The sequence below is a fragment of the Fistularia commersonii genome, chromosome 5, assembly GCF_037954325.1.
Source record: "Fistularia commersonii isolate RoL2024-O1a breed Wild chromosome 5, RoL_Fcom_v1.0, whole genome shotgun sequence".
NCBI lineage: Eukaryota > Metazoa > Chordata > Actinopteri > Syngnathiformes > Fistulariidae > Fistularia > Fistularia commersonii.
In genome coordinates, this window is record NC_141288.1 from 13,377,671 (window position 1) to 13,449,759 (window position 72,089).

Sequence of the window (72,089 nt, forward strand, 5' to 3'; positions counted from 1 at the left end):
TAAAAATATACAATTTCAATTCTGTAATTAAGAATCCAAGCGTCTTCACTGTCTGAACCATGTCCCCTTCCAAATAAATAAAGCCATAACTTTCATTGGATCTACACTCTTACGGCCACAACATCATCACAAGCACAGAAGGGTTCCACAGATTGAAAAATCCCCTCTGATTGGATTCATGTCTCTCCTACTTAACCATGGTAAAAGTATTCTGCATGCCCCCTCCTACTCTTGTAGTGTGCTGAACTTCATTGGAGCCTCCTGCCGTGACAAATCACATCTCACTCTGCAGAAAGCAAAGTAAGGGTCAAAAAAGAAGGAAGGGATTTGAAGGGCAAGGATGTCAGATCAGGAGTGGAAGTCCTTGGGACAGCTGGGGAATAATCCCAAGGGAAAACACTCCTCTTAAAATGTCCTTGAATTCCCACCAAAGCCAATGGGAAAGGACTAGGTTTCTGAAAGGTGTAAAAATTCCACAGGGAAAATGTTTGCTTGTGAAGCAAAAACCTATTTAAAGAGTGGTAAGGCACTGCCATCACTGGTTTATTGGCTTAAAGTTGTGGAGGATTGAAATACAGTCTTTAGCATCTATCTCTTCCATCAAGTATAAGAGCTGAGGTAAAGGTATGGATGTCTGCAGTGAAAGTGGGCAACCACAATAGCTGAGGTCAAGGGAAAAAATCATGAAAGAAAACTGGGGAGGAAATATAAATGAAGATTGTGAGAGAGGAGGGAATTTTGATAAAAGTCAGCCTAAGTTTGGTTTGCACATGAAATACGAACTGGCTGAGAATCTGTTCAGAGGCTCTGAGGATTTCAGGAACAGAGGTTTATGTGGCGCCCTGCAGCTTTGATGTTAAACTGGGAAGCAAGCACCAACAGCAGATTAGAAATAAGAAGTCAGACAGATAAACATGTAAATGTACACTGAGACTTTGGGACCCCTGTAGCTCAGCTGATCTGCTATTTGGTTTGCAAGACCTGGCGGAGGTTACAGTCACTCACCAGTAAGCAAGTGATTAGTCAGTATTGTTCCAGGAGAGGTCAGTGAGAGGACAGGAGTCACTTGGTCACATGGTCACTTCTAATCAAAGCACATAAGCTCAAACTGGTCACAAATAATTGACTATACTCAAGTTTGTGTATAATATAGCATCCTTGAAGGGCTCTTTGGTGACCTCTCACTCTGGGTCACCCCTAGCACTGCTCTGCGATCAGAACCTCATAAGATTAGATGAGCACCAACAACACAACTGGATGGTATAAGCTAAACAACAAAAATAGAAGTAGGAACTGCTTCCAAAGAGGCTAGTAATCTGTTCAGAAGGTAGACCAAATAATGAGAATAGTATGGCACTCAAAGGAGATCCCCGTAAGACACCACAAAGTCGAGGGGCTGCAATTCAGAAATTGATGTCTGCAATAACTTGAGATGGCAGGGCTTGTGATATTTTTTATCAGATTGCTTTAATAAATTTCATAAAACTGATGGCTAACAGATAAGGGGCTAGTTGCAAATGATGAACAAGAGGTAAATAATGGGGATGCTTGGGAGAGCCGTTGTGCCACTGGCTATAGCGGATCAAAACAAGGCCCCGCCTGTTACTTGGAAGCATCTTGTTGATCAACTTTCTGATGATCATGAAATGAGCCCAGTAATCTTCTGTGTCTAATTTCTGGCGGGTGGCATCATTTAATTCTCGGCACCAGTTGGGTGCAGAGAGGGGTAGACTGCAATGTCCTGAATATTGTGGTGTACTGGTCCTGGTCCCTTAAGAGTGCTGACAGAGGGGAAGAAGGAAGGGTCAAGGTGTGTGCAATACCTGTAACTGCAACCGCGTATAGATAAATTTCAAATGAAAAGGAAGGGTTTCTGAGCGAGGGGAAAATCGGTTTATAAGTCAATGCTGTTTCTGACATACAGAGAGCATTGGCAGGGTGATGAAGATGAAGTGATGAAGCTTAGCCATGAACATTTTGGAGGAAATCAAAAAAAAAGTATGACTTTGTCTTCTCTTTTTCTTCATTGGTGAGATGTCACCGCCGTTGTGATTCCTTGAGATGCACAAGCACAACTTTCAAATCTATTGTCCCTTAATGTCCTGTCACCTATAAAGTGTGCTCTTCCATTGTGAAATCACAGTGACCACTTTGTCATTATCAGTAGGAGAACTGGAACGGAGAAGCATCTTTGACAGAATGATTACATCAAAAGAAACAATGGAAGAACTAACAAGTTCTGAAATAGAAGGAAGTTTCAAGATGGCAATGATAGACGGAAAAATGGGGGTGGGTAATCCCCCAAAGTTTGTACCCCTTTAGAAGTTTTAAGTATCTTTCATTGGTTCCGACTAGTTCCAGATACTTGAAGCTTTCAGGAGCATTTTAAAGTTTATATTGGGATTTGTATTCAAATGAGAAATAACAGGGCATGTGAAATGATGCTTGCTCATAAAGCCCTGAAATATTAAAAGCAATTTTATTATTCTAAACTATTTAGCAATTTCTAAATCACTCTAGGCGATGATGTGGGGTGATGGAAGGCATTTTGTAGTTTTACTGTGAAACTTATTTTTATTGATGAATCACTTCATCTGGCCTTTTGCTGGCATCAATGCTGAATAGATAATTGTTTTTTTTATTTGTTTTTGTATTTTTTATTCATATGTGCATTGTTGATGTTACCATTTGTCAACCAAAAGAAATATTTTCCCACCCATTCTTTCCTGCAATACCTCTACAATCTCTTACTTTAATGTTTTTGAAACACTTGTGTTTTCTTTTCTTGTTAGCTTTAAAAGTTGCAAGGTTACCAGTACAAGATAGATAGATTTAAGATGGTTCTTGGATTGAGACCTACCCCAGCTCTGAGACACCCCTTTTGTGACAAACAAACATCATAGCACCAACACTGAGTCTTCTCCCAGAGGAAAATACAAAAGGCATTCTCTTTGAAACACTATCATTAATGGAAACAACAATTTCTTTGACTGCCAACCTGGCAAGACTACAGAGGGAGGAAAAGTATCTGTTCACAGTTCAACACAAAGATAGTACTGAAAAAGTCAAACTAATTCCCAGAGGTTGGAAAGTGAGTTTTGAGGGAGACCGTGTATAATATTCCAGAAAGTGGTATGTAATGTTCACCAAATCTGATGCACATTATCATTCAAGAGACCAAATCTCAAACTGCTGCCACAGAAACAAAAGAGCGCTGGCCAGATGACAGACAAATCTCCCCGAAGTGACAGAATAGAAGATAAAGAAATAATGGAAAACTAATCTCAGAGAATCCCTGGTTGACACTGTGTACTATCTCTTGGATTCAGATATAAACACAAAATCCAAACTTGGGAGACTCATTAAATCTCTGCCAGTGTCTCACTTGGTATTGTTATTCCCGATGTCACAGTATTTCTCACTCGTTTTAGTCCATATTGACAGTGAGGCATGTTAACCATATGGTGCATGTGATTTCTCTCGTAAGGTGGTTCCTCTTTGCTGTATGTGATAATAGAATTTCATCTGGCTTCATGATTATGGATAACAGAGGTAAGTGAACTCCACTGAAGAAATTCGAAAACCCTGGAAGATACAGATAAGAACCATCCAAGTCAATATTTGTGGCTGGGCTTAGATGTAGGCATGTGAAAATGGTGTGATTTTCTCCAAACAATATGCTGTTACAGTGTAAAGAAAAATGTAAAAATGTGCATGGTCTTCTTGGTTCGAGAGGTTCAGATTTTCCTGCCTCATAAGAACAACTCAGGATTCATCAGATTTAGGTGACTGTATGACAAAAAAATCCTTGAAAAGAAATTTTAGTTGAGCAGTAAAAGCTGACTCGACTTGAATGAGGAACCTGTACAGCTTGTCACTGTCAACAGTTTCACAAAGTCAGCGATTTAATGATTGTACTTTATCAACCTGGGATTCAACATGATGGCCCAGATTGTGTTTGCTGTCCCTGAGGACACGCTGGTGGGCAAGGAGGCTTTTTTCCTTGAGCAGTACAAGAGATGTTCTAGTCTGGATTGGAAGGAGAACTTCATTCCCTCCCGTGAAGACTCACGAGGAGAACTTCTCAATTCCATTGTACATGCTGCTGTGCTCTGCTCAAGACGTGTCTGCATGTGGATAAACAAGAAATAAACTCACAGCCACTGTGAATCACACCAGGAAACTACCATTGAAAAAAGAGTCTGTTTCAAAATTTTGAATACGCTGAGTGGGAGTTTCCTCAGAGTGAAGATTAACATGGTAATAGACCTTTAATTCCAACAGATGGCCTTTCTATGTGAAGTTTACATGACTTTCCTGCATGAGCGTTGATTTCCTACTGGTTCTCTGGTTTCCCCCCGCAGTCCAAAAACATGCAATAGGTTCACTGGAGACACTAAATGGCAAGACATGTTGATTAGGAAGTGAATAGCTATATTTCTGTATTCAACGAATAAGAGCTGAGATACCCCCCAACCAATGTTCCCTCTAATTTTGGGATACATTTCAAAACCCCCCTTTTTCCAATTCTTATCAATAGTCAATAACATAGCAGTTAGCTTTTATCAAACCACAGCATGTTATTCCAAAGTCAGCAATAGTCAGTTATTCACTTGTAAAATCGTGCAAGATTAACATACAGATAAAAAAAACTTTAATATCATATAATCGATTACACTTGTCACAAAACAGTCTTCTTCAACTCTGAAACCCCAATGTTGTGTTTAAGTGTAGTGTTTGTGATGAAACCTTCAATCTGAGCTCAGATTGTACTGTTCCTCTACTACAACTACTTTTCATGAAGTCCCTGATCCACGTAGACGGTGACTAAGGTGTCCTAGAAATTCCAAACAAAAATAAGCAGAAAAGTTTCAGACACGGCATACTGAGGATTTAATACACAAAGCGGTTTCGTTGAGTCCGTCGAATTAAGAGAATTACATTGCCATCTTGTGGCACTTTGCCACAATGCTTATAACCCTGCTTATCACTTCAACTTACACTTAACTGGAATATCTATTTGTTGTAATCTTTCACTTTAGCATCTTCAACTTCGAGATCTAGTTATGTATGAAAATATAAAGCAATGACAGGTACAGCTCTAAAAATTAGAATATTATGAAAATATTTTTTCTCTTGGTTCAGAAAGTGAAAGCTGTATATCCTATAGTCTCATTACACATAGTGCAGGGTGAAATATTTTAGGCCTTTATTTCTTTAAATGATAATGTTTGCTTCAGGAAAAAGAAAAAGAAAATTAAGTGTCTCCGAAAATTTGAAAACATGGTATATTATTTGGGTTTGCAGTATCTTTACTGCGTTCCAAAAATGACATAAAACCAATAGCTAATAGATAAAATTTGCAAATGATGAAAAAGAGGTAGCTCCTCCAGTGACACCCAACGCAGGGGAGCCCAGCCAGCATCCTAACTCCAATGTGCTGTTTCCCGGGATGTAATGTTCCGATGTTTCATGAAAGTATGTACATTAAAAGCATAAATGGTTGCAAGACATGTCTCTTGTCTTGACAACCATTTCCCATTATATAATGTAGGCAATGAAAAAAAAAGCAACCCAAAAGAGAATACAAGAATTTTCATTGGGAAGTGAAACCCAGAGATGCCAGTATTTGCTGCCTGCTTCAGGGGTAAGGATGACCGACACGGCAGACTGGTAAAACACGTGCAGTCAAAGTTGTTATGCAACCAGCCGTTGACAGGCAGCCACTGACCACGAGACGGCTGTCACTGTTATGACTTTTGATCTTGTAATTTTGGGGGTTGGGGTGGAGGAAGACATTGTCATCCCAATGCTTCCTCACGCAGCGGCCCATGCTTTGACAAACCACGCAGCTAGTGACTTTGTGTCGTCATATTGACAATTTATGGGTTCATTGTCTCATTCATTTATGCAGGAATTCTATAGAATGACAAAAGAAGTGAATGACCCACACTGCACTTGTGTGATTGTGTTTTCAACTTAACTATTGAGTTGAATTGAAAACCCCTAAATGAAATAAATTGCCTAAGTGAAAAAACATTCCATCCATCTTCTCCCACTTATCCGGAGTCAGGTTGCGGGGGCAGCAGCTGTAGCAGTGAGACCCAGACCTCCCTCTTCCTGCCACATGATCCAGCTCCTCTGGGGGGACCCCAAGGTGTTCCCAGGCCAGCCTGGAGACAAAGTCTCTCCAGCGTGTCCTGGGTCTTCCCCGTGGTCTCCTCCCAAAGGGACATGCCCCGAATACCTCCCCCAGAGGCATCCAAGAGGCATCCTGACCAGATGCCCGAGCCACCTCATCTGGCTGCAGCAGCTCTACTCCGAGCTCCCCCCAGCATGACCGAACTTCTCCCCCTATGTCCAAGGGAGAGTCCGACCACGCTGCGGAGGAAACTCATTTTGTCCGCTTATCTCCGCGATCTCCTTCTTTCTGTCAGTACCCACAGGTTGTGACCATAAGTGAAGGTGAGAACGTAGATTGACCAGTATTGTTTCATGTCTTTGCATGGTACATTTTTAAGCAAATTGCTTATCCCTGGTTCATGTGTGAGATTTCAGCAGTCATATTTGAATAATAATATTTATGATGAATTATAACAGATGAAGTGGACGATCACCTGAAATGCCTCCCTGAAAACATCAGTCAGGCAGGGTCACTTTTTGCTGTTTGAGAAGCTAAGAAATAATCTGCATTACACAATGAAGGCAAATCCATTTGTTGTGCGGGGATTTTAAAGGCTGCCTCAGTGTGCAAGCTTGTTGGTCTTGTGACAGCAGGATTTTTAATTACACCTCCTTTGGGTGGCACAACTGTTGACCTTATGTAAGGGAACATGCAGTTTGAGTACAGACCCCTACCAAAATGTCATCATTTTCATATTTTTGGGTGAAAGTTTACAATCTGACACTTATTCTGAAATCAAGGGTCAAATCAAAATGACTGAAACATGATGTACTGTATATTATGGACTAAACCAGGATTTCAGGTTACAGCATTTGACAAGAATATAATGTGAAATCTTCAAGAAATTATCTGCAAAATCATCAAATTACCTCAGTGTTTGAAAAATATAGATAAATATGGTTGAAAGACACCATTTTATAAAGATGACTGGAAAAGTCTGTCTCCCAGACTCATGACCCCAAATATCCCTCCAGCCAAAATTGAATAAAAACAACAAAATCTTAAAATCAAATGTATTCATCTATCGTATTCAGCTTTCAAGAACAAAGTTAAAGTGATTTGTCTTTTCATAAACCTAAGGTTAGTATCGGTTTGAAGGCATGACACAGGAGGTTGAGCAATTGTCCCTAGAAACAAACATTCCTGTTTCAATTCCCGGCTCCTCCTAGTGTGTCGAAGTGTTGGTGAGCAAGACACTGCTCCCCTGGTGCTGGTGGATGGCATGCCTACATATATGATAGGTTAACAAACTTCCCTATGGGCATTACTAAAGGTTAAATTATTATTATTCATGCTTTCAGTTGTCATGCAGTCTTGCTTCCCGCCAAAGGGTGGCACTAAATATCAGAGGAAATCCTTTTTCAGCAACCTGAACATCTTATTTTTTAATCAAGTTGATTGAAGTTATCTTTCAGATAAATGCCAATGATTTGATACATGGAATTCATCCATTAACATTCTACCAGCATGCACTCATCCAGTTCACACAGTTTTGAAAGCTCCTGATCTGGAGAAAATAAAGATTTGTATTTAATCTCTAAATACTCACCAGATTCCCCCTGACTGCAATCCCAACAGCAGTAGGCAAAACAATGGGATCCTAAAACATTCAACCTAAGACAGTCAACGTGTGAGAATAATGAACATAACATGACACATGCACACATATACACACAAAAATCCTACCCTGAATGTGCCATTCCAGTCGGGCAATACACTTCAAATATTGTATATTAATGTTAGTCTAGTATATTATCATCAATTCATCTTCCTGCAATTATTTTTGTGGAACATATTAACTATCTGTGCACTTGGATGCTATTTTTATTTTCCCTTACATGTGTTTGGAAGCAGAGAGAGAGAAGAGGAAAGGCAAGAGTCTGGGACTGAGAGTAGGGACTTTAAATTTTGGGACTATGACAGGAAAAGGTTGAGAGTTGGTTGACATAATGCAGAGAGGGAAGGTGGGTATACCATGGGAAAGAGTGGTGGAACCTAGACTGAGAGCTGGAGTCAGCATTTGTGAACAGCAGTATGGCTTCATGTCTTGAAAGAGTACTACAGATGCAGTATTTGCTTTGAAAATGCTAATAGAGAAGAACAGAGAAGGTCAGAGGGAGATGCATTGCACTTTTGTAGACCATAAAAAGCATATGACAGGGTGCCAAGAGAGAAGCTCTGGTATTGTATGAGGATGTCTGGAGTGGCAGAGAAGTATCTTGGCTTGGTGCAGGACATGTATGTGTGTATGTAGCTGTGAGACAGTGGTGTGGTGTGCTGTAGGGGTAACAAAGAAGTTCAAGGTGGAGGTGGGACTCCATCACAGATCAGCTCTGAGCCCCTTCTTGTTTGCAGTAGTGATGGACAGGCTGACAAATGAGGTTAGACAGGAATCTCCATGGACGACATTGTGATCTGTAGTGAGAGCAGGGAACAGGCTGAGGAAAATCTTGAGAGGTGGAGGTATGCACTGGAAAGGAGAGGAATGAAGTTTAGCCACAGCGAGGCAGAATATATTCGTGTGAATGAGAGGAACCTGGATTGAACCGTGAGACTACAGGGAATGGGGTTCAAGAAGTTGGAGGATTGCAAGTACTTAGTGTCAACAATCCAGAGCAACAGAGAGTAAAGAGGTATAGAAATGGGTCCAAGCAGGTTGGAATGGATGGAGAAAAGTGTCAGGGGTGCAATGCGGTAGAAGACTATCAGCCAGAATGGTTGGTTCTCTTTTGGAGTGATGAGAATAGGTAAGATCAGGAACAAGTCCATCAGAGGGACAGCATATGTTGGATGTTTTGGCGAGAAGGTCAGAGAAGCCAGTTTGAGATGGTTCTGTCATGCACTGAGGAGGGATAGTGAATATATTGGTAGGCGAATGCTTGAACTAGAGCTGCCAGGCAAGAGGTCTTGAGGAAGACCAAAGAGAAGATTTCTGTATGCAGTGAGAGAGGATATGAAGGTAGATGGTGTGAGAGAAGAGGATAGGGTTAGATGGAGAAGGTTGATTCGCTGTGGCGACCCCTGAAGGCAAAAGCCGAAAGGAAAAGAGTAGAAGCAGAAGAGACTTGCAAGTTCTAAATTCATATCTAAAACAAGGGACAAAAACATATAGTTAAAACATATAGTTTTAAGAAACCAAAAGAAATAATCAGTATTTTTCTTTCTTCCTCTGTTTTTTAGGGTAATACAGCCACACATTTACAACTGAACAGTTATTCCCAGATGTTGTGAGAGGTTTCTCCAACTGCTCCCAGGTACAGCTGCTTGAACTGACAGAACAGATCCACTAGAGTGCAGCACTGGGGAAACAGACGCTCATTGGGCTCCATCCTTTCTTTGCCCCAGTCTTGGTTCTTTGGTTCTCATGTGGTCCATTGTAAACATGGCAAGTGAAATTTTGCTTTTGTGCCTTGTTTCAACAAAAAAAGGGGTTTTAGTGCTTTCCTATCTAACGAGGACTTTGATTTGAGACCGTTCACCTTTGTCTACTTTTTGCATGGAGAGCTATCAGCCATCAGTAAACAAACAAAACACTGACAAACACATTTGCACCACTAAAACACTTTTCCCATCCCAAGTGATCTGCATGGTGTCCTCCCTCACAGACATCAAACATGTCCTTTCTAAGTCCAGGATTCCGTGTGAATGAGGAGGTGTGCAGCAGAGGCCGGGTACACGCGCACACGCCCACTTCCTTATGCAAACTTTACCGGGCTCTGATTGGCTGAGACGCGACCACAGAACAGCGCAAATCCGTGTGTGATTAGCATACCTATCAAGGCCCTTTAAAATTGCCTCCACTTTATCCAGTAGGCGTTAAACTTCACCCGAAAGACAGTTAAAGGTACTTATATCCGTAGAAGTTCACTGAATTTTTCTTTTAAGTTCAAAGACACTCGGTGCGTAAAAGCGCACAGCTGGACTATAACGCGTCGTCTCTCCCCCAAAAATCCGCTCCCCACGTCATTGCCGGTGTTGGCCGGTGACTTTAACGCCCACTCCCGTTGACTTGCGACCGGTCCCGACCAAGAGCACCCCGGATTCCACCCATGAGGCTGGAGGCCGCAGCCAGGATGGAACTGTTCAGGAAGCTGTGGAGAGCGAGGAAGCTGATCGTCGTCGTGTTCATCCCGCTTTCCCTGCTGCCCCTGCCGCTCATCCATCCCACCAGCGTGAGTATCACACGTTCGTGTTTGACATTACTGACGAAGTTATCCCCCTCTACACACACACACACACACACACACACACACACACACACACAATAATAGCCATTCGGAGACTGAAAACAGCTTGCGTTTATGAAAGTGAATAAATCGGAGATACAAGTGTAATTCCCTCTGCCCTACATTTTTGCAATAATAAGGCTGATCAATTGTCACTTGAAAACAAATCTCACCCGGCAACAATAATATAATAAAAAGAAAAAAAAAGTCATATAAAATGTTGCTTTTAAAAACATTAAAAGGATAAAATACTTACTCATGAGAATTTCAAACAACTCAGTCGCATTCCATTGAGGCTCCCTGTTGCTGCTGATGGCTGCAGTGTCCTGATGGGATTTTAGTGTGTGTTTGTTTGTTTGTTTGTATGTGCGTGTGCGTGTCAGAGTATCAATCAAAAGGCACTCTGTCTTTTGTCTTGATGAATGTGTTTCCTGATCATCAGCTGAGACTGTGTGTGTGTGCAGAGGAGATGTCACGACATGCAGCTGAAAGAGTGAGCAGCTCGACCCTCATTTAGGCTCATTAGTTTCTTTCCTTTGGTGAAAGAGAGAAATATGCATCACTCATGCATTGTTCTTTAAAACGAAGTCTCAGTCCTTTAAAATTGCATTGCAAATAATAGGATTAACAGAAGCCGAACAAATCCACTATGTTATTTGCCTTTTGGAATCAAATAGGTTGCTCTGTGTTACAGTATGACATGGAAGCATAAAATATGGCCCTGGATGTGTGGAATTGAATTAGAATCAACTGGGCCAAGCTGGTGTGATTTTTAAGATGTAGCAAAGTGTATGAGATTAAAAATTTGCATGTTCAAATTCCCACAATTTGGCTTCCTATGAAAAATTCTACAGCTTTAAAATGTATCTTTTACACACACAGTTTTTAATATTGTTGGGAAATGCCAAGACTGAATGAGCAATTGACCATCGTTTATAATGCACATAATCAATCATTTTTGAATCAGTCAGAAATAATTTAAAGAATAAGGAAACTACCTAAAAGTCAGCAATAAATAAATAAGAAAAATCTAAATTAAATTACCCCCCAAGAATTTGCAGAGATTCACCTCTTTCAATAATGAAAAAATAAATATCTGAAAACAGGCAGGAAATTAGCATAACATTTGCTAGAAAAAAACAACAATAATAATAAGAGAATTTAAAGAACAAAATAATGTTTATGTAATGTTCAAAATGAGAAATTCAGATAAATTTAAAATATATTTAGCCCCAAGAATATTTAATAAATGAAACTGAAGCATCCACTCAGAGGGGGAAATCTTTGATTCTCCTTTGTTCTCAGACTCAGCTGAGCTTGATCAGAGCCAACTATTTCAATATACATCAGGGAGTCAGGACACTGAATTTAACTGATTTCTTCTTGGTATAGATGTACAAATTTAGAGTCTGAAGATAGTAGGATACTGAATGTATCCATTAAAAGATTTAATTTTCAGCATGTCCTTTCTGGCTAAAACCATTGCTGAGTTGATGTTGTTTCATGATTTATCAATTTTGGTATGGTTTAATTTGGAAAAATCAATCAGTCTGAATGGGCCTTTATTCATTGGAGTTCCAAGTATAAAACAAATAATTGCTGATGTGTTGAATATTCTTTTTGGGTTTTGCAAACCATGTTAAAAGCACCTTCAGTGAAGAACCCATATAATCTCACAGGAAGTAAAAATTGTTGCAACAGCATATTTTCAGAACATGTTAAAGTAAGTGGTTGGAAAAGCAACAGGTTACACTGACGTGAGAGGTGAGAAGTGTGTGTTTGACCTGTACACCAGGTATATGCATGTATATGGCTTGTAACGTCCGATCTGCACCGTTCTTCAGTAACCTTGGTGTTATGTCAGTGCTGGTGAATGTTTGGCAGGGGCTGTCGGTGCAAGATGAAGCCAAGAGAGAACAAAGGTGCCAAAACCTCACTACAAAGACAGAGAAAGAAACAATCCAAGCAATTAAGTTATATAATCAGTGTAGCACTGCACAGTTTTGGCCCCTCATGGCTTCCTTACAACACCAGAGATCCCAGACTGTTCCAGGAATGTGGCAGGGGTGCAAAGTGTGTGCGTGTGTATGTGTGTGTGTGTGTCTGTCTGTTTGGAGTGGTACTGTGTCCAGCTGCAGAACAGAACATCTGTTGGATGCAGTCAGGCCAGGTCAGAGGCAGAGAGCTTTGACCAGGAATGATCTGTCACCTTAATGTTGAGCCTTTCAATCTAATGGGTGTAAATACTGGCCAATGACTGAAAAAATCTGACTTTTAGATACAGATTATGAAATGTAAACATAATGTACCACAGTTGGATACCTAAAAGTAATTTTAAGATATAACTAAATATTTTCCTTGGGTCACTGCAAGATTATTGTCGGGGAGAGTTCCTGGATGCTGCTGAAGAAAAATCATGAAACAGTATTCAGTAGCTTGATCATGAAATCTGATTTTTTTTTTTAAATCACCAAAAATCTCATACCAGAAGATGTAACACAAATAAAGAAAAGTGCACCCCTTCTTATGACTGAAAAATAAGTTACATTAAAAGGCTCAGTATAACATTGTTTTAATTTTTATTAATGATAAATCCCTGGTTAAGAGAGGAATAAGAGAGGAATAAGAGAGGAATTGGTTGTTTTTTTCACTACATGGAAAACATCGATTGAACGTTATCTGTCAGTCCAAATGTTATTCGGCAACCTGCTGATTGGCTCAGTGATGGCAAAACTCTTCCTGCAACTTAATCTAAACCTTTAGAGAAGCACTCATCTCCATTTTCAGCAAAGATAACAGTTGATGAGTCAATCATCATACGTTACATGTCGAGATAAAGCTCGTTTTTCAGCTGTTTAACATTAGGGGTTATTTCCTCCTCATCAACAAGGATTTGAGGTCACCGAGATTTATACCCGCACCTTGTGGATGAATGTGCAGTTGCATCGTCATCAATGCACATCTGTCTCCGCCACCACAAAGAAACAACTGTTTTTTTCTCCCAGTAAGTCAGATTTTCAAAAATGATATTTGTATTTAATAATATCTTGTCTGTGAGTCATGAGAAGGGTGACTCATATATACATAATTACATAATGTCTTAAATGATTTTGATTGTGGCATGATTGACATGAAACCAGCCACAAATTCAGGTCATTATATTTCAGAACATTTATAAGTCATACACGTTGTATTTTTTTTCATCTAACCTTTAACATGTTCCCCCCAGACTTGTTTGTGCCAACTAGTAGAAGGCTGAATAAACCTCGCTAATTATTATGTAATCAATCAAATCCCCTGTAACATTGTCATTTTTGTGGCAACTAACAATTTGAATTTCTCAAATATAACAAAATTGTACTGATTGAATTGATTTAAAATAGAAATGTTCCCCCCAAAAGGTGTTTCCCTGTAGAATGAAAATGTTTTTGGTGTCCATAGTGACACCAGATAGGCAGCAAAAAGCAAAACAATAAATAATAAGCATATTATTGTGATGGGATCCCTTCATGCACTAAGAAGTCCTCTTTGCTGATTCCTAAATGTAACATCATCTCGATGGGTTTCCAGTGGCATTGATACATAATTTTACATAATAACTGCCATAAATTTGGAGAAATATTTTCTTAACTCTTTATTCCCATTGAACCGAAGCTCCAGCTTGCAGCTCATTATTACCTACACTTAATAATATTAATGCTGGTCTGAATAATCCATGAGTAGACTTGATGTGACTGGTGCAGAAAGGTCTTGCTGAGAGCACACACACACACACACACACACACACACACACACACACACACACACACACACACACACACACACACACACACACACACACACACACACCATTGAATTCTTTTGGTGCATTGAAACATCCAATGAACCTTCACCTAGATTTTTTTTTTATGCTTTTTTTGCAGAATCACTGGCAACTCCAGCTGCACTTCATTTAAACAGATTTACGCGTTGACGCATTGTTGTCTTGCAGTGGTTGCATGCGCAGTTGAGTAATTTATTCCTCTGCTTACAGAGCACTTCAGCTTCAACATGCAAAACCTGATCAGAGGAACGGTCACTTTGTTGTGTATTTACTGATCCTACTGAAGCTACGGTCACTGTGAATGCGGCAACTTCTTTCTCTGTTGAAGAAACACCAATAATCAATGTTGAGCGATTGCTGAATCAGGCTAGCGATCTGTGTATCTCTTCCTCTGTGATTACTCACTCATCTGAGTTTATCTCACTCTATCAGTCCGTTAGTCCTCCTTCTCTACCCCAACCTCTCTTCCTCCTCCTTCTGTCCCTGTAACAACAGAACAACAGTGCTTTCTTTAATCCTGTTATGAGTGGGCCTCTCTATCAATTCATATTTCCTGAAGCAGTGTTAGTTTGAGTCAAAGAGATTGCAGTTAAACAAATGCAGAAAGAAACCAATGAAATAATGAAATAATGAGTGGAAACGTCTCGATGGAACAGAAAAGGTTGAGATAATTCTGAACTTATATTTAGAATTAATTCTAACCTATGCCTTGTGTTCATACAGCTACACTACTTGATTTTTCATATTCAGTGTTGAACCCAAACACCTCAGACTAATCCAACAACTGCGCTTAATACCAAGAAATGCCTCTTTCCACTTGGCAAGGTAAAGCCATGGCAATTCACGCTAAATGAGACTTTTTCTATGTGGTAACATTGTTAATTGATCATTATAGATCAATCTACCTGAACTTCCTGGTGGTATCTCTGTGGCGTCAAAATCACCATTTGACATGGCCTTAACATTGAATTTCACAGAAAAAAGCTGAAATTATACTTATGATTTTTAGTTCTTTTTATTAATGAAATAATATGATATTGAATGATGGAAAAGTCAGCAACATATACTGGACTTTAGTTGACTTCCACTTATAATTATTATTTTCATTGTAGCTTCATGTAACCAAAATATGCATCACGCATATTATTATTTCTTAGTTGTATTATTTTTTTATATTTTGGTTTTCTTTCTCGATCGGATAGGTATAATACTCCGAACCCCATGTATCTGGTCTCAAGAGATTCGCTGTTAACTGAGTGAGATCCTATGGATCACATGGGCGGGTGACTTATCATACTGTTTTAGATATTTAGTGTCAAAAGTTTTAAAGGTTGTTCAGTGTAAAAATGTCTGAACGTACTTCTGGAACATACCCCTTCACCCCAGCTGGGTTGATTAATTTGAGATTAGCCGACCTTCAACTGGCAAGATGATCTGCTGAATGTGCTTATGTAAAAGCACTCCCTCTCACAGCTTGTGGCAGAAGGCAGGAGTGCTTGTATTCAGCAGCGATGATGGGGGTTGGCTGGGTGTTGGGGTGCAAAAGAAAGAACCTTCATTCAGCATTTCTCGAGCTGATGCTTAGTTCACAGGCAAAAATTAAACTACATATGTAGTTCATCATCTTGTGTTTACCTTATTCCACTAACAAGGGCTGATCTGGACCACAGCTGCTAAGGAGCATTAGGAATGGATCGAAGCACAATCCTCAACTCAAAGCTTTTAAAAGTTTTGCTCTGAGTGATGCAGAATTTGTAATCTTGGTCATTTTCATTTCAAAGTCACAAGATACTTTTTATTTTTTAAAGTTTTGACCTCATATCACTAAGCCAGCTGGAATTGCAAAAGAGCAATATTAGGAGCCTTGTATGTTAATATTACATAACCTTAACCAGATTAATGCTATTTCAGCCTGTTTGTGTGTGTGTGTGTGTGTATTCCTAACCTAATGATTAACCCTATACTTCCTGTTTTAGTTATTTGATTTTACAGTTATTTACCTCTTATCCCCAATAAGGAGGCAAATCCTCACAACTGGCACAACACACATTGACGTTTCACATTTCTTTTTTTTTTTTCTTTTCAGCTGCTTCCTTCAATGGGTGCTATAGTGAATATTCTGCCTCAATCTTATCCTCTCCTCTGCATCCTATTATCTCATTCTAACCAACTTTAGAAATCTCTTCGGTCTTCCTCAGGCTTCCCGCATGTCAGTTCCAACTCTAAACATCCTTCTACCAATATATTCACTTTCCATCCTCTGTAAATGTCCAAACCATCTCAGTCTTGCCTCTCTGACTTTCTGTCCAAACATCTAATGAGCTGTCCATCTGAGGGGATCATTCCTGATATTATCCATTCTCGTCATTCCGAAAGAGAACCTCGATATCTTCATCTCTGCTCTTCCTCCTATCTTTTTCTCTAACCCATACAGCAGTGTTGGTCTTACCACTGTCTTCTACACCATTCCTATCATTTTGCCTGATGCTCTTTTATCACATATCACACCAGACACTTTTCTCCATCCATTCCCATGTGCTTACACATGTTTCTTCATGTTTCTTTTCCTTTCCACACTCTCTGTTGCTCTGGACTGTTGACTTCAGTTACTTAAAATTCTCCAACTTCTTTATCTGCACTCCGCGAAACCTCTCATCAACACCCCTCATCCACCCCTTACACATTCACACATAACTGTATATAGACAAAATATGTAACCATAAACCGCAGATGTTTTATTATGTTCAAACATCAATAACCTTTCTAGTATCATACTTTTTAATAGCTCTCCCTTCAGCCGCAGGGAATCTCAAAATCTTCGTACTTAAGACCTTAAAACACTTTATAGCCTTGACTTTGACACTTTATAGCTTTATTTGTATTTCTTACTCTCCCCCCCTTTTTTTTTACTGTTTATACAATTTCCCACTATTATTTATTATTGTTATGTTTTACTTGAAACTCTGGCACTACAATTTTCTTTGGGATAAATAAAGTTACTCTTATTCTTATTCTTATTCTTATTCTTATTCTTATTCTTATTCTTATTCTTATTCTTATTCTTATTCTTATTCTTATTCTTATTCTTATTCTTATTTCAACTGTACAACTTTGTACCCCACAATGCTATGTACTGTATACATGCATGTGTGTGTGTGCATTTCTAGAAATAAAAGCAATTATTTATGATCAGTACTCAAAAGAAACATATATATCATTTAGATTGTGAGGTAATTGTGTGCTGTTTGGTCCTGGACCAGTTTTGAGCTTGGAAAGTTTCAGCCTTATTGTATTTATCTGCAATGACAGTTTTTAACTTGAAAAACTGGAAACAAGCTCAACAGTATAGCTTGGTCTATTGAGCGAAAAAAGGAGGTAAAATGTATTTCTGCTTCTGCTTCCCATCTGATAATGATTAAGCATTGATTGTCCCTACTGTTGTTTGTCTCTTTGCAGGAGGCATGTTGTGCGTACGTGCTGATGGTGACAGCAGTCTACTGGGTGTCAGAGGCTGTTCCCCTGGGTGCTGCTGCCCTGGTCCCTGCCTTCCTCTACCCGCTCTTTGGGGTTCTAAAATCAAGCGAGGCAAGTTTTAGAAATATAATTATTTATTTGACTGTTTTTGTGATTCTAACTACAGTAATTTGAGTTTTTTTCGCTGTTGATTGTAAGTATTGGGCATAGAGTATCGACAAAAGCCAATCTGTCATTTAGATATAGAAAGAACTCAATTAAAATAATTTTGTGCCCATATAAACAACAGGAATATGGAGGAATAAACACAGCAGGTGTCAAACATCTGAATATTACAGAAAGGCCTGGGAGAGTCCCTGATATCACTTGGCATTTTAAAAAGAATAAATTTAAGCTATTAGTGACTCTCACTGGAGACAAACATTGGAAGAAATCAGAGTTTCAGTGATCTTAGTCAATGGTCAGCCTTGTACAGCCAAAATTAGAATGTGGTTGACTTTTGTCACGTCCACTTACTGAGCCTCCTCCTGCACTGATTTTTGTTAGATTATGTTAAACTTGTATTTGACAGATGACACATGTTGACTGTGACACAAATGTTCAATGTTCAATTATCATTACAAACCGAAGCAACTATTCAATCACAGGAATAGTATTACCCATCCTATATGGTACTTGATGCAGGTTGACGTGAGGAGTGTATCATCACAATAAAATGACTGAAGTAGAAAACAAACAACATTCTGATTAACTAGTTTTCAGACTTAATTAGAGCTTTTCAATATTTGAATCCTTAAACTAATAAACCTTGAGAAAACAATCAGTCATGTTCCCCAAGCTCTAAGAAATTCTTCCTCTAATTTCATTCTAAATAAGTGCTGATGTAACCAAAATATATGTATGAGTATTTTTTATGTGTCTTCAACTGTATTGCACCTATATTTTCGAGATGTGAAATTTAAAACACACACACACACTTAGATACACACACACACACACACACACACACACACACAACCATATATGTGTGTATATGAAGTTGGACTTGATGTTGATTTTTAAGGGTAGTAATTCCACTAGTTTTGAGGTGGAACATTGATTATTTTAACAGTGACCTGTAATTCAAAAGACTGCATACTGAGGTTAAACAAGGACTGTAAATACTGCATTATGTCAACTTTGTGAGAAGTGAGTGAAATACTTTGGCTATTGAGGGCAGGCGGTAAATCAGGGTTTAACAACAATGCAAGGAGGTGAGATTGTGACTGTGCTGAGTAATCTGATCAGACTGCACTTTATGCAGATATACAGTAAGTTCAAACCAAAAAGTCCTCTCCAAAGATGCTGCACAGGACATCCTGCAGTACCTTGGATGCACACAAATGTCTTAGAATTTTTTTAAAGTAGGTAAGAGGTTACATGGATGCAAATAGCTTTCGGTGACCGTTTTACGATGCTCTGTCATTTTATTGCATCATCAGTATGCTGTAAAGCGTTTGTTGAGTATGTAGAGAACCCCATTAACCTGCCGCTCATCATTTTCCCATGCAATGTTCTTTCTTGTCTAAGTGTGCACATTCACACGTGCCTCCACCCGGCAAACACACACACACACACACACACACTCACACAGGTGACTATCCTTCGCCAATAGTGCCATGCTGGATCCACTTTTATTGTTATGAATGATACATAAAGTCCACTTTCTATATTTGTTACCTCGTCCTAGCTACCTCTCCATTAAATACGCCCCTCTTCTTCTTCACCTTTCTTATCAGCATTATATAAAAGTGAGCTGTACGGATCATGTGACAATAACAAAGCTTCCTGTTAACACCTCTGTAAGCCTCTTGGGATGGTGTTCCATAAATATGCCAGTGGATAGCTTTATGCAACATGCTGAGTCTATTATAGTACTTTGAGTCTCCCCTAAACCCCCTCTTTTACACGAGAACCCCAGTACACAGCAGAACTCATTCAGTAATTAAAGGATTATAGCTACCGTACCTGACATTTCAGGCTGATTGGTTTTGGTAGAAAGAACGTCTTACTCATAACCCCCCCAAACTGTTTACAGCAACATGTTGATCTCTGTAAGTGTAACCAATGAATCAAGTCTTCGCTTTAATGGTTATTAGCCTCAGAGGTATAAAGTCATGAGAACCACAAGAGACTGATGGGCAGAAAAAAGTGGGTAAAGTGTGTCCTTCAAAGTTCTCACATTGATACATTAATTAAGTGGCACTGCAGTATCTGTATTAAAACCATACTTTTAGGTGAGTGTTTTTTTTTAAACATCCATCCATATACATTCCTATAGGCTCCAGCACAATTATAATTTATAAATTATAATTATAAAATATAAATTATAAATTATGAATAATGTTAATAATGTTTCCCATTTACATTTCATAACAAAACAACTTTAACATTTCTAAATATATCATGTACAGTGTATGTATAGCAAAGAAATATTTTTAGCTGTCATTTAGCTATTAAATTTGTATACTATTCAAAAGGTTGATAGACAACATTACTGTAACTAAATACAGTGATACGCATTACTGGTCATATTATGTATTCAAAATTTAGATATACTTCATAAAGACATTTATTAACACTGATTTCTTGATATATAAATAACAAAGATACTTAATTGATTAAAATATTTATAAATATTAACTGAAGGTCAAGGATGTTGTTGTTTTCCTCCTTGTACTTGTGCCTCTCCATAGTGCAATAGAACACTATATCAGCACAAGCCAATCATAATCAACTATTTGTTCTTACACCAGGGGTGCCAAACTAATTTTGGCCCAGGGGCCACATACTGCCTTATTTGATGTGAAGAGGGCCGGACCAGTAAAATCATAGCGTAATTACCTAGAAGTGACACTAAGTCCAAATTTTTCCTTCATTTTGGTGTAAAGGAGAACAGGTAAATTATAAAAATCGTTATACGTAATGAGCTGTTCCTTTAAAAAATACATGACGAACAACCTAATATTCACGAAGAAAAGTAAGTGCAATTTTAACAACACAATGTTTCAGTTCTGTCGTCTCAGTTCTCCATGCATTTTGTTGTAATTTTCACCATGGCGAGTCTCATACTGGCAACCAAACTTGCTGCATCCACACCAAGCATACAGGTTTCTTATTAACCTCAATGAACAAATAAAAAGTGGTCCATTTTTCTTGGAAAACCCTACACTCGATGTTGGGTTTCTCCTTTTTGATGAGGGTGTCGGGCCCAGCGGAAAAGCAGGTAAATTTCTAACAATAAGACAAAATTCCATATTCAGACCCAGGAGTCACATTGCTGCCATCAGCTGTAAGTTCTGAGTCACATAGTGATGTGCCATGTTGCCAACACTGACTAAAACAGTGCACCCAAAGCAGAAAATAAAGGAACTCCATTTTTATCTATAAAAGTTGTTCATGATTTTTAAGAATAAGAATAAGAATAAGAATAAGAGTAACTTTATTTATCCCGAAGGAAATTGTTTATTGTTTATGTATTTTTTCAAATTGTAGATTTATTCCACAGGCCGGATTGGACCTTCTGGCAGGCTGGTACCAGCCCAAGGGCCGTACGTTTGGCACCCCTGTCTTACACTGTTATATGAATAAGCATATGAACTATTAATAAATGCTAACAAGACACTTCTCTTTACTTAGCTATTGGTTGTCAAGTGCATTTGACAAGTGCATAGGTGTTGTTCTTGTAGGGAACTGTAATTCTATAGACATGAAGAGTAAAATGCAGCATTTATGGCTCTAACACAATGTAAGCCAGGCAGCAGAAGCTGTAGTCAAATTTTTAATAAAAAAAGGAAGTCTTGTGTGAGGTATTAGGTGAAAGGTCAGGAGACACAGTCTTACACAACACTGCAAGGGCATGAACCCTGTTGCTGGGAAGTACAGCAGATTAAAAAGAACAAATGGCAAACTGTAAGGGCTGATCCAAGAAGAGGAGGGGGAAGCAGGATTGGGTGATGGCGCGAAAACCAAAGGCCTCATTCTTGTCACTGCATCCTTGGAGATCAAAAGGTGAACTCTATTATTAATGAGAGTGGACCTTGCATCGATATTGGGTTCTTGGAATGATGAGGATGGTATTTATTAAAAGAAATATTTGAAATTGTGTGTGTATGTTCAGGTGGCAGCTGAATACTGTAAAGACACCACTCTACTGCTGATGGGTGTCATCTGTCTGGCTGCATCTATAGAGAAGTGGAACCTGCACAAACGCATCGCTCTTCGCATGGTGATGATTGCAGGGGCTAAACCTGGCATGTGAGCAACACATATACGTTCACACCGAAAATGGTGGAGTTGTAGAACTGGTTTGGATTTTTCTATGTCCATTGTAAATCATACCTAGTAGTTCCTTTCTCAAGTTGGTCATCCAACCCTGATAAGTTCATACAGATTGCTTATTCTTGCTTATGTTATCTAAAGGTAATTAAAATTGGAATTCTATTAAACTGGAACTGTTAATTTCAGTGAAATGCTGCACCATTTTGAACCGGTCTGCGCCAATATGAAACAGCCTCACTCTTGCTCTCCCTCAGGCTGGTGTTGGGCTTCATGTGTTGCACAGTGTTTCTTTCTATGTGGCTCAGCAACACATCTACAACAGCCATGGTGATGCCCATAGCTGAGGCCGTCCTGCAGCAGCTCATCTGCACCGGTATGGCTGACAGCCATGACGACTCAGAGACAGCCGAGCACACTGAGGATGACAAAGGTAGGTGAGCTGGTGGTGGAGGACCTCTGACCTGTAGGTGTTTCTCAACAAAGGATCAATGTGGGTGTTAACAGTGTGGAGCAAAGCTCACCGAGGTGAAGCTGTGTGCAGGGAAAGATGTAGAAATGTGATTGCTCTTGCTTGTAGGTGCAGCTGCACTGCAGTGGTTTCTCTTATCACTTTTAAACTTCAACAATTTCTAATGTTGTTGTCTCCAGCTGTTGCAGACAAAGAAGAGACTCTGGACAAGAACCAGTTGGAACTTCTCTGTAGGGATGGCAGGTACTGTATGTGTGTGTCTAAGACCACTGTACTTAATACTGCTGAACTATATTACTTGTATCCAGTTGCAATTTCTAAACATACATTATTTTTGTGTTTGAGTGCACAGCAGAGGCAATCGTTTTTTCTAACATCAGTCCCAAAAACAGTCAATACCCACCATCTTGGGCTGTGGTTGAATCCCGCTAATGTAACTATTTGAGTGAGATGGTCTATTAGATTTAAAAAAGCGAAGCTTGATTTTTATTTTGTTTTTGTAATTGTTGATTAAAAAATTCCAATCATTTTTCAATTGGTTTCTCTTGATGACACGATGGCAAGTGTTAAATGGAAATTTGAACAACATAAAAAAAGAGAATAAAGCACAAAGACACTGCTTCTCTGTAAAAGTACACTAAACTGATGAAGATTCTTGAATATTAAACTTCTTCAAGAAATGAAGGAGGTCAACGAACGGGTTTAATGAAAATACAAATATCATAGTTTATTTAATTAAGACTAAATTTGTACCTCCTTCTTTTTCCTGTTTCCTTGTCCTCTTGTCTAAATTTATCAATTTTACTGACTTGATACTGTGATCCATTTTCCATCTTAACAATATTTCATTTATGTGCTTAGAGGTTTTGCATATTGTCACACCGCATCACGCAACACAAATCCGGCTCAGAATATATAAGCCAGAAAATGAACACTAGACATATACCTCACAACCTCCTGCGGTGACTGAGAATTTGAAATATCTAAGTCACACAATTCTATCTCACAATGTTAGATACATTATTGTTGCTCTGGTTATTTTGATTGTCCTGTTTGGCATACTTTTAATTACTTTTAATCTCTCTGTTTTTTTCCTCTGTCTTTTTCCAGCAGTGACTGCACCAAACAGGAACTCTCTACACTCAGTGAGGTAAGACTTGTTTAGAGTTTTCCCACATTTAATTGCATAATGAGAAAAAAATATGAGCAGAGCACATGAAAAGAATATATTGATTTGTTTCTCCACCTCTCTCCTCTGTATTTATCCAATTGATTTCCAGGTACAGACTGGGGAAGTAAATGGCTTGGGGCTGAATTCACTGCCTAATCAGGAGTTCAGACAAATCAATGGACACTTGCCACAGGTTTGAGGAAATATAAGTGCTATAAATGGTGATCCCATTTACAAGCAAAACAGGCACTGAACATAGCAGAGTAAAACTTTCTTCCTTTGTCTGCTTTGTCTGCTGGTCAGGTGGCCATTGAGATCCCAAATGTGAAGCGAGTCAAGGCGAGGAGGGATTCCCAGTATCCCACCAAAAGGGACCACATGATCTGTAAATGCCTCTCACTCAGCATTACCTATGCAGCCACCATTGGGGGGCTCATCACCATCACAGGCACCTCCACCAACCTCATCTTTGCTGAGCAGTTTAACACGTATGTAGCAAAGTACAAGCACACACAGTGAGAAGGGAACACGTTGGAAATTTGTCACAGCGGGACAAAGTTGCTCAAAAAAAAAAAAAAAAATGCACGCCAAACCAGCTGTACAACATGTAGTTGCTTTTTTTTTCGTGCAATAATAACTCAGGGAGAAGTTTGAATGAGAGTGATTCTGGGCAGCAGTTGGCCAGAGTTCTACTTAGGCTATAAGAAGCTGAGATCATAGCTGTTGCCAAAAAAAACAACCAGGACACCGCCCTCAAGTTGCAGCTGGTTTGTCAGAATTTGTGGCGTGATATCGTGCATACATATATACTATATGGCCAAAAGTATTCACTCACCTACCTTGACTTGCATACGAGAGAGATATCCCATTCCTAATCCATAGGATTCAATAAGACATCGGTCCACCCTTTGCAACTATAACAGCTTCAACTCCTGTGGGAAGGCTGTTCACAAGGTTCAGGACTGCAGGCCAGTCAGGTTCATCCACACCTGACTCTGTCATCCATATCTTTATGGATGACATGTTGGAAAAGGCCATGTTTGAAAAGGAAAGGGGCAGTTCCGAAATTTTCCCATAAAGTTGGGAGCATGGATTGGAATTGTCCAAAATGTCTTGGTATGCTGTATGAGTTCCTTTCACTGGAACTTAGGGGCAAAGCCCAGTTCCTGAAAAACAACCCCACACCATAATCCCCCCCTCCGCCAAACTTGTTATACTCGGTGGTACCAAGTTATTGTAATAGTTATTGTATGAAACATACAGGTTATTATGATCATTGTCCTCAAATGTCACAGCCTTTAAATAGAATTATTGTAACTCTTGACCGGCTAACATTTCAGTGAAAGAAATCGTGAGCAATCAGAACACAGGCGTGTCAATAAGTCTTTAATAGAAGAATATGATTATACAAAATATCTGAATAAATCAAAAAAGTGTCCCCAGACACTGCACCACAACTGATTGATTCTCAGTCAGCTCAAGTAGAAGCTTGTGCCCTCAGAAACACTTGACTCTACGTTTGTGGAGGAAATTGAGATAAAAAGTGATGGTGAGATATAGAGAGATTCAGCCCCAATTTACAAACTTATGTTTGTGTGGCAGATTTCCACCTGATTTTACAAAAGTGGAGAAATGTGCAATGAAAACTGCAAACCGCAGTTTTTCCAGAGTTCATACACGAAAGAGACATTTTTGCCTTGCATATTGTGAAATATTCATCTGGGGAAAAAAAGACACCCTGTCTTTTCTTGATCAATTTGACAATGACCTGAAAAAAAAAACTTTTTTGGTTAAAGATGGATTTTTCTATTTAACTTCGACTTTAACTCACCAACTGCTTCTTGAGGGCATGACTATGGCCCGAAAGGAAGGAAAGTGAACCAATGTTTCATTCATTAAAAAGAGTCATTTTAATACAAACAGAGATCCTTTGAATGGACCCTAACCCTTGTTATCAACTGTGTAACACAAAATTGAATTGAACCCATTTAAGTCTCTTTGTTTTCATTTTACAGAAATGATGTGTAAATCATATGAACATCTATGTCATATTCACAATATCAAATAGCCCAGAATAAATAAAAGGATCAGATTGGATGTTAAGTGGTGCAGAAGAGGGTTGTGAAGAAAGAACAGCTGTTTCTGTAGGACACACATAATCGTCGTCTCTGAACGTCACCTTTTCCCTACTTAGCGTTCGTACAGCAGTGAAGCTGATGTGAGCAAACATACTTTATCAGCTCTGTAGCTGTCAATGCAAAGATTTGGGAGGTTTAAAGTGCAATAGAAGATGGGATATGATGATCAGGAACAAACAAATCTGTGCAAACATGTCTTACTGTACTTCAGTGCAGATTTTTTTTTCCCCAGTGAATCTTATGGCACTTAATCATTTTTAAGGTAATCCACAACCAGTAGGTTCCATTAGAAACAGCTTAGTCCTCCCTCATTTTAAATTTATGTTGAACTATTTATAAATCATTTTTACAACATAATCTCCTTGTGTGTAAGGAATCAGAGCTGAGATGAAGTACAGCAAGATGCTTTTCCAAGGTTATCCAATCTAGTGTTGCTGCGTCAATCAATTAGAATGTATCTCCTCCCTATTAGTAACATTTAATGGCTAAAAAGTCACATTTATCACTTCTGGTAATTGTTATCCTCCCGTTCTTTACCTTTCAGGTGAAAAATATAGGTATAATATAGGCTGTAGTCATGGAGATTTTCTTGATTCAAAAACAGTGCAACCATCATGACAAATGTTGAAACAACCACTCAATTAACAGTTGAGGGGAGAAAGAAACATGGAAACATCAAGTTTGATTGTTAACTTCTGAAGCCCCATTCCGAGATGTCAAGGCAACACGTCATGCAGCAGTATTTCTTATTCTACTGTCATGACTCAGAGCAGTGACTGAGTGACCTTGTATCTGTGTTGAGCGTCAGCTGTGTTGATAAGAAGATGGGAAAGACAGCAGCTGTCAGTCAGTACAGGGAAACACCGTGTATGATTCAAAGATGAGAGTGTGGGTATTTAGGTAGGTACTCTCAGAGTCATTTCAACAATATCAAATCGTTAAGACATCACGAATGAGACACACAGAAACAAGGACTCTGGTTCGATTCTGTGTATTCCTTTCTATGTGGGATTCCCGAAAAAGGTCAGAACAGTGGGGTCGCTGCCCATTTTTCGCTGTGAACTGAAAAAATACCTCTTCACCAAGCACTACCCTACTAATCGCACTTAGCCTCCACCCCTCCACGTACAATGAATGTACGTTTGTATATGGTTTTGAGAGAGCTACTTGGTTGCGTGGTCATTTCTGACTTCCGACTACTGGTACTTCAAATCTTCAGTGACTGAAATGCACTTCTTGTGAGTCGCTTTGGATAAAAGCGTCTGCCAAATGAATGTAATATAATGATTCCTCAGAGCCCCCCAGTTTCCTCCCACAGCCAAAAAAGATGCAGAAGGTTAACTGTAGACTTTGATCGACAGGCAACTGGTCCAGTGTGTACCCCACCTCTCCCAATGACAGCTGCGATATGTGAATATGTGGATATGTGAATTAATAGTATTAAACCCAAATCTCTACCATGCTGCTTTTTATACCCAGTATGCAGCTTATTCACAACCAAAAACATTTTTGGTCTTAAAAAAAACATTCAGGTCTACAAAAAATCTGTTATTAAATCAGAATTAAAATGCTTTTTAAATCACAAAATAATACCATCAAATCTGAATTTATGTCAATGTTGAATCTTACACTTACACACATACACACACACACACGTTAATTTTCCGTTTCTCTTTCAGTCGTTACCCGGATGCTAAGGTGATCAATTTTGGCACATGGTTCATCTTCAGCTTCCCCATTGCAATCATCATGCTAGTCCTCACCTGGCTCTGGCTGCACTTCCTGTTCCTGGGCTGCAAGTCAGTGAATGTTGAATGTTTCAAACATGTATGCTTTGGTGGTGTTACTTCTCAGGAATGCATCTTGTCTTGGGTCGACTATTTAGCCGTCTGTTGGCAAGCCACTGTAGGGCTATAGCTTGGAAATACGTTGTTGTTGTTGATGTCACTGCTGTGTGTTCAGCTTCAGGGAAACATGCTCACTGAGTAAGAAACGAAAAACCAGGAGAGAGAGGCTGTCAGAGCAGAGGATCCAGGAGGAGTATGCAAAACTGGGACCTATCAGGTAGTATTCCTGATATTGGATCAGTCTAGTGTGAATGTGTGGGCCAGAGCTTATCACTTATGTAATTGTTACTCACAAGGTTTTGTGTGTGTGATTTTCAGCTACCCAGAGGTCGTAACTGGTGTTTTCTTCATCCTGATGACTCTGCTGTGGTTCACCAGGGAGCCTGGTTTTGTGCCCGGCTGGACGTCTCTTTTTGAGAAGCAAGTATTTAAACAGTGTTGCAACAGAAAACATCACATGTGGTGCGTTTCCCACAAACAAATGTTGGGTTTAGCGGATGTGTTGTGTCAGTAAGTGACACGCACACATTAAAACACATCTAGTATTTAGAAACGGAATAATCAGCTCAACTTGTAACACTAATGAAAATTTAATCAGTAAACAGTTTTCAAATCTACATAATTACCAACCTCCTCCTCTCCCCAGAAAAGGCTATCGGACGGATGCGACAGTATCTGTTCTCCTGGGCTTCCTGCTCTTCCTTATTCCTGCAAGGCGACCCTTCTCCTCATCCTCCTCCAGTTGCAGAGACACTGGTCAGACTCAAATGTTCAGCAGTTTTGCATTTACATTATCTGTAAAATTGTTGGCTGATTGAAGAGGAAAGATATCAGGACAAAACAGAGGGGGTGAAATCGGATTCGTATCTAGTAAGATTTATTCAAAGGAATATTTTCAGTAAAACTTTTTGAAAAAAGCGTGTCAAATACCAAACCTCTAATTGTCCCTGATGAGGTAGTCGGCGCCTGCGTGGCAACCTCCGCCATCTTTGTGTGTGTGTGAGGCCTGCAAGTGTTAATTACTTGTATTCTCATGGCAGGTTTTATTTTTAAAGTAGTTTTTATATTTTGAAGTAGCTTGCATTGTATCAGTTACATGAACATTACATGAAATTCTGAAAAAAATGAACACATTTCTCTGTTTTCTTTTTCACAAATCTAATAAAGCCTTGGAATTGGACCCACTGGCCCCAATGATCACCTGGAAGGATTTCCAGAGACTGATGCCATGGGAGATTGTTATTCTGGTGGGAGGGGGCTATGCATTGGCCGCTGGCTGTAAGGTAACATGTTTTAGAGATCTTGTCACAAGGTCGGATTTTAATGCGTTTGAGTGATGTTACAGTAAGATAACTGTGTCATATTTCCATATAGCTCAATTAAACAGCCAGAGACTAGATGTGTGTCTTTGTCCATCTATGTGTGCAGGTGTCAGGTCTGTCAGTGTGGATCGGCCGACAGCTGGAGCCCATGAGTGGCCTTCCTCCGTGGGCCGTCACCCTGCTGGCCTGCCTGCTGGTGTCAGCGGTCACAGAGTTTGCTTCCAACCCTGCAACTCTCACGGTCTTCCTGCCCATCCTGTCAGCCCTGGTATGACCTGTTAGATTGACGTGAAAGATATAAAATTGTTTAACCATCACATTTTTAACAGTATTCTAGTGCTTCCCTCTGGTGGATCATAGGCTTCTCATCTCATACATGGTGAAAACTGATGTCCATGAGTGGTTGTTTGCTGCAGTATCAGAAAGCAGAAAGTCTTTATTCTCCGTGTAATTTTCACATACAAGAATTTTGTGTAGCCAAATTCAAACATGAACAATCATTAAAAAAAGACTTTAAAGGGAAAAAATTTAAGTCGGTAAAACAGTATAGATGTAAGCAAGTTGTTTAGTCTGCAAAAGGCACAGTGGATATGAGATGATAAAATACATCTTTTTTTGCCTGAAATCATTGAATTTATCCTCTTAAGTTTTTAAAAGAGTTAAACCTTCCTGTACATTTTCCTACATAAAATACTAACAAAAATGTTTTGGAATGACGTGCACAATTCTCTGCCTTGAAAACTACTATTTGTTTAATAATCAAGATGATTTGATCTATTTTGAAAATTGTTTGACTGAAATATAAAAAAAACTTTTTCTCATATTTATTAAGATTTTAATTTTTAGATAATCCTCATGCAGTAAAATAGCTAATTGAATAAAACGTCTGTATTGTTGTAATTATTTTTAGAATTTTGTGTATATTAAAGTAAGTACGTTTCAAGAAACCTGCAACATTAAAAGTGTAATGCAAAATCAGTTTATATACTCTGTAAAGGTTTCATTTATTCATTAAAATATTTTCTATTTTAAGTACATTTGTTACAATGTTCTAGATATTTACTGTACCACTAATCAAATATAATAAAAAAGGGTCTTGTTTCTTCTTTGTCCCATTAATGTTTATATATTATCTGAATATTATATATATATCTCCAGGTTTCTTGTTCTTTTCTTCATTCCAGTCAGAAACCCTGCACATCAACCCCCTCCACACGCTAATACCCTCCACCATGTGTGTGTCATTTGGGGTCATGCTTCCAGTGGGGAACCCCCCCAACGCCATTGTGTTTAGTTATGGCCACGTGCAGATCAGCGACATGGTACGACAAACAGACTTGAAACACACACACACACACACACACACACACACACACACACACACACACAAGCACACTGTCACATGCTCCTCCTGCACCTGCAGCATCAAAAGCCTCATGGGCAGCGTATCACTGTTGCGTTATATAATCTAAGCGGCAAACAGTTTTTACTAAACTTTTTTCATGGCTTCTTTTACGATTATTCATGCACGTCCCCTCTCGCTTTCCTCCTTCGTAGGTGAAAGCAGGTTTTGGGGTGAACCTGATTGGCGTGGCAGTAGTGATGCTGGCCATCACCACATGGGGGGTTCCCCTCTTCAACCTGAATGAGTTTCCCGCCTGGGCCATCTCCAGGAACGTCACCGGGAGTTTATAACCAGCATGGAAATGCAGAAGAGAACCTGACAGATCCCCAAGTGACTGACAGAGTTAAAGAGAAAGACGATCGGAAAACGACTCGAGAGGATGGTTCAGTCAGTGGGGCCTTTTCCAGCGCCGATTAGCCAGGAAGTTGAGGGGGGGTGAAAGATATGACTTCCAACACCTTTCTGATGCTCAGGGGAGCTCAGAGAACACCTTTTGCTGGAAGCACTGACCTTCCGACAGACCCTTTTACCTCTGTTAATATGATTTAACAGAGATTCTGTTTTTCTGGAGTTACTAAATAACAGAAATATTTGGTGATTCAGAATTTATGTTTTCTTTTTTGTTTTTTACATTAGAGGATTAGAGGCATGTGCAAAAACATATTTTGAGAATTACTTTTCTGAGTCTGATAAAACGCTGTGACATCTGGAGTTGTTTGTACAAGTACCTGCACATACATAAAAGTACTACTTTCAACACTGAATACAGATTTTAGGATTCTGACTTTACCATTTTCATTTCAAAACTCGTTCTACTTCAGTTTGTCTGATAGATTGACTTCTTTTTGCTTATAGTTCTGACTTTAAGCTACATGTTTCTTTCAGTCCACTTCCTGTGGACCTTAATTCTTCTCAGTATATTTTTTAAATTCATAATTGAAAAAAATATTTACATTAGAATGTGTTTTCAGAACCTCATAGTGCCTTGTTCAATGTATTTAGCAACAGATAGGAGATAGACCAGCCTCTATTACTGCATGCATACCAAATAGCTGCTGCACTTAAAGTGAATATTTCAAATCAAGTGTTTATTTCAAGTAAGAGGCTATGAGAATCAAGTCCTCACTGATCCAACTTTGTGTTTAAAAGAAAAAGATGACTGCTGAATTGAAACAGGAAACATGTATGAAAAGAGGCTTCTTCTATGGCTGCTGATCCACTATGTACACAGTCTTTGTGCAGTTTTTAGGGATGTTTATGTATATTTAGAATTAAAATGGAAAGCTGTTCAATTGTGCATATACAGGAAATTCCAAGCTGCTATCAAGAATGTTTTTAGAGAGTGAGGCTTCTGAATGTCTGCCTAATGTCTTTACCAAAGTTTCTGAGGCTGATTTTTGTTCTGAATGTTTCTGCCCATGTTGGCCATATTTACTGCAAGCATGCTGCTCTACCAGCAAGGCCTTCGTGAGCTCAAGAGTCTTGACTCCAGAAAGCAGAAGTATAATTTTTGCCACTGGAATGTGCCTGTTTCTCTGCCTTGTTCCAGCACATATCTATGCAGCAATATCAAGAACGGTTGCTTGAAGTGAATTTCTGACAATTTCTTTCTTTGCTAATATGACTGATATACAGTGGTTAATTTTGTGATTTCATTAGAGAATTTGTTTATGGACACTAATCCCCCAAAGATCTTTTTTCTATCTCTGTGAACTACTTGCTCATCACTCATGAACATTCATGTATGTAGGGTGGAATCTTATTATACGATGATAAGTTCAGTTGTATTCAGGATTCATAACTTGGTAATGTATGCTTTAAGTAGTAATTTCAAGTCAGCATGTGTTGCTAAACATTATGTGGTGACGTTATATATTATTGATTCATTAAGTGTGCTTACAGTTTCAAGATACTCATTATCTGGACAACTCCTCCAGGTCACAAGGTCACAGGAGTGGAACAAATCACAGCTATCCGTGAACAAGAGGCTGGTCTTCAATTGACCAACTGCATGTTTTTGATCTGCTGGAGAACCTGGAGAGAATCCTCTTGGGCACAGGGATGACATGCAATGTCCACACAGAAAGAACCCAGTCAATGAACTTTCTTACTGTGACGTGAGTGCAAGAGAATTAAGAATCATAACAAGAATAAAATTCATAATACAATGAAAAAAAATGATAAAAGGCATATTGTTGAAACAAAAAAGTAATTTGCATGCACAAATACTATCTTTATCATATATCGAAAAGTAATATTTACTAGTCTATTTTATACATACATTTATATTTGTCCATGCATTCAAAAATGTTAACTGACACACACAACAGTCAATGGACATCATCCATACATTTCTGAAAATCATGCTTTTGTGATCAATACTCTGTTCGACAGTATAACATTCAACGTTTTATACGTGCTTGATAACAACCTTTTTCTTTAACTTTCAAATTAATAATTGTAAGGGAGATACAAGGTTTTTTTGATATTTAATTACAAATTATTGCTGACCTCAGCTGTTTCTATAATTACAATTTTTCTAGAGAAAAAAACAAATATAACTGATCCGACCTTTAGACATACTCTATAGCTACAGTTGCATTGACATTTAACTGGTCATTTTTCGGATCATTTTCTAGTTATTTTTAAATGCTTGATAGTTTCTTTTTATTATATGACATATAGCCATTTTCTTATAGGTGGTTTCCTTCTTAATTTTGAAGTAATTTCTTGCCTTAAGAATTCAGAAAGTTCAACAGAATGCATATGAGGCCTCTTGCATTTAAAGTCAGCACCTGCATGTTAGTAGATTCTGACCAAGTACAAAGGACAATGTTGCATTCACAAGGGAGCTCCCAACAAACTGAGTGTAGAGTTGAAACCATTCCAAAATGCCTGCTTTACAGATATTCCAACCCCCTTGTCATTGGCATTTCTACTGAACTTCAAGTGCAGTTCATTATGATCCTGTATCATCTTAAATAATGGTGGCTCACGCTTTTATTCATATTTTAGGATGTCTTTCTAAGGAAAGAAAAATAAATTTATGTATACAAATACCTCACATGCTTTTAATGACTGATTGCATGTATAAAACTTTATTCAAAAAAATGAAACCATGTGCCAGTGTGTGGACAGCGACGCATCAAACTGATGACCTTTTCCCGCTTGCCTGGTTTGTAGTTGTTAAAAAGTGTCCGTTGTTTGATTTCAGAACTTGAGCTTAAAAGCATTTACCACACAGTCCCTGGAGAGCACTGAGGTACAATTTCTAATGTAGCTTTTAATTGTATACAAATAAATATAGGCAGGAGGGAAACAGAGAACATGCTTACACAAAACCACAGAGGCTAGAGTTGCTTTCAAATTTACAGATCCTTTGCTGAAAATGTAAGGGTAACCCCAGCCCAAGTAGTTTATGAAACACTAGCTGAATGCTCAGTCCAAAGTGTCATCAGGAATCTCTTCCAGGTCCTCATGAATGTTCATGATGCAAAGATTGTTGGCTGTGATTATGATGGTTGCCGAGGCCCTTCAGCTGGAGTGAATCCCTCCATTTGCATCTTCTCCTTGTATTTCAAAAAGTCTCTCCGCTTGGTAAAATACTTCACCTGCCAGTGGAAATTAGAAGATAAGACACTGCTTATGCACTGTGGTGCATTACATAGATGTGTTACATCAAGAATAAAGCTACATTGCACCTTCGATTTAGTTTTATGACATTTTCAAATTGACACCACCCACTAAAAATTATCAAATTACAATATGAGCGTTTTAATGCACTGTGAACAGCAAAGCAGGAATTTCACTGTACAGAGAAACACGTTTCTAAACTGTACATGTGACAATAAACACTTTGAATCTTGACGTTTATGCGCTTATTTCACGGCAAGTGCAAATTAACCATTGCGGACCCCAGTTCTTGGGGGGGCCTGTAACCACTGAGATAATCCAGATTTCCATATGTACCCTTGAATTTTGTTTTTCAAATTCTCACTCACTGTAGTCATGGTGAAATGTAAGTAATTGTCATTTAATCTGCAAGCGTAATTTGCCCAAGGGATTTTGCAAAAATATTGAAAATGAGGTAATTTCACAAGTAAAATATAGGTGAATGTGATCTCATGCATGAATCCATGCATGACTACAATAGCAAAAGAAAGCGGATACCTCACCCACTGAGCAGGGCATTTAGCCTCAAACTCGCTCTGAAAGCTCTGGCAGGATTCGAATTTGTCATCATTGTCATCAAGACATTTCCAAAGATAATCCCTGGCATTCCAGCAGGCCTTCCTCTGTGTGGAGTTTGGAGCTGTCATAACTGTTGAACTGAGAAGAAGATGTTAGTAAACAAAAGTCAGGCTATTGAATACAATTATGGACGTAGTGAGCGAGGATATGAAGGTTGCTGGTGTGAGAGGGGAGGATAGAGAGAATAGGGTTAGATGACGAAGGTTGATTCGCTGTGGCGACCCCTTAAGGAGAAAGCCGAAAAGAGAAGAAGACTGAAACTGGACCCTGGAAAACATCAGAACACCTGTTGTTCAGGCAAACCTTGTCCATATTTTGTATGCTTTAACAATACACATTATATTTTAAGTTCCTGACACTTCTTTGTGTACTTCAAAATGTAGCCAAAACTATAGAATAATCAACATGACCAACAATAAGGTAAGACATTTTTGAATCCCAAAATGAATAATCTAAATAAAAAAGGAGTTTAAAACTCCCTTTAATGTAGGGAAGGTTCTCGTTGACTTTGTTTATATGCTGAGTTTGTCACATAGTTTAAAAAGGGGCCTTTGACAAGGGTGGTATGCATTTTTCCCTGTACGCCAGTCGATTTACACTCGCAAGTTAACTTGCGATCTCCATACACCTATATGTATATCATGTAAACACATATTTTTCTCTTTAAATTAGCAAAAGTGCATTGTACCAAAGATTACATTATCCAGCTAACAACTGACAGCTCGACACGAATCAAGGATACTCACTGAATGAAAACTAGCTGGGACGTCAGTGTTGTGTATGACAATCCATGTAAACACAAGAACCGATGTGGTCTTCCTTATTATTATTTTTGAACACTTACCGGTGCTGAAACACTCGGGGTTTACTATTTGGTGGCGTGAAGGACGACAAGCCGCAGCACTTCCGCGTCGCGTTTTGATGACGTCACTCGTAATGAGCGCAAGCCAACAAATGATGGCGCAGTTCGACCACTAATTTATGAACCTGATGCACATTTGTTTTAGTGATAGGGCAAAAAAAACAGACGTTTTCTTCCTAATAAGAGTTTATTATATATAGATATTCAAGCCCTTTTCAATAAATAACCCACCTAACCCCCCCCCCCCCTTCCGGCTCCATTGATGAATTGTATTTATATCAAGTGAAGAACTAAATAATCTCAAACATTTGTAAGAATTGGATTTCACTGCTCACATTCTGAAGTTGATGTTGCAGCTTTGGCTGAATGCCCGGGACTTGACTTGACCGTCCTTACGTTGCATCCAATCATCCATCCATCTGTCCATTTTCTACCATTTATCCTGCACTTAGGGTTGTAAGGATGCTGGAGCCTATCTCAGCTGTCATTGAGCGAGAGGCAGGTACACCCCTGGACCGCTCGCCGGTCGATTGCAGGCCCACATATAGAGACAAACAACCATTCACTCTCTCATTCACACAACTGTTCAATTTTTCCAATTTTCTTCTATTACCTTCCTGCATCTTTTGAGGCTGTGGGAGGATGACCACACAGATACAGAGAGAACATGGACACTCCACACAGAAAGGTCCACTGTAGGAATTGAACCAGGGTCCTTTGTGCTGTGATGCAAAGGTGCTAACAGCTATGCACAGCGTCACCCCTTCATTCAATAACTCAATTTGGGAAACTTAAAGAAAAACAAAACAAAACGTTATTTCATGTTTTTCCTCCTTAGAAGCCTGTCCCCGGGCTGTGTTCAGGAACTGTAAAGTTTCCCGTGAGCTTTGCAGTGGCAACAAATGGGATGGAAATATGTGTTGCTGATTAACTCTCTTAGTCTTTATCCCTGCCTCCCTTCACCATGCTAATAGAGAATAGGCCTACTGGTTACCATGACGCCAAGCAGCAATCCATCTCCATCCATGTGCTTGTGTGTTGGGAAGGGAATAAAAAACAAGTACTCGGAGGCAGTATTGAGGCGCTTGCCTTCTTCCTGAAAGTGTTTGTTGTTGTGTGTGACCTGAATGTCTTCATTCACGATGTGTATGGCACAGTTTTAGTTTCCCCATTTCAAGTTCATCTTGTCTTCTGTCAACAAATGTTGTCTTTCAATATGCTACTATTTAAGCCCTCCACCAAGGCCACTGTTGGACTCCATTTTGATGCATTAATGCACTGCTTCCACATCAGCAAAAGGCTGTTTTTAGAAAGTCAGGTACCGCATCCCCCTGCCTCTGTGATATTCTGCGGTTTTAGAAAAGAAGGATTAAACCTGTAACCTATTCATAGACAGTAACTGGATTATCTGCCTGTTATTCTAATTCGTTACATCTAAATGTCAGGGCAGTAAAATATCAGAACAGAAGAACCTGCGACTCCTCTATTTTTTGTTGCTGGTTTCCAGAATAACAGCCACGATTTAAAGATAAAAACACAAAGTGGGCAACCAGCTAAAGGGTAACTGTTCATAAATAACGTTGAATTCAAGTAAATGTATTGAGGAATTACTGTTTGTATACATTTATATATGCACATTTATATCTATCAGGGATTTAGCAGCTTATGTGGATGTTAAGTTTCATGGTTTAAATTAAGTTTGAAAGGTATTGAATTTTGGTTTGTTGGAGACACAAGATGACAAGATCTGTCCTGAATATCCAAATCTATTGGCTGTTTCTATTGGCTCATTAGATGTTCTGGCATTTCCTTCACACCCCACAATCAACCAAACACCAACATTGCAAGGGATGCTGTACAGATGGAAGTGTTTATGTATCATACAACATTTATTCTGATATAGAAATTATAATGTTAACAGGCACTTTGTTTGTTTGTCTCATAAGCTCTGTCCATTTGTGTTTCGAAGTGACAAATATCATCTGCTCCTGTCTTGTGTCACCGCTTACCTTACATTATTGAATTGGACTAAGAAAAAAGATTAAATGCTTTTTTGCTTTTTTGAACTATGTCTTGAAAATCTGGAAATCAGAAATTTCATGGCAGAGAAGTGGCTGGTATAAAATGTTGCAAAGGTTGATTATGTTTATTCTTTTCAAATCAAAAATGAAGAGAGGTGAAGCGTGAGATGAATCAGATAACTTAAGCATGTTGCAGAATTGAAAGCCAGGAGAGTAAATGTCAAATCACTGTCTGACAACATACACTTGGGGGGACACACACTCTTGCTCCCTTTCAGTTAACGGACAGAAACACACACACGCACAAACACACACACACACACAAACACACATACACACATAGGTGCTGCTCTGTCCTGTTTTCTGAAGTTGATATTAATGATTAATGTCAACTTAAAGTACTTCATGAAATGAACGTCATTTTTTTTCCATTTTCAAAATTAAAAAGACAGATGAGTCGGCTCTGCAAAATAACACTCAATTATTGAATCCAGCAAGTCGGGTCCTTTTTATTTCATTGCCTTACCCTTGCCTTCAATTAACAAAGACTCCATCATTTACATTCCTGGCCTGTCTATTAATGCTGTGCACGTTTCCATTGCCAACGCATTCACAGACACAAAGGTATTCATTAAAGACACATGAGGTATCTCACTGGTATCACACTGGTGGTATCTCTCCCTCTCTCTCACACACACACACACACACATTCACATCGACCAATATTTACCAGGGCTGTGGCGCCCAGGGTAGTGACCTCCGGTTGCCACCACTGGAAGTCAATATCACTGTCAGCAAAGCAACAGCATCCCTTGTTCGGACAACAAGGGCTTAGGTGCGCGCACACACACACACACACTAACACACACACACACACACACACCACACACCACACACACACACACACCAGTTGAATGGCAAGTGAGGTGGATGCAATATTGAGGAATGTTAGGAGAAGGTGGGTTGAAAGGGCTAATTTAGGCTATACAATAGGATATCATCAATAAATCTGTTTTTGGATTATGTCCCCCATGATCACTTTCAATATTGAATAGAACTAGATGATATAAAAATCACTATCATCATCTGTTTCAATACATACCAAATATGTGCTTTGGTATGGAAAATAATAGCATTTAAGATAGAGTTTGTTGTCATATACTGTATATTATATCTATATCTATATCTATATCTATATCTATATCTATATCTATATCTATATCTATATCTATATCTATATATATGTATACAGTATATCAGTTGATAAGTAAATAGAAATAATGTTAATAAAAGAAATCATAGACTACATCATTCATCTTACATTTAATCAAATAGTTTGAATAATTATATATTAATAAAGCTCTTAATTCTGAGACATTTTCCTGACCCCTCATTTTTAAATCATTTATAACAACAGGTGTATCTGTATGTATTAAAAGAGAAATAAAGTCTTCTGAATGTCATAATTCTAATTGTGTCTACATTGCACAGCCCTGCCATAACCAAAAAATAATCTCAGCAGCATCACAGTGTTTTCATATGTAAGAAAAGTTCACACAAATTTGTTTTTGATTGATGTTCAGCGAGGGGAGAGGAGAAGGAGACCAAACACATAATCTGAAATCTGAAATTCATGGGTGCCTGTGTGGAGCAAAAACAGAATCTGCTTTCCTCGGGCAATGAATCTGACCAAGCTGTGGATGTTTTGCAGGAAGTGACAGGAGGTGTCTTTGCATCTGCACATGCGTGACTAGTTAGGATGGTGTTTGGCTTAACTTGTATCAGTTGGCTTTAGCTGAAGACATGCTGTATGAACATGTGTGTCTATCTGTATGAGTGTGTGTGTGTGTGTGTGTGTGTGTGTGTGTGTGTGTGTGTGTATGTGTGTGTGTGTGTGTGTGCATTATTATATAAGAGCATTTATTCTGCCCTATTCGCTTCGTTTAATCACTCTAATGCTAAAAGCAACATATTACTTTCTGACAAGCCAAACTATTTTTCCCACACACACACAGGCCCGCATCCCGGAAGAGCCAGAAAGGATAGTGCAAAAAACAATGTTGGTCCAACAAGTGAGACAAGGCTCCCGCCTGAATTGGAGAGGATTATCTGTCTTAATTTATGCTAATTCATGCACAGAGAGTAACAAGAGCAGCATGTTATGTTGAGAGTGAAGCCTGTCTCACACAAACAATTATAAGACCCCACACTGTCACTACTATTGGAGGCTGTTCCTTGTGAACTACACTCTCAAACTCACTGTTTGGCACATGAACACACTCGCACACACTCTATACAATGGGAATCTTATGGTTCGACCACTGCCAAATCTTACCCTCATTACAAACACTGATACCACAGTGGGGCATTCCTGGCACAGTTGGACATTCCAGTCTGGCAGTGTGATGCTGCTTCACTTCAGCTCTTCTTTTCTCCACACAAAATACCACAACAAAACACGGGAAGAGTGCTTTCTTTGAAAATTGGTCCAAGTTCCTCAAGTGTACCTGCTCATGAAGAATCTTCACAGTATTACAGAACATCTTGTGTGTGTACGTGTGTGCGCGTGAGTGCAATGTGAAGACCCCAACTTCACTTGAATAGACCTCACTATGTCATTTTGTATTACCGCTGTCTAATTCTATGTGTGCATGAAGTGCCTGAAACAAACTAAAGATTCACTGAAGAATCAAGAATTGTAAATTGCTTTTCATTGATGACGATATTCATATTGCGTATCTTTTTATTTTAGAAATGGTGATACAAAATTGTACTATTCTGTTTTGATTTTCTCATAAGTAAATTGTTTTGAGTTGTTTCTAACATCATATGAAATGGCATTAATGATAGACTGACAAATTGACAACAACTTGCCTTTTAAAAAAATCCGAAAAAACACTGTGTAATCAAGACATCACCTAAAAATGAACAGGACATTTCATGGAAATCTTTAAACCCACAATACATTTTCTGTAATCTTACATGAAAAAGCCCAAATCATGATCTCAAAATCAATATAGTTCTTTTCCAAAAATGATCAATGAATCACCCAATTCACTGCAAGAAATCACTAAACAATGACTTGGTAAACAGCCACTAAGAAAACAGCAAGCAGTTATAAAAGGTGATCACTAACTATCAAGTCTCCAAACATACTTGGACCATTTCAGAAGTCAGTATTGGGTGTATATACATTCTCTTCAATACTAACATATCGCATAAATCTGCCAACAGGGTTTCCCCTCCCCACATATATGATTATAAATTCAGCTTTTTAACTTTTGAGCTCCATCTTTCTGCAATGATTATAAAATAAAATAAAATAAAATAAAATAAAATAAAATAAAATAAAATAAAATAAAATAAAATAAAATAAAGTCGGGAACTCTGTCCTCTCCATGCGTACACGCACGCCAGCTCCCGGGAGTAAAAACCCGCAGAGTATGACCGTCATTTCCATTGGGGGCGCGCTCAGCCGGCTTTCACATGAGATGCATGTTCGCAGCCCAGTCAGTCTGCGCCCCGCGAACCAAAGCCAGCTCAGCCAAGCCGAGTTGAGCCAGGGGGCGGCAGCGGAGCGCCGATGACCTGCTAGGCGCATCTTTACGCACGTCCGTCCCCGCGCGATCCCGCGTTCCGCATCTTCTCGTTGAGTCTTCTCGCCGAGACCATGGAGACGACCGTCCCCGGGTCCGAGATGTTCTGTCTGCTGCTCCTCTTCAGCCAGATTGGTAAGGAAATGCATCCATCGTCATGGTTTTAACAGACCGAACGCCTGCTTTTTATTTAATTTATATATTTTCTGTACAGTTGAGTCGGCGTTTATAACATGCGTACACGCGCATTTGGGATGCAGTGTGCCCCAAAATTGCTCTCCCGGTTTTTTGGGATGTGATTGTGTCGCACAGAGTAGAAGCCTTTGCGTGAGTCTCATCCGCAGAGCACGCAGGGGATTTGTCTTGGCATATCTTTGCAGACACATGTTGAAGAATGAATGAAGCTGCAGCCGCCAACCTGCAGCCCCAACTGTCTGGTATGAAGTAGTTGTTACGTCCAGAATACAAATGATATTCATCTGTGCAGCTGCGCAAGTTTAGGATTATATCCATACTTTTATTGTAATCAATAATCAGGAACAACTGTTGACAAAGAATTGTCTGAGGATATCACTGTTCAATCTTCAATGTTAACGCGAATAAATGTTACCTGCACTGTGTAGTCAAATAAAACAACAGATATATGTTCATTTCTAAAAACTAGAAGTAATAATTCTCCTTTGTTCGCTCAAAAGTGAAATTCTGCCATTTATACTCAGTATTAAAACTTATGTGCAAAGAGGTCACGATTAGAGGACCAATAATGTAAATAAGGATCATTGCCTGTTGCTCCAGTGTGATCATAGACTTTAAATGTTAGTGATCTACTGATCAAAATGAGAATTTCGGAGAAAATAGAAGTGACCATACATCCTTGTTCATTTGAAATCACAGCAGGTTCTTGGTTCTGAATATCCCTGCAAGATCATCGCGACATTTAATCTCAGCAGCCCACTGTAGCCCTGTTTGTATCGTGTTATTTACATTTTTACCTCATATCTGATGCTGATTGAAATATGGCATTTTTGTCCAGTACATTCAGTATGAGATCAGAAGGGATGGAAAGGCTCAAGCAGCTATGGTAACCATCCCATTTACGTTCATAATAACGATAATAGTAATGATAGGAATAAAAAGTGAATATATTTCAGTGTAAATATAGGCTTAAATTATGTCATAAAAACAAATGTAATTTACTGGCACATGAATAACATCCTTAGATGTCAATGTACAGATATCCCATGATACCCTAACTCTGAATGGGTCAGGAGTAAAGAATGAAATCACACATGAATTTCTGTGTCCTCATTTTCTAACTTTCAAACACAGACAAGGAACAGATGAAGTCCATTCTCTCAGATGTTGCTTTCTTTATACAGCGGTTAGATGAAGAGCGGATCTAGAGGTCTTCCACGCTGTGGAGATTTGCTGATCGTGAGGGCCACTTCAGTTATAATTCTAATGCTCATTAAATCACTCAGAAGCCCTTGTCCTGAACTCAAGCACCAATAATTCAATTGTTTCTACTCTCATCACTAGCAAATCAGTGTTGCACTGCAGGCACGTTAGTTCTTCACAACATTGTTGAACTAGATTGTCGTATAAAGTTGCATCTTATATGTAAATTTCAAGCACAAATGGTTTGAATTTACTTATTAGCTCATTAATTTAGTAAACATTTGTAACCCAGGAGCTCACAAGAAATCTGAAAATCAACATGTTCTCAAAGACCCTGTAAGTTCATGCCTCTTATCCAATATCACCTGGAACATGATGGGCTTTTAACCCACTCAAAATCCATCAGTGTGAAGTTATTTTGCATTTATTTTGCATATTAAAAATTAATATTATGAATGATTGAAATTATGCCATTACTATATTAAGTAAATCCCTTTGAATAGCTTTGAACGAACAAAAATTGTCAGTTATTGAAAAAGTTCAGTGGCTGTTGAAACATTTTTAAGGGGAAAGCCAGCTGAGAATTACAGAATGTCATGACCAGCTCTCAACGGCCCTTGCTGAGATATTTAGAGTTTTTTGGGGAGTTTTCGTCCAGCGGTTTTTGATGTTTCTGGAAGAAGAGAAGCTACCAACTAATATTGAGAACCCTCCAAACATAAAAGTGTAGCGCGTAGCCTTTAGATACTATTTTTTAACAATAACAACAAAAAAAAATCAAAACTAATAAACCATTGAAGATGGAAGCGGGCAGCACACCTGCTGCAGCCCCGTCGTGCCGATGACTTCCAGGTGCGCGAGAGTCAATCCTCCAATCAGGAGATGCCTATTTGGAACATGTGATCAGACTGTTGCACAAAAGAAAACTGAAACATCTATTCCAGATAAGCCGGCCTCTTTAACACTTGTTCAGGGGAGTTTGTGATGGAGTCTTTATGTTCTTATGTAGAAACACTTACAGTGTTCACGGGACAGAATTGATGTGCTCGGTGAGTGTGCTGATCGGGAGGGAAGATAAAGTCGTGTTTCTCATCGCCTTAAGTTGTGTGTGTGTGGAAAAAAGAAAGGGGGGGAGGGGGTTGCCATCCTGTGAGTTATGTTAGCATGCATGCAACATTTCACAAATTGAATCCTGAAAATCCACAGCAGTGTGACGCCCACCCCCCTTTTGCTTCTCCAACTCTCCCTGTCTGGAATTTGGTGACCCTCTTTGGACCTGATCTTAAGTGAGAGCCAAACACTGGCACCATACTAATTGTCTCATCTTCATAAACAAGTGTGGCAATCTGGCGGAAGTACATGCTCATCTATCTGGCAGAGGCGGCATATGTATTATTAAATCCGGTCAACCTGAGGGTGGCAAATCGCCCAAACATCAAGCAGGAGCCCCCGTCTGTGTTGGTGATCCCCTCCCTGGCTTCAGTTTTGTAGGAGAGAGAGCTCTCCGTATCACACTGGGTAGGTGCCGTGTTTTGTTTGTGCTTGTGTTTTGCTCCAGTGTTGCTCATGGAAAGTCAATCTATCTCACCAAAGAATCGATCCCCTCTGCCTCCCTGCGGTCATGTAGCCCACAATTAAAACAAGCCAGTATTAGCATCAAATATGATTTCAAAATTAGGAGTAAAATAAATAAATAAATCTCACCATAGTCCACAAGCAGGAGGATCTGGAGTGAAATGAATATTATCATAGGCATTGAAAACCATGTCAGATACACAATACACATTTAGAAAAAGCATGATCACTGTGATAAGAAGCACCTTTCCCTGTTAGTTTGAATTCTCAAGATTTTTTTTTTTTTTTTTTTATAATTCTTGCAGAGGCTATTTTGGTTTTATTCAGATTTTTATGTTTCATCTTCCTAATTTTGGAGTTATTTATTACTGCAGTCTCAAAACACAGATTTTTGGGCCATGTATTTCTGTGTTTTCTTTTGTGTTTCCATGGCTACAAAATGGTGACTGTCGTTGATAGTTCAGTCCTGTTCTCAACATGTCCTTTGTTCAAATTGACCGAACATCTTGGAATCACAGAGATCCTTTTGTGTAAGATATAGTCATACAGAATTGGATGTTGAGTAATTGAGTTATTTCAGCTTTGGCTTAATCTATTCTTTTCTTAGTGCCTTTCAAATTTACATTATTCATTGTAATGTTCAGACAAACCCTTTTTCAGCTAAATGTATAACATCAAATCTCAGCCAATGTGGGATCAGATCTATTTATATATATATATATATATATATATATATATATATATATATATATATATATGTTGGTCCAGACGATGACTGTCGTGTCTCTGTTTTTTGAGTTACTGGTCAGATTACCTGGGGCTAAGTGCATGAGACTCTTTGCATAACTTGGTGCAGAATGACAAATATGGTAAAAGAACAGATGAGAGGGTGCTGTCATCCCTTAATTGTCTTTCACTTTTGGTCGTTTGGTTCAAATCCTAGCAGGGCTGTAGCCACTAGTCATGTGCCAGAAAAATAAGATGACACAAACGCCACCAGCTTTTAACACCTTCCGCCACTTGCTGTCACTACCATCTCTGACTCCTAGGTTGGGTGCAATAATTTCCTGGTATATTTGAAGTGGTTTCTGCTTGTCTCATGTCAAGATCCTCTTCCCAGATACGCTTTTGCTCTGTCAAACTTTCCCTGTGGTTACCATGTATTAAAGTTTACATGTATTTAGTGAAAGCCAGTTCAGTTCCTTTCAGATAATGATCATGTTTTCTGTAGTTTAGCTAGAGAGAGAATGTACCCTATGGGGAAAGGGAATCCTGCCGAGTCTCTTTCCACCATCTGTTCCACAATATGCCAAGATACTATTAAAACAGAATCGCAAACAAACAGTTTCCTTCCTTGTTCTCTAGCTCACCTTGTTCCAACACACATGTGAGACACTGTAGTCATGAAGAGATTCATCTAACTTTTTTTTTTAAAGACAAAAAATCCAGTGCCTGAATGTCACTCGGCTCCTTATAAATAATCATCGTGTCTAATCCAATCTCAGTCCATATGTAAATTTAAACCTGTCACTGAAAACCATCAGGACTGAAATTAAAATATGATAAAACTTCCTGTGGGTTGATTAGGGCTAGCCCTGAAAGAGAATTGGGGAAAATTGAACCTGAGCTCTGAGTCACTCAGAGGATCACTACCTGAAATTGAACTGGGCCATCTGTTATTAATGACCTGAGATCTGTAACCTGCCAGTCCTGGACCTGCAAGTGATCCACTTTATGTTTGAATGACTGAAACTGCATCCAACACTACCATGATAAATTAGAGCTGAATGTACTCACAAGGCACTGAGGCCATAACCACTGTGATGAGCTCAGTGCTAGCGACGTCACAAGTCATCAGAACTAAACTCGTCTCCATCTCTCATCCCTGCTCCCTCTGCTCCACTTGATATTTCTGTCCAGCTGTTGTCACAGATGACGCTTTTAGAAGTAGCTCTGGCGCTTGCTTGGAATGCAGCATGATGAAATTAGTTTCTTTTTGATCAAAATATTGATTCCTTCATTACCACTGCTAACATTAACTTTACGCCTTTACTTCACTTTCCTTCACCTGTAAATTTGACCCAAAAGAGTTAAAACAATAGTCCTGACTATTAGTCAGACATCTGACTAATCTTCTGCTTCTCCTTCGGATTTTCCCTTCTGGGTTGCCACGGCGAATCAACCTTCTCCCTCTAACCCTATTCTCTGTTTCCTCCTCTCTCACTACATCAATAAATCTTGTCTTTGGTCTTACTCAAGACCTCCTGCCTGGCAGGTCCAATTCCAGCATCCGTCCACCAATATATTTACTATCCCTCCTCTGTACATGACCAAACCATCTCAGTTTTGCTTCTCTGACCTCTCAAAAACAGACAAAAATCTAACATGTGCTGTTCCTCTGACACTCATTCCTGATTCTATCCATCCTTGTCACTCCAAAAGAGTGAGTCTTTATCTCTGCCTCCTATCTTTTCATCATTGTAACTTCATTGTATGGCTCATCGCACTTGTAAGTTACCAGATGTTCCTGTCTTTTCTGGAACAAAGTGTTCACTACAGCCATTTCCATACTTTTTGCAAAATCTACCACCATATGTCCCTCTGCATTGCTATCCTGTATACCAAATCTGCCCATCACTTCTTTATCCCCTCTATTGCCTGCACCAACATGCCCATTGAAGTCTGCACCAATCACCACTCTCTCAACTCTGGGGATCTCACTTCATTTAGTTTATTCCAGAACTTCTCCTTCTTCTCAAACTCACGATCCACCTGCAGGGCATCGCCAATAACAACATTGACATCACACCTTCAATTTCCAGTTTCAGACTCCTAAGTCTATCTGACATTCTTTTCACCTCAAGAACATTCCTAACAAACTCCTTCTTCAAGAGAACTCTTACTCAATTTGTCTTCCTGTCAGTACCATGATAGTACAGCTTAAAGCCTGCTCCTAAGCATCTAGCCTTACTACCTTTTCACCTGGTCTCCTGGACCCACAGTATATCCACCTCCCTTCTCTGCATTATGGCGACCAACTCTCTACCTTTTCCTGTCATGGTCCTGATATTCAAAGTCCCTACTCTCAGTCCCAGACGCTTGCCTTTCCTCCTCGCTCTGCTTCCAAACACACCTTCCTCCTCTCCTCCTTTGACCTACAGTAGCCCCGTTTCTATTGGTAGCCTGTAGGTCATCATAACCAATGGTGTTCACCTTTAACCCGGGCCGGGACGGATCCGGTATGATCTGATTATTGGGTTTGATTCGCATGTTTGGTTTTGTCAAAAGTTTTACGCCGGATGCCCTTCCTGATGCGACCCTCTGCGTTTATCCAGGCTTGGAACTGGCTCAGGGAGACACTGGCCCGTACCGCCCTGAGGCTGCATTAGTCAGACATGTAACTAATAAAGTAACTTTAACTTTTAAGAGGACAACGCAGATGTTGATGAACTCATATTTTGAAGAGTTGGATTTGGTGAATCACCAACACAATTTAAAAGCGACAAAGTATTCAATGTGAAACAGCTGTTATCCTGGTACTGATATGTGGTTCATTGACATCGCAGACTACATTCAACCAAATATAAGTAAATTAAGATTTGTGGCCAGCTGGGCTCCTGCAGGCTGCTTTTACTGTTGCCTCCCTTGAGCAAACTGTTTTGCTTGTGAGCGTTCCTTTGAATATGCCAGCTCTCATTGAGTTGACTGATCCATCTGGTGTTGTAAGCATCAAACTTATGTTGATAATGATTAACTGATCACCTGCAAAGACAGGACATGTACTGTAATCCGACAGGGAACCTGTCTTTGAGTTTGCATATTCTCCCTGTGTCTGTGTGGGTTCCCTGCGGGTTGTCCAGTTTCTTCCCACAGTCTTTGCAGTAGGTTAGTTCGAGTCCCTAAATTACCCAGACTTGTGAATGAGTGAGTTGATTTTTGTATGTCTATATGTGGCAATTGACTGGTGACCTGGCCCGGGTGAACCCTGCCTGTCACACATTGACAGCTGGGACAGACTCTGCCTCCCCCTCCCCCCCGATCCTGATTGAGGGATAAGTCTTATGGATAATGCATGACTGATAGAATGAGCAACTCACAGTTCTGCTTTTTAATCTGAATTCGTATGTCTGACAAAAATGAACATGTATTATATGTCCGAGATGAGCATTGTGTTTCAAATTGATTCCGTGAAATTCGGTCATCTGATTCCTATCAAACAGCATTATTCAGCAGACTGAAGTTACGGAGTAATACATTTGTAATTATTTCTATTTGGGTCATTATTAAATTAATAAAAATCCCAGTGTCAACACAAAACAGCTCCAGATAAACAGCTCTAGATAAACACTCGAAATGTAACTCAGCATCTGAATCTGTTGGCTTTCTCTGTATTTACTATAGTTTATCGTCTTTAACAAATGTCATTCGACGACCCACATTCATTTTAAACTTTTATTGGGCGTACATTTTATTGCACTATGAAATTCTGTTTAAGGACACATGCTGGAATAGCAATTTTCTTTCAGAATTTGAAAGAAAGATTAAGGAATCCATGCCGATGACACAGTTATGATGAGTTGAGTCCAACTCAGCTGTTGATACGAAAGATGCCTCTACAGCTTCTGTTCTGAATCAATTTAAATGTGCCAATTACTATGAAGCCTGATTGGGGTTCTGCTAGGGGGCACCCATTGAAAAGGAGGCGTTTTAAAGTGAAGTTTGATTTAGCCTAATGCGTTGCTGTCTAGTGACATGTCCTCTGCTTTGAAATGGGTCCCAGTGAAGATGGAAACAGGGTAACAGTTACCAGGTTTCAGTCTTCAGGAGGGATTTTGTAGCCTGGCCATATGCTTTTCAACAGCATGAGTCCCTCAATTCATCTGATTTCTCAGTTGTTATAACACCTGCTGACTCTAATTCCATATGTTGTTTAGCAGGGAAGGGAAGAGTCTGACTGTATTTTACGGTTTCAGTCCAGCCAATATTTTCACAGTAACAATATGGCGACACAAAGCTGCCATCAAGCGCTGGAAGGCTGTGTAACTTGGGGTGAATAGAAACTGTAAATAACTGTGGAAGCGTCTCCACATTTCTCTCAGTAAAGGTGGGGAAATTATCCCCCGTAAATCTCAGTATAACTTATCGTAGTTCAACAACAAAATCAGGATTCTCACATATCCTTGAAACCTCACAAAGTATTAAATGTGTCCTTGAAAATGCTGTGTATATGGTAAAAAAAACATAATTTTAAATGAAATCTAACATTACTCTTGCAAAGATATGGATTTTTATCACTCAAATGGTAACACAGGATTTCAAGATGCTGAAGTACTCAAATGGTTATTCTTCTCAATAGTCAAATTTAAGGTCATTTTAAGACCTTTATTTTGTCTTTGGACACTGTGAAATTAAATATGTAACATATGTAAAAGATTAATAGATGAAATAAAATAATACCTCATGAAGAACTAATGAACAGCTACAGTCTGATTTAAAAAATAGTGTCTATGATCATGTACCATCACAATGGCTCCTTTTTTTCTGTGGATGTCCCTGAAAAATTCTTGAGAAAAGTCCTTGAATACACTCCAAGAGAAAATGGAATCCTGACAATAGATAATGTTCTTTAAACTGGGCTTAAAGTTAAGGGGCCAAATGCCATGGACGGATGCCATGGAAAGTGAATTTTCAATATTTACTAACAAATAGCGAGGAAAATGCAATGTCTGTCATCCAGGTAACAGTGCAAAATTCAGATAAACAGTCCATCAAAGCTGTCAGTGAACGCAGCCCAATTCACTTTTAATTCATGACATTATGCTCATTGCCATCTTTGCCATTGTTACCTTCCTCTCATTGTTTTTGGCAAAGAACAAAAACCGTCCTGGTTTGCATGTTTAGCTCATGTATTATGGCGGGTCAGATGGCCACTAAGCCATCTAAACAGTAAATGCTTAGAAAAGTTAAAAGCTATGTTCACTAAACAGCACAAGTCACTCCCTATCACCCATAGACCAAACAAGGGTGTGATAGCTTTTTGTCTTTTAGTGCCAGACTTGTGTTATTTTGAATCATTCATGAATGATTGCTTTCACAGATTTTCAACTGTGAGTGGCTGCAGAGCTGTAAATCACGGGGCTGATTGTGCATGGTGTTTGATGGAGTGACACAACAGTTGCCTGCATGGCATTGATCATTTTGCTGCTCGATAGGATAATTGATGTTTGCCGGTTGTGTGATTGCGTGAAAGTGTGAGAGAGGAACAAACTACAGATTTCTGCTTCTACACAAATCAATGGTTCTTGCCCCATATTCTATTACACTTCATTCTTTTTAAAACTGCTACAACAGTACTGGACAGACCAGAGACTCACAATATTGGATATTCTATTCTCATCGAATTGCAAGTGACAATGACATTATAGAGACTCAACATCACAAAGATAGCTCGTGTTACCTTTTGGGGGGTTAAAAAAACCCTATTCAATGCCACCCTCATATAAGCCATACTTAATATATTATGGATAATTTTAGTTGTAGTAATTGCCTACAAAACACCGACAGACACTCCAGCATGCATTGCATACCGAATGAGTAAAACCATGAATAAAATATTAAAATATAAAGCAGGGGTGGTCTGTTCCATAGTAATATACACCAGGAAGTATGCCAAGATGAGTTTCAACATACCTACTATAGTCCTGGGAAGAGAAGCTACACTGCAGGCCATACACAGTTTTATAATGAAGTGATTGATCAATTAGCATCTTGTTCTCCCCAGGATTACTGAGCTGGGATGCACTGGTATTAAACTGATAACAGATATTAGACTAATTCTGACTCCCAAAGCCAGATTTAATTGGACATTGGCACAGAGGTTCCTTTTTGATTTGTTGTCAAACTGAGCAGGAACTGAATTACCAGCTTTTGGAAGCAGGAACGAGTAACTCTGACATGTAACCAATAACCAATCCAGCGATTCGTTCTGAGCGCTAGCACATGTTTTTTGTCAATAATACTGCTTCAGCTGTCTTAAGGTATCAGTGAGAGTGTTGTCTGTATTCACAATGACAAATGAATCTCTAAGTTTTAGTTTGACAAAAAAAGAAATGCATATTTGCACATTGATTGCACTCAGTGCAGAGATGGGTCATCAAGATAAGCATTAAGTTTTTAGACATCACTGATGATGAGAATAACAGCGATGTAATTAAATGCATTGCTGTTTTTCATTGAATACAGCATTCATTTTAACCAAAAACATCTGACATATTTATTTGAATAACTACAAGTCAGTGTGATTCAGTCTCAACAACGGACATGTTTAGATGGGTATAACAAAATATGATCTGTGGGGAGAAGTAGAAGGGTCTAGTAAATTGTATATTACATTTTATCTCTTTCTCTTTTAAAGTGAATTTTTTTGAGGGTTTGGAATTTACACTGAAAGGAATATAAAAAGTGGTTCTTACCCATCCTATCAGGAGTTGCTTGTATCATTAAATTCTTATGTATATTTTCCCATGTCTAACACTGAAACCCACCAATATGACAGGTAGTGATTGGTCTGCTCTGCAAGATAATTAAAATACTCCCACTGGCAGCAACACAGTGTATCTCTGTTGGTTTACACTGACCTCCAAGCATATAATCCCATCTCTTTCTACTGCAAAGCCCTTCTTAGAACTGCATACACCATAGTGTGTATGTACTATGTAATATAAGTCTTTGCTAGAAATGATTATATTTAGGCAAACTCTCACTCTCTCTCTACCCCGACACACACACACACACACATTTTAGGCTGGCATCCTTAGACCCTGGAAAAAAGTCCTCCATGTGGAAATTAAGTCTCGCTCGAAAAAATGTCCAAAGATGTCTGTGTTTTAGTCCAAAAACGTAATCAGACATTTCAATTTTTTTTTGTTTTATTTTTTTTTGCCACTATAAATTTGTGGGATTATGATGGAGATGGGTTTTATTCTAGATTACATTACTACGAGGTTTACTTATCTATGATGAAATCCCCGGATTGGAATCCAATATTTTGTTGGTTGCAGATTTGAGTATTGTATCATTCACAAAGATGAGATATGGGTTAATATGTTTTACAAAAAATGTACCAATAGAAGTGCGTTGAATTACTGCAGTAGGCAAAGCATTGTGGAAAAAACCCAGATGTGATATTAAATAATGGAATGCCTGCTTTCTCCAGTGATATTTTGAATCCCTTTGCTCTAACCCCCTCCTAACCTTCCCTCCTACTTTTTGGTTTGGCCTCTCCATTTGAAGCATTTTTTCATAAGTGCTCTTATTCTTAAATCCACTTATCTGCAGTCTGGTTCTCTTACTGAGGCAGCATATGGTTATTTCAAAATCATTCTGTGCCAGTAGGAAAGCTTGTTCTCTGTGAAGCTTAACAACATGGACACAAAATGATGCTCAGTACAACCTTGGCTACTCAGAGGTTTGTTCTACTGGGGTATCTTAGAAGTAAGTGAGATCTGACTTGTGCAAATCCATCGTACAATAGGATGGAAGAAAATATTAGCTGGTAAACTGTTGAAAATAAGGAACTGTAAGCCTGTCAGATATATTTCAACTTCCTCTCTTTGATTTGATCTTGGAAGAAAGTAAAAGTTCTCTGACAATTTTAACTACTAACCCACTTTAAAGCTTCAACTGTGGCTCAGACATTTTCTTCTCTTCACTCCTGAATAATCCACTTTCTAACTGTTGAAATGTTTCATGCTGAGTTTTGTTCAAAAATTCAGCAGTTGGACCAATAAATAGCTGGCCTCACTGATTCTTTTCTGCCTTTACTTGATTTTCCCCTCATTGCTTTAATGAAGGTTTGAAACACTGACTGAGGATCAGCAGTGAAAAAGTGGTTTATGTAACAGCTGCTGTGGTTGGGAAGTTTCTTATGCGCTTTGATTCTACTAAAATCCATGTAACTACCGTACATCCAGTATGGCAGCAGCTGTCCTCTGGCCTGTTTGATCCTAAAATAGATTCCAGTTTATGTACAGGACTGATCCCATTTGTTAGCCAGGATGTCAGGATGATGTTTCAGATTGTTCTACAGCTAACCAAGCTCTTCTTTAGTTTGCTGTTCAGTCAAGCATGTTTACTACTGAAGATACAATACACGCCAGTGTCGTCCTTTGTTGATGTCAATGTTTGGTATTTCAAACCATTCAAAATCTAATTTAATATCTAACTACATCCACTCTTAAAATAATTGCCAAGCGTCACTGGTGTAATCACACACGCTGTTACTGCAAATCTTTTGCCAGAATCTGGTTTCTGTCCTTCTCAGGAGCAGCGATTATTTGTATCACGACTCATTGAACCCTATTAAAGTGGTATCAAGGGGTGTGAATCAGCAACAATAAAACAGACGACTGGGCCTCTCCAGTGCTGCTTCTGTAATCGAAAACTTCCCGGAACTTCTAAAAACGTCTGTGTTGATGTGCATGGGCTGGCCACTAGCCTCAGCCCAGTATCGCTGTATTTCCCACATTTGTGCTTCCTCTATGTAGTGTCTCCTTTCTTGTTGCGAGCCATATGTCAAGGCCATTTCCCTGGTCAGAGATGCAAATCTGGTGTAACTAATCATAGCTGAATGATGCTTCTGTCTTTTTCTGGCACATATTCCCATCCTCTTGTCCCACCATACCTTCACTGGTTAAATGAGATACCAAGAGGACACAGACGATTCAGTATTGACACAAGATGTTTTTATTGAATGAATATGGTGATGTTACCATACTGGGGCAATGATTATCCATACGGATAATGTTAAAAGTTGTGAACACCAATGCCCGCAACATAGCCGCTAGTTATTTAATTAAAATGCAAAAGAAAAAAAAAAACAATTTTGAGGTATGCTGGGATCTTGGCTGATACCAACACATAGCACTGTTTTTGGCACTGAGCAATAATGTTATTCTTAATTCAATAATTTTTACGGCTCAGACATATACCTTTATTGTGGGCAATAAATATCTGGTTGTTTGTAAAACCTAGTTTTGGACGTTTAATGCGATGCATTCGTTCCCTTACACTTTATGTACACTAAAATGTCAATCTCAGCTTTACTATTGAACCCAATGGTGATTTGTCATGGGCCTGTGTTCTGGTGGAAAATGATTAATTTTGGCCGGTGGGTTGGCGGCTACGGTGGATGGGAGATGTAACAGATAGAAAGTGAAAGTGGTCATAGATAATCACCGGAGAAGGAAGAGGTAGGGGAGGAGGATGACACGGAACAAAAGGTGAGGAAGAGTGAAACTAAGGCACAAAGTAGAAAATGCCAACGCACTCTTTGTGGTCTCTCCAGTGGAGAAGGTCCGTCTGAAGTTACTGCCACTGACAAGGACAGTCTGTAGTTGCCCAAATAAAGCCTCTGTTGTTTTTTTTTTTTTTTTAAGGCATTACTTATGAGGGGGGAAAAAAGCTCAACTTCTCAGCCTTTCAGCTGATAATTGTACAGTCTAAAGTGCAATCATTTGAAACATTGAAACATCATTTGAGATGATTATTTCATTTTTGAAATCCTTTTGTATAATTTAAACATGACAAATCCACTGCGAAATCTAAAGGAAGAACTTTCCATTTCCCTCAAAATGTTAGAAGACACAGTAATCTGAGCTTTTCCCTAAATATCTTTGGACGGTGGATGGTAATCCTGGCAATGGTTTTACGCTTTCCCTTGTTTCGCTTACTGCTTACAGGGGCGGTTCACATGACAAACATTTCCTTCTCCAATGCAGTTTTTAGGAGCAGATTTCCATGCAAATATTTTGGAGTGTAAAAAAATTGCAAATATTTGACTCACATTTTCTGTAAATGCTTTGCTATCTGAACTCAACTTCCCACACAATACTGTTGAATGTTGTTTGAGAAACAGGTGCACTGGATTCAAATTTACTGTCTAATAGACGAACAGTTTAGAGTTGAAGATGATTAAGAATATTTATCATGAAAATGAAAATCAGCTTAAAATCCAATGTAGGACTTATGGGCAAAATATAAACATTTTATGTGGAGGTTGACATTTGGAGGTTTTGGTATGTTGGAACACAATAGCAAAGTCAATTGTGCCATTAACTAGATCCTCTCAGAATTTACTGATATTGCCCGCACAACCTGCATTAAACCAAAGTGTTCCCTCTAAACAGGTTGTTTGTTCAGGCTGGGTGACTACAAGGGATTTAGTTACAACTAACTGACAAATTGTAATGCGCAGATGGATGAGTTTTTGCAATACATACATTTAAGTTGATGATGACAGGCACATCTGCCAGAACCCATTTACTTTTTAGCCATCTTGATCAGGTTGTTATGGTTTGGTTAATTCCGGAGCTAATATGCACACACTGTGTTTCCCTCGTCAGTTTCCTGAAGGCATCTATTACATTGCTTTACCTCTTCAGCGGCATGTTGTCCCAACATTCATGGTCTGCTTACACACGATAATACTGTGACTTTTTTTAGCATCAGTGTTGTGTAAAACTTAGGTCTTTTGAGCTCCTTCTCCCATACAAAATAGTCTGGATTATCTTGAAGAACGGGGACACAATTTTTCAGCCAAGAGCATCTCCATTCATGCCCAGTGTATTCAGTAGAGGGACTCAGACATTTATATACTGCAGGTCTTTTACCACAACTGAACCCATAATATTCAAAAAGAATATAGAACAGTGATCGCAAGATGGAATTATATATTTAGGGTTTGAGGAGAATTAGCCTTTTGGCTGTTTTGCACAGAAACACATCAGCTTAACAATGTAGGCCCATTTTAATAAGGGATTGATGAATTAGACTCCAATATGCTCTGCACAGCATGGAATCATTAGTGTGTGTGAGTTAATCCGCTGCAAATAGTGTTTGTTGAAAATCAAGTTGATGCTGGACACTTCCACAGGAAACGCAGACTGACACTGAATCTTTGAGGTCAGTCTTTTGTGTTTCTAATTCATATTCATTCTTCTGAGGTGTTGCTTGATGGATGATTATGTGGACACTCAAAAGTGTGTGATAGCATCAGGGTTCCTGTGTGTACATTTTTTGTAGCTCACTGTAAATGATTGCATATTTTGCAAATATGGCTTAGTCTTACATCAGTGATCAGACTGATTATGGCATGACCAGAGCAAAAAGAAAACCTTGATGACCAGTAGAACTGGTAGTTAAAGATATTCAACTGAATAATGTGATTTAAAAAAAACACGTCAAACCTGAACTGTAAAGCCTATTATCGAATTAACCGACAATAGTCATTATCAGGACCTGATTGAGTGAAGTGGGAGCCAAAACTTATTGGTTTAATAAAGTTTTATGGAGGATTACCTATTGCTTTGTCACGCATAGAACAGATTACAAACTGTGAGAATCCACCTCCCCACCCCCACAAACATTAATTCCAATGGAAATCTTAGTGTCTCACTCTTCTTCATTCATATGAGTAGTGGGTAGTGTTTTGTTATATTAGAACTTCAAGTCAACAAAGCAAATGTGTAAATGCACGTAACTCTTTGTGTGTGTGTGTGTGTGTGTGTGTGTGTGTGTGTGTGTGTGTGTGTGTGTGTGTGTGTGTGTCTGTGTGGTTGGGGAATATGTGTCTGCCAGACAAGTGAGAAAGTGGGGGCTTGACCCTCAACTGAAAGATGGAGAGTTGAGGGGATGGTTTTGTATCCATGGTGATAGAGAGACATGGTGATGGAGAGCAGGAAGCTGACAGGAAGTCAGGGTGTTCCACAAACCATCGGGGGTTCTTCCGTTGTCATGACGTTGTTAACTGTTGTCATGGAAACTCAATTCATTCAGGCTGAATGCATTTGGAGAACCTGTTGACCAGACTCTTCAATGAAAGTAGATCTTTCACAAATAGCCCGAGAATTAGCACTTGTAAATTAGAAATTGACTAATTTATAATAAAAAAAAAAAAAAGCATGAAAAATCACCCGCCGCAAACGACTTCTGTGTCGTTAGTCAAACCCTTTAACATTCGTATTTTAACTGTGGTCCTCAATATGTCAAAAAATGTTGCTCTTAAATGTTGATCACTGGTTTTATGTGAGATGGGTAATATGACATGTGTGGTAGTGTAATTATTATTTGAAAATAATTTGTCATTACGGTAATTATTTTGATGTGTATAACAAGGCACAGATGATAGTCTGAAAAAAATATTTTCAAACTTTCTTGACCAGATTAACCAGCAGGAAAAGTTGTAAAAATTTGAAAAAAACAATATATTAATATATTTGAAAACCAGCGAAACATCAACTACAAATTAAAAGCGAGGCCAAAGTGGCCAGGGAGTTATCAGAAAAGTAATATAAAGTCAGTTATGTTCTGAATATTTCTTTCTTGCCATATCACCCAGCCCCATTCATGTAACAAAATTAATCTTTTCCATGACCAAAGGCTGCCCTATTTGGTTCCAGGCCCATTGCAGTGCAACAGGATTACAAATCACAGGCGTGTATGCATGTACGCACACACTAATAGCAGCATTTTCTCAATTTGTGCCTGAGCAGATGGAATTGGTGCATCTGACTGCTCAAACTATGCAGGCAGATTAGTGAGCTACAATTCGCCCACAACTGAGGTGGACGTGTGCAGTCATGCCCCCCCCCCCCCCCCCCCCCCCCCGTAGCTAAGGCAGGACTCAATGCACTCGAGCACAAAAACGCACAGCAACAATGAGCAATTGGGTTGTACATTAAACACAAACATAAGAATCCACACACGTGTGTGTGTTTGTGCCAACTGGCTGGCTTACATCAGTCCCAAGTGCCATCCCTCTAGCATGTGATTCATTCTGTGTCCTACATGCCATTTCATATCACACATGCCTCTTGTTTATACACATGTCATGATCCTTTATGGATTTACCTTTGTTTTTCAGACATAGATCCATGTCTGAGTGTGTCTTTGTGTATCTAGGTGCATCACTTATTCATGGCTTCTTGATAATGGCTTCAGACCTGCCTGCCTGGTTTGAAATGTTACTTGAAACTAAGATTTGAAGGCAGTCCCTCTGATGCAGGGCTGCATTGCTCATTTAAAAGATATCTGCTGGAGGGTACAGTATGGAGGGAGGTAAAGCCACAAACGCACTGGGGAAGAAAGACTGATGTCTAGGATTACCTGTAAAAATCAGAAACACAACAGTTTAAGTTATCACAGATTTGTACATAATATTTACATTTTATGGGGTTAAAATGATATTGAAAGATTCAGGTTGGGCACAGACCTCACTTTTGAGGTCACAGCTCAATATGTTTTATTTAAGGATAAAACCTTAGTCTTCCTTTTATCATCATTCTTTGATTTATTGAGGGTGTTTCATTCTTGAACTATCATACGCTGTAGAACAAAAGCACAAAAAAGTTTCTTAGCCTATGATTTATGTAATTCCCTTGATATGGCTAAGTGTCTTGATAATAACAAATGTATTATTTTAGATTCTGTGCCAGTTTGGTTTTATCCAATTGGTTTGATCCTCATAATGGGAATTCTTGCTAAGTGTTTCAGAAATTCTGGATTATGCAAATGGGAATTGTTTATCTCTGTAGGGTGAATTCCTGTCATTATCCTTGAAAAAAGGATCCAAATGTTTTCCTGTGAGCTTTTCAACTCCCATTCTGAATTACATCTCATTAATAGTAATAGAGAGTATGAGCCAGTAATAATTTAAATAACTGACAGCTGAATAGCCGTGGTTTAACAAAACAGAGCTTGGATCATAGCTTTCCTTTTGTCATTTCTGATGTTTTACATATTGCATAACGTTTTCTATTGTCATTATCTAAGGTAAGTGTCACATGATCATGTTTTCATGTGTGAGTAATCTCCATGACAGATTCAGTGCATGAACACAAGTGTCTTTAGACAGAAGGCAAGGTGAGCTCGCTCTGTTTCTGTAGGTAATGTATGGTTGGATTCCTTTGAAATTTCTAATCGTCATCAGCCCTGCACTCCTTGAGCTGCCACTTTACCATGGTGGAGGGGTTTGGGCATTCCAGTGATCCTGGGAGCTATGTTGTTGTTGGTCCGACCTCAGACTTCAGAAGCTGGCTCTTGGAACATAGAATGTCACCTCTCTGGCGGGGAAGGAGCCCGAGCTGGTGCATGAGGCTGAGAGATTCCGACTGGATAGAGTTGGACTAACCTCAACGCACAGCGGGGGGTCTGGAACGAAACCTCTTGAGAGGAGTTAGGCTCTTTTTTTACTCTGCAGTTGCCCCCGGTAAGAAGCGCCATGCAGGTGTGGGCATATTGATTGCTCCCCAACTTAGGGCCTCTACATTGGGGTTCAACCTGGTGGACGGGAAGGTAGCCTCCCTTTGGCTTGAAGTGGGAGGATGGGTTCTGACTGTTGTTTGGCTATGCACCCCACAGCAATTCAGTTTAACCACCCTTCTTGGAGTCCCTAGAGGGACTGCACTTAGGTGAAGAGAGGGGTTGTCAACTGATCACCACCTGATGGTGTGCTAGCTCCGATGGTGGGGGAGGATGCTGGTCAGACTGGCAGACCCAAATGTAATGTTAGGGTCTGGTGGGAACGTCTGTAAGAGTCACTTGTCAGAAGGAGCTTCATCTCCCACCACTGGCAGAACCACAACCACCTCCTAAGGGAAATGGGGGACATTGAGTCTGAATGGGCCATGTACTGTGCTCCCATTGTTGAGGCGGCAGACTGGAGCTGCGGCCGCTGTGTGGTCGGCATCTGTTCAGGCGGCAACCTTCAAACCCGCTGGTGGACCCCAGTGGTGAGGGATGCTGCCAAACTGAAGGAGTCCTATCCGGGCTTCCTGGCCTTTGGGGCTCCGGAGGCAGCCGACAGGTACTTGCAGTCCAAGCGGCATGTGGCTTCGGCGGTTGTCGAGGCAAAAACTCAGGTGTGGGAGGAGTTCGGGGAGACCACCATCTGGAGGCTCAGGAGGGGGCAGCAGTGCTTCATCAGCAGTTGTGCACAGTGGGAGCGGGACACTGCTGACCTCAACTCAAGATGTTGTAGATCAGTGGCAGGAATACTTCCAAGACCTCCTCAATCCCGTCAAAATGCCCCCCATTGGGGAAGCAGAGCCGGGGGACTCTGGAGTGGACACACCTATTTCCGGGGCTTAGGTCCTGCCCTAAGTGGAGGAGTTAAAGTATCTCGGGGTCTTGTTCGCGAGTGACAGGCAGATAAGTGAAATGTCTGCACTGGTCCGTCATTGAGAAGAGGGAGCTGAGCCAGAAGGTGAAGATCTCAATATACTGATCGATCTATGTTGCTAACCTCACCTATGATCACGAGCTGTCGGTAACGAGATTGTGGATACAAACGGCTGAAATTAGTTTTCTCCGCAGGGTGATTGGACTGTCCGTCATACATAGGATGAGAAGTTCAGTCATCCAAGAGGAGCTGGGAGTAGAGTAACTGCTCCTCTGCAGGAGTCGGTGGCTCGGGCATCTGGTCAGGATGCCTCCTGGTATTTTGGGCATGTCCATCTGGGAGGAGGCCACAGGGAAGACCCAGGACATGCTGGAGAGACTATGTCCCTAGGTTGGCCTGGGAACGCCTTGTGGTCCGCCCAGAAGAGCTGGACCATGTGGTGGGGAGAGGGAGTTCTGGGCCTCACTGCTAACAATAGCGCCCGGCTGCGGATAAGCAGTGGAAAATGGATGGATGGATGGATGGATGGATCAGCATTGTATGTAATGTATTATGTGAATGGATAGTCTTTCATATGTTCTCTATTCACATGCAACAAGAACATTGTCTCTTTACTCAAACGCCTTGCATCTTAAATTGCTGATCCATCCATCAACAATGAGCAGCCTTGTCCTAGATATCAGACAGCAGCACCTGAAGCACCAAAATGTTATCTGCTCAGCATATAGTTCTGAGAATGGTGTAACATGATGTGCTTGCATTTTTTCCTCTACAAGTGCCTTGGGGTTCACATGAACAACAAATTGGACTGGTCACACAACACTGATGCACTCTATGGGAAGGGTCAGAGCCAGATGTTATTCCTGAGGAGACTATGATCATTTAGCGTCTGAAGCAGGCTCCTCAAGACCTTATACCAGTCTATGGTAGCGGTAGCACTCTTCTTCGGTATAGTGTAGTGGTGGGGCGGTGCCAGGACTGGTGAGGTCAATAGGCTCAACAAGATAGTGAGGAAAGCCCACTCGGTGGTGGGACTGAACCTGGACCAGCTTCAATCAGTGGCAGTGGGACGGGTGAAGGACAAACTGGGAGCTATTCTGGAGAATCCCCCCCCCCCCCCCCCCCCCGCTAGACGAGCTGTGGGTGATGGCCAGCTCCTTCAGCAAACGGCTCATCCCACCCGGTGCAGAACTGAACGCTTCAGACGCTCCTTTATGCCCACGACCATCAGACTGTACAACAGCAGTCTGGACAGCAAACAACTCTGACTGGCTCGAGGCGCACCTGTGCTGCTTCAATAATCTCACTACCTGACCTCATTCACTACCTAACCCATTCACATGTCGTGCCCTGACTCTGTCGTCTTTCTTATCCTTGTCGGTCCCAGCCTGCACACATCCTGCCTATTTTCGTTTATTTATTTTATTCTCGTCATTGCTATTATCACTCTATATTGTCTTTTAGTTCTGGTTGTGTATTTTTCACTCTTACTGTTCCTTATTGTTATCCATTATTATCCCTGATGTTTTCTGTTATTGCTGCTGTCTATTTATTTGTGGAATTCTTGCTATCTTAAGTCTTCTGTCTCTCTGTTTATATTTATATTATTTTTTTTATATTTTATTTATATTTTTTTGACATTCTAACCGTTGCGCCTCTGTGACAAAGGAATTTCCCCTATGGGGATCGATAAAGTTTTTCTTATCTTACATAGATACTGAATCCCAAATGCAGCACTTGAGCCATGCTACACTTTCAAATTGATGCAGAAATAGAGTTTTTTAAAAAAAAAAAAAAGACAATTCCTTACTACCGAGCAGCTACACTTTCATCATCTGCTTACTCATGCTGTCATTGGAGATATATTATTCCTTTAAAGTCATGGCTTTTCCTAAACACAATGCAATTGATATTTGTGTTTTATGTTTACCACTGAGGCATAAAAAAACAAAACAAAATAACAAACACACACACAAAAGGATCAAAACTGGATGTTGCTTGTGTGCAATAAATTGTATGTGATACTGACTAATTTTACCAAGAGCTATTATAACACAAAGGCTGCCAATCTATGTCAATGATACATCTTATTACTGACCTCCTACCTGGAAACATACCAACCTTTTGCCACAGTCATTCAAGGAGCCAGCAGAAAAAGGCCATCAATCACCAGATGTCTTAAGCATGGTGTGTGTGTGTGTGCGCATGTGTGTGTTCATGCGTGCATGTGCAGTGCAGAGTTTTAAGTATCAGAACAGCTCTGTTTTATTAGACTGATGTGCAGCCAAAGAGCTGCAACGATATATGTGACATCCCATTTGGCTGGACGCAATGGTGTGTTTTAAGATTGTGTGTGTGTGTGTGTGTGTGGTAGCAGCACATGTCCAGCTGTTCAACTGTAATTAAACCTCAAATAGAGGGCCCCAAATTCTCACGCTCACATCTTAACACATTCAGTTACTTACACCCGCAGTCACACGAACCCCCTCCCCAAAAATGGACAAGCCAATCAACACACATACACATGGTCGCACACACAAAATGAGATCTAGTGGTTAACTGGTCTGTTTTTTTTTTTTTTTACTGCAGCTTTAATACTATGTCCCTTTGGAACAATGAGTGGTTTGTTTAGCACTCAGAAACAATATCCTGCATTTAATATGGAGAGTAATCTCATTAACTCTTCACCAATGCTGCTGCTGTTGACTGTGAGGCTTCTCTCCGGCAGCCTGATGCAGTACAGATTGCGTCCTTTGCTGCAGTGTTATCAGCAGGGCGCATTGGGCACCACAAAGGATAAAGATAAACCTGTGAGTTTTATTCTTGGCCAGGCAAAAATTCTATGAATTGCAGAGTTACTGGATGCAAAAGGGGACAGTTGACTTTATCTCTATACCTACAAAATAATATTTCAAATGTTTTGTCAAGGGATCACATGAGAAGTAATGCTCAGGGCCAAGGCTAAAAATTGCCCCACATTCGGCGCCATGAAAATGGCCAGGAACAGGGCAGTAAACAAGTATTGTCCCATTAATTAAAAAAATGAATGTATGGCTCTCAGGAAATTTATATTGAAATTGAAATGTCAAGGAAAAAAAACACATGCCAACACTGGCAAACCAATATAGTCCTCTTCTTCATGGATGACTGCATTGCCAGTGTTTAAAGAAGTTAGTTTGTTAGTGTAAAGAATATTAATTAGATATCCACCAAATCATAGTGTAGCACAAGCTGCATTGTCTTACTGTTATTTATTGCATTTGGACTCTAATATATAAATCAGAAAGTCAGATATTCACAGGAAGGAAGTCGAGCATGGTAATTTAACCAGCTGACACTGAAGACAGCTGAGCACTCTACATGTTATATTCAGGCTCTTCAAGATATATGTGTGAGTATGTATGTGTTTGTATGTGTGTGTGTGACACTGAGGTCTACTACCGTAGACTCACACAGCAGAAGACAACGAAAAGCCACTGTAGTTCAGGATATACAGGAGACTCATGACGTGTGGACAGATGGCTTAACTGGGACGTTGCGTGCTGAGCAACCCTCTGAGATGAGGCAAACGCATGGAAATCTTCACGGAATTGAAGCTTCAGTTGGAAATGCAAGATCTGTCATTTTTAGATTCAAGATTTTGCATTGGTTACTTGAGCATGAAGACAGAGGCATATAAATTGGGACACGAGGGTTATGTTTTTTTTTTTAATTGCTATCTATCTAGCTATCCAGCTATCTATCTAGCTATTTATCTATTAAGAGATAAAGATACAAATGTAGGTATTGTTAGGAGATAAACATTCTGGTAGATCTATAAAGTAAGTGCAGCATCTATCTATGTAACATTCCATCTGTGTGCACTCATCTGTCTGTCCATTTATCTAAAGACGGAAAACAACAATTTGAATGAAACAAGATTTCAAATAAATCAAACAATTGAGAAATGGGAATTCTAGTGGAGTTAAATTACTCCGTGTCATACAGGGAACCAACACAGTGGTTTTTATTATAGTTTTTTTAATTTTTTTATTTTAATTTCCTATACATAAGCAGAAATCTTAATGAATATTAATATTAGAAAAATGTTTGAGTAACAATTGCAATGTTTAGTTTCTCTCAAAGCCCCCCAATTGAATTCTCACCCTTTCAAAATCTTGGAGAAAACTCAGAAAAAATTAATTTCAAACAAATCTATATTGATGCAGCCTTCAGACTTAGTTACTCATATTCAGACACGATTACAATATATTTCACTCTTGAGGATCTCTGTCCTGTGAGGAACTCAGGGATTCATTGAATAGAACAGCAGTCATCACAGCTATTGCAAGAAATTGCAGCTGAGTACCTCTTCTCTTGGGTCTAGGAAGAATCATTTCTAGCTGTGTTGTAATTCACGGTGGTGCTATTCATTAATTTTCTGCTCGGAGAAGCTCACTTATCCCAACATTAATAACAGAGTTGCTTTCAGAGATGGTCCCTAGAGCATCACCAGAAATCTGCAGAACCTCATCCCACGTCACCAATTAAAAGAACATAAAGTCAGTGTTGTTGCAACTAACAGGTCGGATTGAATGTTGATGCAGCAGCCCATCTTGAAATTTTTACATCTCATTTTGATTGACAGCAGCAAGCCTTACAAGCCTCCCTGGGGTTGTCGAGGGGCCTTTTGGGAAACATAAGACATCAGTTACTGTAACAAAAGATTGAAAGAAATACTTGCAGAAAAAACTAAATGACGGAAAAACAGAAAACAACGAATATCAGCATACCATCTCAAATTCACTCAAGGAACAGCCTTGACGTGAACAATCAGGAGTTTGGGTGTAAATAAATGGAGGTTTTGTAAATAAAGGATTTAATTTGCAAATGCAACAGTTAATAGGGGCTTTCTGGTCATTTTATTATAGACATGGTTGTAAAATCCAGAGGATTATGCATCGACCTTATTGGCGTTTTGTGTGCAAACACACTTTAGCCTGTATGACCACTTGGTGTATTTTTTGTGATTAGTTCTGTCCTGCCTCATTGATTTACATCTTGGTATGAGGGACGTGTACTCAGGTCGCTTGGAAGCTTGCATGACTAAATTGCCATACTGGCAGCAAAAATCACACACACATGTTGAGTAAGTTCAAGTTTAGTTCAAACATAATATTTCAATTTCATAAGAGATGTTGTGCTGGGCAAAAAAAGCAACAAATCTCAAGACACTCATAGACTACTTATATCGATTTTGATCTATGACAATATGAGCTTCTCCATGGAAAATCATATGTTTTACACACAACACAAATGGAGTTTGTCAAAGAATGAGGTCGGATTCATCTGACCCTTAAATGTAAGTGTGTGTGTGGAGGGGGGAGTTGCTGCCTAGTATTACCCTAATTATAACAATTTCTTGGTAATTTCTTGCCAATTGTTTTTCTACTAATCTTGATGAAGTGTTGCTGACTCACTGCTATACTCATGGCAATTTCCTATTTCAATTACCTGAATTTACTGAGGCGAAAACTGATCTGCCTGCAGACAATAAAGCTATGTATCACAGGTCTGGTCAATAACACTGCAGAGAGTAGAGATTTCTTAAAATCCAGAAGGTCTGTTGACCTCACGTACAGGACCACAGAAATGTCTTTTTGCCACTGCAGTTACCCAGACTTTTAATGTCAGGTCTCTGCAGCCTCCCAGGAAATCTGATAAAACATTGAAGTGCACATGGGTGGAATAATGCAACATTTTAGCTGCAAGCTGCATGCATGGCTTGCCCGCGGCAATGAGGTCCCATTCTATCTGCTGTTCATGTAGCTACAATAGGTAGTTTCTTCATGCAAAGGCTGCCTCAGCTGGTAAAGTGTATGATCCTGGCATCAGACAAACTATTACACAATTGATTTAAGTAACTATTTAAATGTAACGTTTCAGATTTGATCAAGATTGAGCTACAAAGGAACTGGAGCATGATTTAAATTGAGGTTCGCATATTTTAGCAAATCAGACTATACCAACACATTTATTGTTTTCATAAGGAAAACAACTGTAAGAGGTTCCAGAATCCTTAAATTATTCAGACAAAATCAAAATGGACAGATGATGTAAAGTATCCTGAATGGGCTATGAAGTAAATTTTACAGACTTAAATGAAACTGATACGATACGAGGTGCCCATTGATCATAAAACTGGAACAAATTTTTGTTATGTCTAAGGTTGTATTCAGTCTGGATCAGATGTTGGAGTGCTTCCCCGCAGGGCATTGCAGTAGTGTTCAATTCTTACACAATCCTTTCATTACATTGCACTTGAAGAAGTAATTGAAGCCATAACATAGGATTTTAAACTGCTGTATTTGGCTGACTTATTAAGTAAACTTGAAATTCTGAGCTCTGCTTTATTATTTCTTTTGTTTACATTCCTCATCTGACAGCCATGCTTGCGGAATTAGCTCCAAGCAGCCATGACGGCTCACATGTTTGTCAGTTGTCGTTGCTGCGGTAATTCATACGTCTACATGGCAGGATACCGTAGCGCTAAACAAGGTTTCTTTTCCTGCGGGCGCCTTCCAGTCCGATCAGCCTGCTGTAGAGATGGTGTGTTTTGCATGCATCCCCCCCATAATGCCTGTGTGAATGCAATCAAATCCCTTGATTCCACAAGATCCCTCTGCACCCTGTTCTCCCTGTGTGGATTTGCTCCTTCACCTTGGTTTCACATCCTGCCAGGGGCATTTGAGAGACGAGACATGTCAACCTTGCACTTAGTTATTTAATTATGTACACTTGTTATTTGTGCATTTGTCATTGTCGAAAAGGGTTTATGTAGTTAAAGGGTATCTTCTTGTCTGTCGTTGCAGTTGTTGCTAAAATGTACTTTTTCTGTCAATTGTTTTTGGATCTCTAGCCACATTCAAGCAGTAAACATTATGATGAAGTGATGTGATACTTAATTGTCTACGGGTTTTGTTTAGAAAACAGACCGGATGGTTCCATATTTTCATGCTGTTATCCTTCCGTTGTCATTAGGCCAATTACTGAATTAAGTGTTGCAGATGGATGATGCTACTGAAGTCTGTGAGTTTGGCACTATATTAAAAAAACCCAATTTGGGTTTCAAGCCAAGAAATACCATGAGGTCAGTTTCATCGTTTCTCTGAAGACATGGTTACATGCAGCATCTTGGACCCGGGAGAATGTTTTTGATGCTTTTCTACTTGGATTTTGCAGCTTTTGCTCATGAAGGTATGGAAACATTTTTCAGACCTGAATTCATTTGTCTAAGGGAGGCTTCTAAACCCTCAATGAACCAACAGGTGATCATTAGTGCATGTGTGCGTGTAGCACGGAGTTGCCAATTGCAAATTAGATTAGAATACCCCTGTGTGATGTTAATGAAGCCATTACTGAGGCTACAACCCCGGAGCTGCTGCTATTCTTCACTCTCCCTCCCCTTTTATCTGCTTTCATTCATTTCTCTGTAAAGTCTTTACTTCTTTGTGCTAAAGTCTGAATGACCGGACTCTTTCCATAAAAACAACCTTTTCTACTCTTTCCCCCCCCCCCCCCCCCTCGTTTAAGCCAGTCTCTCACTTTTTCGGCCTCTTACATTACACACATAAAAACCCGATATCAAGCTGCATATGGTCAGACCATAAATCCGTCCCCTGAGATATGTTGTTCTAGTGTTTAGTTTCTAGTATCTTTTTATCGATACAGCATCAGGTGTCAAAAGCACAATAAATTATATTGTCACAGGAACTCAATTGTTGAACATGAAGCTCTGGTGACCTCATGTTTCAAATATGCAATTTCTGCAAAGAAACCGCTATAAACAAGTTTCCATGGTAAACCATGAACTGGTGATTTTTTTTTTGTTTTTGACATAAAGGGAGCTTTCACTGTGTGGTGATGGAACACTTTTGAAGGGATCGTGACTTTTCCCATAAGTTCTGCGATATTTTCTGTTGTGTGTTGAGGGTTTTGGAACACCCGTGTGTTTTATAATTTTATCAAAAAACTTGGCTGTAGTTTTCATAGTAGTTACTGGTTTCCTCGAATTAACTGATATGGAATCTTTCTAAATCAATCTATTATTACAGCAGATCAGGCTACTTGTGTTCTTAGGTCACTGAAATCCTACCTCTTAAAAATATTCAAATGTTAAACTGTTAAAATCCTAACAAAGTAACATTATCAAAAAAGTAATGATTTTTGATTTTGATATTTTCAGGGGGTTTTGTCAAATGTTGGATTTTAAAGAGATTATCAATTCTTAATTAAATGTTTAATTGACATCTTTCAGACATTAGCCCAATATCACTCTGAAATGAAATTTTGTCATGAGTCAAAGCTGTCCCAAGTATATTGTCTATATTGATTTGACGATGTGTATTGTCTTGATTTGCAGTCATAATTTCACTTGATATTATGCAACAGGCCCAAGCACTGGACAAGAACTGTGGACAATACTTGCTTTTAGGGCAAAACTCAATAAATTAATGTTGTTTGCACTGCTGGCAGATTGTGTTGTGTACTGTAACAAGCAAGAAAATAGTCTAATCTAATCCATAATTTTGAAGAGATTCTTTTCTTTAAGCATCAGCTTCCCGTGGGGGTGGAAAAAATGAAAAAGAAGCAAAAGCGAGATAAGCATAAAGTGTGAGGTACAACATTAATCCCCCTGTGGCTGCATCCATCCCGGGGTATGATGAATATTCATTGATGCGGATGATGTTAGATGATATAGAAGGGGTTTGTTTTCACTGAGGATGCACTGCAAGTCCTCACTGGTTTATCAACATATTATAAGCGGTATTACCAAGGCGGAGAGCTGCTTTAAGTGTGTTGTGACTACATGATGTCAAACAGTTCACCCTGTCTTTTTATCCCTCTGCTGTAAACAGTGGGATTATTCTTTCTTCATCTGTGCCACATGGATAAAGTTAATGTAGTGGATATGCTGATGTTTGTCAATGACCTAATTTGAATAACCAGGCTTTCATCTTCTTGGCGGGTATGTTTTCACATAGTTAAGGATGCCAAAAATTGAGACTACCATTTCATTGCCCTTGCTTTACATTCATTTATGTTTTTATGTTACATGACCATATATCAGTTGTTACTTATCTTCATGTTTAATTTTAAATTGGCTGCTGTGATGATATCATGCTGATCTACGGTCCCTTTTTCCTCCCCTTTCCCTGCTTCTCTGAAATTTTCCTTAACAACTGGTCATGCCTCCCTTACAAGAACCTTATGAAAAGGTGTGTAGTTTTGTCTCATTAGTCCTTGCACATGCACACAAAAAGGTAAAGTAGTTTTGGCTACTGGAGAGAATATTAACAGTAAATATTCATGTTTTGCTATTCGATTATTGATCTTAAAGTAGCTCCGTAAAGATGTGCAAGAACCACAGTCCTCATTTTGAGTACAAGACTCTAATGATGCGGTAAAAAAGCAATAGCTTTTCTCTACACTGGGGCTCGTGTCCACTGCGAATGTATAATTGTTCACATCTATTTCAGTTTTACTTCCTTTTCCTGGAGCGGGGCCAAACCTTTTTGGTACATGTCCGTTATCTTGAGAGCAGGGCATCTAGACCTGAAGTGTAAGTGCAGTCCAAGTGGCTTAAGTGGCCAGCGTCATACTATCTGGTGTATTAGTAAGACAAATGTCTCAAACATTTCATTCATAGCTCATAGTCAAGCTAAAATGCTCTGAAATCCATCATGTATACATTACTGAATGAATGGGTTTATGTCAAACAAGTTCAACAGTGATGACAATGTAAGCTTGTCACTCATCTCATGTCGGAGTCACACAGCAGCTGGTTTTGGGTTCTCCTGTCACTCCGTCCGAATGACATTAATAATCCCTCTCTCTTCCGCAGTCCTGGCAGTGGAGCCTTTGGCCAGAGGCTTGAGGAAACTCCCCGAAGATATTGACTGGTCTTACTCAGGTCTGTCTGCGCCGCTCTCTGTGTGTCTGATTTTATTATTTTCTTAAGTACATACATTATATCATTTATGAGAAAAAATGTTGTGCACACCTACTTGCATGGATGCATGTGTGAATATCTTTTTGTGCATAAGTGCCACCAATCCCCCCTAAAAAAACAAAAAACAAGAATAAATAAATGAAAAAACAAGAAATAAATGTATGTAGGTATACGGTTTTGACATGGCTATATGGTAGAGTGGTCACTTCTGACTTCCGACGACTGTACTTCGGATCTTCAGTGACTGAATTGCACTTTTTGTAAGTCCCTTTGGATAAAAGCGTCTACCAAATGACTGTAATGTAATGTAAGTGACAATGAAGAATGAATATAGAAAGTAAATTTTACTACTATTTTAAGTCAAGGCAGTCCAGCACGATGTATTCATATTGCACAGCACAGTTGTCTCATGACACTTAAATATAAAGCAGATCTGGAACACACTCCTTAAAATAATTTACATAAAACCAACAATGCCCAGTGAGCAAGCACATGGTGCCAGTAACCTTTAACAGATCTGAGCTCCATGTGGGCGGCCTTCTGTCTCAACTGGTTGGGGAGTGAAAGAGTGATAGGGGGTTAGAAAGCAAAACAGTGATAGAGACAGTGGAGGAGGGCATTGTTGTTCGGAGGGAAAGGCACAAATTATTTCAGACTTTTGATATAATTGTCGTTAATAGTTACATGGTAATAGCTGACCTTTAATGGTAGGTGCCTGGAAGGACTGCTGCGGTAGATCAAGCCACACCCACTGGGAACCTGTGAAATGAGAGAGCCCAATTACTCAGGAGGAGAGATGAGGTTGCTATCATGCATTAACAAAGGGACATAAATGTGGACATGATAAGAAGATATGGATGAATGATCTCCATATCCTTCCTGAGGATTTTCAGTGCTTAAAACCAGAATATGTATACACAGAAATCGCATGTAACTTTGTAAATTTTTGGCGCTACAATCAATGACAGAACAATTACCCACAACACCTATTTCTCATCTGAAAAAGTAATTATTATAATTGCAGAAAATTGAGATAGGGAACATTCTTGTAACCAGCAATGAGTGTTCTGCACTCTTCATCTCTCAAAATCACTCCTGTGCGACAAGCAATAAGACATAAGTGAGTACTAAATCTGTGTCAAATAATTCCAAATGTGATTTCAACTGGGATTGAGATGTATGATTTTACTCTCTACTACCCATTGCACAGGAAAATGCCATTAGGTTTGTAATTACTCACCGTCAAAATCAAAAAGTCAGCACAAATTTGACTTTAGATTTTTGTTTAAAGAGCACTCTTTAACACTTCACACTTAATCTTTCTCCAAAAAAGCTTTTCAGAAATCTAATTGAATCCTTGACAAAGGAGGAAGAGAAATTGACTCTAAACTTAAATTTAAACGAAAAACCCTTTAAACGAAAAACCGCCCTGATCTGCTGTGATCCGTGTCTGCCCCATCATGTAATCTGCCGTGTAGCCCATCCACAACCCATCCTCCGCCAACAAGCTTCATGAAAATCAGCCTGGCTATTTTTGTTTAATCCTGCTGACAAACAAAACAAAACAAAACAAAACAAAGCAAACAGCAATGAACACATAACCTCCTTGACAGCGAGGGCTACATCGACCAGTCAGAGCAGTCCGACTATCACATGAACTGCAGGAATTATCTGTCAGTGTCTCCTGCGGGAGAGCCTTGATCTTCCTTGGACCATATGGTCAGATGACAGCAGCTAACTCAGCATGGAGCCCCTACTGCGCTAAGCTGTGCAGAAACAAGAGTTGATGTAGACAGACAGTAATATTCACAGAGGGATAGATGAGCCTCTTACTGGCGA

The 72,089-nt window shown here is 39.4% G+C and overlaps 3 protein-coding genes across 5 annotated transcripts in view; 2 read left to right on the forward strand and 1 right to left on the reverse strand.

Moving 5' to 3' along the window:
- Positions 1 to 10,027: 10,027 nt before the first annotated feature.
- On the forward strand, positions 10,028 to 33,324 carry slc13a4 (solute carrier family 13 member 4). Its single transcript, XM_086146906.1, has 16 exons — positions 10,028 to 10,356; positions 17,690 to 17,818; positions 21,867 to 22,003; positions 22,282 to 22,457; positions 22,676 to 22,739; positions 23,607 to 23,646; positions 23,777 to 23,860; positions 23,971 to 24,155; positions 27,485 to 27,604; positions 27,768 to 27,869; positions 27,971 to 28,072; positions 28,299 to 28,408; positions 28,820 to 28,935; positions 29,081 to 29,242; positions 30,159 to 30,296; positions 30,532 to 33,324. The coding sequence occupies exons 1-16, from the start codon at positions 10,234 to 10,236 to the stop codon at positions 30,667 to 30,669; spliced, it is 1,926 nt and encodes a 641-aa protein (XP_086003032.1). The 5' UTR covers positions 10,028 to 10,233; the 3' UTR covers positions 30,670 to 33,324.
- Positions 33,323 to 35,555, reverse strand: coa6 (cytochrome c oxidase assembly factor 6). 2 transcript variants are annotated; one of them, XM_086146905.1, is made up of 3 exons: positions 35,475 to 35,555; positions 34,555 to 34,708; positions 33,323 to 33,990 (listed from the first exon to the last, which is right to left on the reverse strand). In XM_086146905.1, the coding sequence occupies exons 2-3, from the start codon at positions 34,696 to 34,698 to the stop codon at positions 33,892 to 33,894; spliced, it is 243 nt and encodes an 80-aa protein (XP_086003031.1). In that variant the 5' UTR covers positions 34,699 to 34,708; positions 35,475 to 35,555; the 3' UTR covers positions 33,323 to 33,891. The 2 variants fall into 2 exon arrangements, with proteins under 2 accessions (XP_086003031.1, XP_086003030.1); XM_086146904.1 differs by having other exon boundaries at positions 35,377 to 35,534.
- A 5,487-nt stretch (positions 35,556 to 41,042) lies between these two features.
- The window catches only part of ptprz1b (protein tyrosine phosphatase receptor type Z1b), a 76,919-nt gene continuing 45,872 nt past the window's right edge, over positions 41,043 to 72,089 (forward strand). For both annotated transcript variants that reach the window (XM_086146907.1, XM_086146908.1), the window contains exons 1-2: positions 41,043 to 41,244; positions 70,143 to 70,211. In XM_086146907.1, coding sequence (XP_086003033.1) covers positions 41,184 to 41,244; positions 70,143 to 70,211 — 130 coding nt within the window. In that variant the 5' untranslated portion in view covers positions 41,043 to 41,183. The remainder of the gene's footprint in view (positions 41,245 to 70,142; positions 70,212 to 72,089) is intronic.

Excerpts from the sequence above, each read along its gene's own strand:
- coa6 (XM_086146905.1), bottom strand. The coding sequence starts at position 34,698 with ATGACAGCTCCAAACTCCACACAGAGGAAGGCCTGCTGGAATGCCAGG. Across the intron at positions 33,991-34,554 it reads CTAAATGCCCTGCTCAGTGG|GTGAAGTATTTTACCAAGCG; the intron begins GTGAGGTATCCG and ends TTCCACTGGCAG.
- slc13a4 (XM_086146906.1), top strand. The coding sequence starts at position 10,234 with ATGAGGCTGGAGGCCGCAGCCAGGATGGAACTGTTCAGGAAGCTGTGG. Across the intron at positions 17,819-21,866 it reads GGGTTCTAAAATCAAGCGAG|GTGGCAGCTGAATACTGTAA; the intron begins GCAAGTTTTAGA and ends GTGTATGTTCAG. Across the intron at positions 27,605-27,767 it reads TTCCTGTTCCTGGGCTGCAA|CTTCAGGGAAACATGCTCAC; the intron begins GTCAGTGAATGT and ends CTGTGTGTTCAG.